Source organism: Poecilia mexicana, unplaced genomic scaffold (genome assembly GCF_051168715.1).
Source record: "Poecilia mexicana isolate PSO_F unplaced genomic scaffold, ASM5116871v1 scaffold_8, whole genome shotgun sequence".
NCBI lineage: Eukaryota > Metazoa > Chordata > Actinopteri > Cyprinodontiformes > Poeciliidae > Poecilia > Poecilia mexicana.
In genome coordinates, this window is record NW_028263377.1 from 19,580,539 (window position 1) to 19,651,886 (window position 71,348).

General features: G+C 37.7%; 5 protein-coding genes across 7 annotated transcripts in view; 2 read left to right on the top strand and 3 right to left on the bottom strand.

Annotated features, from left to right (window-relative positions):
• The window catches only part of shisa9b (shisa family member 9b), a 15,025-nt gene extending 4,186 nt beyond the window's left edge, over positions 1 to 10,839 (top strand). The window contains exons 3-4 of the mRNA XM_015013681.2: positions 7,836 to 7,976; positions 9,647 to 10,839. Coding sequence (XP_014869167.1) covers positions 7,836 to 7,976; positions 9,647 to 10,029 — 524 coding nt within the window. The 3' untranslated portion in view covers positions 10,030 to 10,839. The remainder of the gene's footprint in view (positions 1 to 7,835; positions 7,977 to 9,646) is intronic.
• A 5,936-nt stretch (positions 10,840 to 16,775) lies between these two features.
• igfals (insulin-like growth factor binding protein, acid labile subunit) lies at positions 16,776 to 18,980 on the top strand. Its single transcript, XM_015013680.2, has 2 exons — positions 16,776 to 16,858; positions 16,979 to 18,980. Exon 2 carries the CDS (start codon positions 16,984 to 16,986, stop codon positions 18,715 to 18,717), a length of 1,734 nt encoding a protein of 577 aa, XP_014869166.2. The 5' UTR covers positions 16,776 to 16,858; positions 16,979 to 16,983; the 3' UTR covers positions 18,718 to 18,980.
• A 7,899-nt stretch (positions 18,981 to 26,879) lies between these two features.
• Positions 26,880 to 40,462, bottom strand: unkl (unk like zinc finger). 3 transcript variants are annotated; one of them, XM_015013676.2, is made up of 16 exons: positions 40,319 to 40,462; positions 39,463 to 39,672; positions 37,102 to 37,278; positions 36,731 to 36,864; positions 36,496 to 36,631; positions 36,297 to 36,414; positions 35,995 to 36,079; positions 34,814 to 34,980; positions 34,360 to 34,548; positions 33,828 to 33,878; positions 33,566 to 33,743; positions 33,383 to 33,472; positions 33,073 to 33,309; positions 32,778 to 32,965; positions 32,433 to 32,690; positions 26,880 to 32,257 (listed from the first exon to the last, which is right to left on the bottom strand). In XM_015013676.2, the coding sequence occupies exons 1-16, from the start codon at positions 40,381 to 40,383 to the stop codon at positions 32,102 to 32,104; spliced, it is 2,439 nt and encodes an 812-aa protein (XP_014869162.1). In that variant the 5' UTR covers positions 40,384 to 40,462; the 3' UTR covers positions 26,880 to 32,101. The 3 variants fall into 3 exon arrangements, with proteins under 3 accessions (XP_014869162.1, XP_014869163.1, XP_014869164.1); XM_015013677.2 differs by having other exon boundaries at positions 26,880 to 28,352; positions 40,319 to 40,458; XM_015013678.2 differs by lacking the exon at positions 34,360 to 34,548.
• Positions 40,463 to 42,428: 1,966 nt separating this feature from the next.
• Positions 42,429 to 45,359, bottom strand: gper1 (G protein-coupled estrogen receptor 1). Its single transcript, XM_015013666.2, has one exon. The coding sequence runs from the start codon at positions 44,939 to 44,941 to the stop codon at positions 43,883 to 43,885; it is 1,059 nt and encodes a 352-aa protein (XP_014869152.2). The 5' UTR covers positions 44,942 to 45,359; the 3' UTR covers positions 42,429 to 43,882.
• Positions 45,360 to 52,793: 7,434 nt separating this feature from the next.
• gpr146 (G protein-coupled receptor 146) lies at positions 52,794 to 61,597 on the bottom strand. Its single transcript, XM_014989330.2, has 2 exons — positions 61,272 to 61,597; positions 52,794 to 55,593 (listed from the first exon to the last, which is right to left on the bottom strand). Exon 2 carries the CDS (start codon positions 55,550 to 55,552, stop codon positions 54,551 to 54,553), a length of 1,002 nt encoding a protein of 333 aa, XP_014844816.1. The 5' UTR covers positions 55,553 to 55,593; positions 61,272 to 61,597; the 3' UTR covers positions 52,794 to 54,550.
• Positions 61,598 to 71,348: the final 9,751 nt, after the last annotated feature.

The window sequence follows — 71,348 nt, forward strand, 5'->3', positions numbered from 1 at the left end:
CTTCAGATAAATGTTAGATGATCAGGGTCTTAGATAAAAAAAAAAGAATCATGTTTTGCAAATTAATTAATCAATCTACTTGCCATGCAGTTATTAAAAAAATAAACTTGCATTATTTATTATGCTTGCCATGCTAAATAATTTCGAAAGTTTGGCAAAAGGCAAGAAAAAACATTCACCAGTCATGAAATCTCTGACTGTTAAAAAATATTAGATAATCACCACGCTGCGTATCTGATTGCCTTGCCTGAAATTTTCAGCAAATCCAAAGTGATGGAAAAACAAAAACACCCAATCAAAAATCCTGAAGGCTGGTGAACGCATTAGTCATGCCATCAGAAATCACCAAGCACAGACACTAATTACCAGTGACAGCCTAGAGCTCTTTCTTAGCCAATACTGTAGGCCACGGCCTCACGCATTTTAGCGCAGCCTTGTTCTTTCATTCATCAGCATCAACGCCTACGCACACCTACAGTGATGTGCACATGCAGAGTTCTCTTTTTTTTTCTCCAATCTGCGCTGCCAATCTGTTGAAGAGTCCCACATGGTACAAATCCCATCTTTTCAACAATAACATTGAACTGATTTTTTTTTTTTTTTTTTTTTTTAATACACAGTCAAGCAGCATTTCTGTTCCCATATGAACAAAAACAATCAAAACAAAATTATCTTTGGTCTAATTATTACGTCCTGGGTTCAGTGGAAATTTAAAGAAATTCTAGCTGCTATTTTATAAATAACAGTAATATTTTTAATAATAATAATTCTAATTAGTTCAGGAGTGTGTATGTGAGTGTGTGTGTGTATGGTTGTTTGTCGGGATGGACTGGGGACCTGTCCAAAATACGCCACGCCTCTCGCTGAATGACAGCAGTAAATAGGCGTCAGCTGGCATAAACAATGGATAGATAAAGCTGTAGAAATAACATGTCAATTTTTCTATTTGCAAACAATCAACAACAGCAAAAAAACGAAAGCTGAAAAATTAACTTCAGTAAAGGCAAACCGTATTTTTGTAAATTCAAATAAAACAAAATGATTTGTTATAAATTATTTAACTGCTAACATGCATTATTTATGTTTATTTAAGAATTTATGACACTTAATAAATTAAGGATTTCATGACCTTGTCTTAGAGAGCCAGTTGAAGTTAGTTTGAATGCGTTTCAGTGGTACATTTGTTCTTTCGACAGCAATTCTTGGGAGGTTAGAAGGTAAGATGATATTTGTTTCCACACTGATCAATACTGTACTGGTGTGCTTTCTAAAAATACAGACGAGTAGTAATTTTTTCTGGAGATACCTTATAGCAGTGACTTAGAGGCTCGGTCTTTGTTCATCATTCTTACAGAACGGACAACTGTCTTTTAGACCTCGGTAAAGCAGGTTTTATGAGCCATTCCAGTGCTACCATGCTTACATCTGATCAGATACCCATCTACACGAAACAGCTGGGAGGTGGAGTCTCTTTTTGCTCCAGGAGTCAGCCAGAGAGAACAAAGTCTTCACTCACTGCCATCTGTCCATCGATGTATGACAGGCCATTTTTTCACTTCTAAATAGAGACGCATTACTGCTGTATAACCTCTGATGACAACTGAAGAAAAGATACTGAAGAAAAGTCTAAATATGACATATAATCTAAAGGGAAAGATAGTTGTAAGGTAAAGTTCAGCATGGACAATTTAAACAGTGATAAAAAGTTGATTTTTCTTCTCTAATTTTCTGATAGCTTGTCATTTAAAAAGATTTAAGCTCTGTCTTCACTACAATGATAACTTATTAAATAGGTGCAACAGCTGAAATACAAAGAAACAATCTTTCTAGCAGTGTAAACATTGAGTCTGCATGTGATTTGTACATGCGCTCACTGAATTTGGAAAAACGGTGCAGTAATGGTTTTCTAGCACATAACTATTATATAAAGCTGATCTAGATATGTGCCGGTATGAGCATTGACCAAATATGTGCCAAATGAACTACAACATCTGTGTTCCTCTAAAGTTGCAAGGTGTATGATTGTTTCTGAACACAATATACACCAGAATAATGACATGGTGAACAAGAAGAACTACCCCTGCATCTGGGTTACATGGACATATGACGGCAGACCATTCCTGGACTCATTTTAAAAACTTTTGATGACCATTTTTGAACTTTTCATGTTTTATATATATATATATGTGTATATATATATATATATATATATATATATATATATATATATATATATATATATATATATATATATAAAAAAAAATTCCCTTCTCACCCTCTGTGGGTGGTCTCTTTCATCCTCTGAGCTCGGGTCCTCTACCAGAGGCCTGGGAGCTTGAGGGTTCTGCGCAGTATCTTGGCTGTGCCTAGAACTGCACATTTCTGGACTGAGATGTCTGATGTTGTTCCTGGGATCTGTTTGAGCCACTGCTCCAGTTTGGGGGTGACTGCCCCGAGGGCCCCGATGACCACAGGCACCACTGTGGTCTTCACCTTCCAGGCCTTCTCCAGTTCCTCTCTGAGGCCCTGGTATTTCTCCAGTTTCTCATGCTCCTTTTTCCTGATGTTGTGGTCACTTGGTATTGCTACATCCACCACAACGGCTTTCCTCTGTTCTTTATCCACCACCACAATGTCCGGTTGGTTCGCCATTACCATCTTGTCTGTTTGGATCTGGAAGTCCCACAGGATCTTAGCTCGGTCATTCTCCACCACCTTTGGGGGTGTTCCCCACTTTGACCTCGGGGCTTCCAGTCCATATTCGGCACAGATGTTCCTGTACACTATGCCCGCCACTTGGTTATGTCGTTCCATGTACGCTTTCCCTGCCAGCATCTTGCACCCTGCTGTTATGTGCTGGACTGTCTCAGAGGCCTCCTTGCACAACCTACACCTTGGGTCTTGTCTGGTGTGGTAGATCTGAGCCTCTATTGCTCTGGTGTTTAGGGCCTGTTCCTGGGCGGCCAGGATGAGGGCCTCCGTGCTGTCCTTGAGTCCAGCTTTCTCCAGCCATTGGTAGGATTTCCTGATATCAGCCACTTCAGTTATTTGTCGGTGGTACATCCCATGTAGGGGCTTGTCTTCCCATGATGGTTCCTCCAGCACCTCGTCCTCTGTTCCCCAGTGTCTGAGACATTCGCTGAGCACATCATCCATTGAGGCTTTGTCCTTGATGTATTTATGGATCTTGGATGTTTCATCCTGGACAGTGGCTCTCACACTCACTAGTCCTCTGCCTCCTTCCTTACGGCTTGTGTACAGTCTCAGGGTGCTGGATTTGGGGTGGAACCCTCCATGCATGGTTAGTAGCTTCCGAGTCTTAACGTCCGTTTGATATATATATATATATATATATATATATATATATATATATATATATATATATATATATATATATATATATATATATCAAATTGCACCTCAAGTCTTAAATGCAACCATTGAAAAAAAAAAAAAAAAAAAAAAAAAAACTCCTGATCTGATCCATCCGGAAAAGTAGTTACAGATCCTTGTTACATTTATTTGTCAAAAGTTTTCCTTTATCAAAATGTGAAAAGGATTGAGTAGTTCAGAGTAATATGTTTGAAGCCCTTAAGTCATTTGGACAGCCAGCATAAGAATTCTGACACAGAGCTTGACCAAATAGTATTGGCCATAAACAAAATGCCTAACACGTTGCTCTGTAGGCTGCTGAGTCATGGACCAATTCCTCAAGACGCAAAGTTCTAAAGTCAGACAATATTGACTAGAAGAAAGAAAAAAAAAAACATCATCTTAATTACAAACTTGAAAAGCCGCCTGTAAATAAGAGCTCCTTTCTCCTTGTTCTATTTATTGCACCGTATTCAACTCCCAAAATACCCCCTTAAATCATTTATGAGATTCAGGGGAGGTGTCTGTGTCTTAAGTGTAAAACCTGTTTATTTTCTCCAGCGCCCACGGCGTCTTCAATCTTCACAAGTCTCCAAAAGTGGCCTTCTTTTCCCCCAAACAGCTGATACAAAGCTGCCAACACTGTTAGATAAATATTAGAGATAAACAATTTGATACAAGTCTCAGAAACAAGTCGGCTACAAAAAGATCAAGTCAGAAAATTATTATTAACAACTTTTCTAAGGCATTTGATAATAGATGGTAGTTGTTTAAACAATTTTGCTTATAAGTGTATACAGCAGTTTTGATTGTAACAGGAGGATAACAATGAATTTTTGTGGAGAGAACTTGAAAATAGTAAAAAAAAATAAAAATAAAAAACTCGCATAGAAGGAAACTGGAGGAACAAGCGCCACTATTTTTCTTACTTTAAAATCATGCATCCAAGCTTTTTGGCAAAGATGTGCAACAGAATAAAATACTGGCTAAATAATTTAGAAATGATGTATCATTTTGTGTCCTAAAGAGGATTCAAACTGTCATCTTAAAGAGCTCAGACCAAACGAGAGCCTGTGTTCATGACCCACTTACTAATGAAATGGAAACAGGTCAGTAAACTCAAAAAATAACCTGAAAATTTAACACAGATAGGAGGATGTCTGTTTTTTTTTAAATAAAAAGGTCACAGGAGTTGTGATAAAATCCTCAGTGTGGGTGAGACTGTATTGATTAGATTATACGGCTTTGTTGATCATGAAACTTCAGACCAAGAATTGTTTACAGCCAAGAGTTGCTCTTTTTTTGCACCAAAGCTGAGTTCACTTAAGTTTGTGATGCATGTAGAATAGAGAAAAGCCTCAACAAATGTAGCACAGAAGTTGTTTCGAAAAAGGAAGCGAAACTGAGAGTGGCTTGTCCTACATATTTTTTTTTGTGAGCTTTGGTAAATGATGGAAAGAAAAAATATTGTGAACACTAGAAGCTAAAATTAGTTATGTGCAGGACAGATGATAAATAAATAAAATAGGACTGAGAGAGAAGCTGCTGCCATTCAACATCAGAGGAGACACCATTTGTCAAGGTGTGCTGAGAAAGATTTGTTAAAAATGTCCCTTGCATTATTTTGTCAGACTGCATTGATAATTTGAGACTTTCCAAATTAATTAGCACATTATTAAAGTTTCTTGCTGACCAAAAGGGAATAAGAGCCTAATTAACCTATTTTCTTTATTAGTAATCTGTTTTTAATCAGAGCACTTTCTAGACCAAAGATTTTTGGACTCAGCTTCTTTATAACTTTGCAAATAGAAGACATCAACAATAATAGTGAGACCTTGCTGCTTGTTGTTAATTAACTGATTGGCACCCTTTCTGATCCCACACGACTCCTAAGCTGTAACACACAATGCCATTAGCTAAAAAGACCCAATTTTGTATTTTGGAAGAGATGTGGACTGTTTGTTGTTTTTTTGTCTATTACCACATTGATCATTGGTTCAAAACAAACACCATATTGGTATGCAAGGTTATCAATCTATAAGTGTGATTAGTGCCAGTTTAAATTGGGCCAAAATGTTTATTATCAATGTTGTAAGGTAACATCAGTCCTGTGGCAGTATGCCTTGGACACACTGGCAAAGAGGGAGCACAGCTTGTTATTGATCATCCTTTAAGTCTTGTTATCTATATAGAAATATGTGACAATAGTGTCCAGAAGAACTGTGGTTCCTGTGCTTACAGAAGCAAAAACGTGGAATTCAAACATATTATGGCGAAGAACAACTTAGGATAAGTTGTCAAAGTCACAACTTCTCCCATTTTTAGGAAATGGGATCAGAGAGTTCTTGAACTCGCTGAGAAATTTCACTCTGTGTTGTCAAACTCCAATCTTCAAGGAACAATGTCCTGCAAACTTTAGAAGTGTCACTGGTTCAACACACCAGCAACAATTATTAAATCAGCAGCAGGACTATACAACTTGAATCAGGTTGAAGAGATAAATTAGCCATTTGATTCAGGTGTGTTAGGCCAGGACACATCTTCAAACTTGCAGGACAAAACTTGCTCTAGGATGTTGGTAAGGAGGTTCCAACTAATCATACAATCTCTGAAGAGCTCTCTCAGGAAGAGCAGTGTGTTCCAGTGGATGTTTATTCTACTGGAACTGCTAGAAGGATCATAGAAGCTTATTTGTCCAGTTCATACAGGTTGGAGCCCATTTTCTTTTTTGTCTTTGGAATTATACCTTAAAACTTTATGGACTCAACAAGGAAATATGTGCCAGACGTTTTGGTCCACGTTGTCACGACTCCATCAAACAGTTGCCACAGTCTTGCATGCTGTACATCTGAGGTGCCAGTCTTCTTTAAAACCACACTCCAAAGGTTATCGATTGGTTTGAGAACTGCGTAGGCCATTGGGACACAGTGAACTCATTCCCGAGCTTAGGAAAACAAGCCAAGCCAACTTTTATTTAAAAACACTTTAAAAGCTGCAAAAGTGAACAAAGTAAAAAAAAAAATCTCAAACAAGTGTGAGATGATTTCTGCTTTGTGGCAGATGGGTACACTGATCACACTAACTTGACGAGAAAACTGTGGAGATGGTCAGCAATGTCGCTAACACAAAATGTGTCAGAAAATATCCCCTACAGCGTTGCATCACCAGCTGCAGCCACTGGCAGGACCTGATCCATACTTTCAAGTTATTTACACCAGATTCTGACTGTACCATCTAAATGTTGTTGCTAAAAATCGAGATTTATCCGACAACAGTCAGTCGGTCTATTATTTTCCTTTTTTTTTGTGAGCTTGTGTAGGCTCACTTTCCTGCTATCTGCCAGCAGTAACACCTGTGCGTGGTCTTTATCTGCTTTAACCTATCTGATTCGAGCTTCAGCATGTTGGGAAATTATTTTGAACAATATTGGTAGTAGTAAGTGGCTATTTGGATTGTTTTTGCATTTTTATCTTAAACAAGACTGCCAATTCTCTTCTAACCAATTTGTCATATTTGTGATTGGAAATCCCAGAAGATCAGCTGTTTTTGAAATATTCACACAAGCCCATCTGACACAAGAAAACCATAACACATTCCATGTCATTTAAATTTTTTTCCCCCATTCTGGTGCACGGTTCAGACTTCAACAAGTGGCCTTCACCATGCTGAGATGTCTAACTGCATGGAAGTGACTGAACAGGTGTAACTAAAAAAGTGAAAGGTGTCTGTATATTATTTGTTCATGGTCTGCATCCCAATTTCAACAATATTCAGCTTCAGTAGGCTTGTTGTTAGCGCAGCAGAACAATTTTGCTTGTCATAAAGAATCTATAATGGAATACAACCGAGTTGTTTAGTTACCAGTAACGGCTGAACAAAAATAATTTTTGATATTGAAATGTATTTTTTTATTATGTCTGCATAAGCTAACCTCTGCCCAAAATCCATCTCTGCAGCAAGTCCCAAGTAGAAATAAATCATTTATCACACGTCTTATCCTTAATACGATGATAAAAAAATATTTTTTCATATCACATTTTCTTACCTGATACCAGGAGGCCTGTTGAGAAGTCCCTAAAGGGCCATGTGTAATTTAAAACATTAAACTATTCTTCATTAAACTGAGAGGAGAGGACACTCAGAACATCTGTTCCTTCTGCCATGCCAGGGAGGCAGGGAACCAGTCTATTTGCTGTATACCCCTTAATTTACCAGATGTCTACTATAGGATTAGTTCAGTGCGACAAAGACCAGTCAAGATTTTCCAGCTGGATCTCCAAAGAAGCCTTCTTCAGGAAAATGTGACACTGTCAAATAAGAAAAATGTAAATCATGTTGAAATACGAGTACAAAATTACCGAAGTACTCATAATGTAACCAATGAGATAGAATCAATTTTAGTCCTGGACCCGCCGGACATGCTAGAGGATGTTTTGTTAAGAATTGTGCTTCTCTTCTTTTAGACAGCAATCAGATGAACAATGTGGCCCAGTCTCCAACTTTGGTAGGTCAGCCATATCCAGCAGTGGGACAGATTACCAGCCCATATGAACAACAGACCCCACTCAAGGATCTCAACAAGTACAACACTCTGAAGGCTGTGGGTAAGTAGTAGTTTATTATGTGAAACAAACAAAAAAAAAAAAAAACAGCTGTGACTTATCTTTTGATATAATTAGGGAGATGTTACATGCTTTCTAAGAAAATGTTGATGCATAGATTAATAAAGTCATCCGACTTGCATGAAGTGTTAGACAAGTGAACAGCAAGAACCTTTAATGTGATTTAATTTGCTGTGCATTTGTGCACACAGACAACATTCCCCCCAAGTACAAATGCAGTTTATTTAAAGCCTTGGAGTTGAGTCTTTGCTTTGCAGCAGTCCTTGTAAATTAATCCATAGTCCATCAATGTCAGGATAGAAAGAAACAGAGAGCTTATTTATAGTAGCAGGTTTGTGCTAATTTAAAAAGTCTGCCATCAAGAATCAGCCGAACAAAATAACATCTCTATCTCCATGACTCAGTAAGCCACTAGATCTTTTTTTTCTTTTCGTTTGGATACTGTAGATTTAGAGCTGTAAACACAAAGATACAGAAATTTATTGATAATAGAATAAAGTATTATCTAGGTCAAGGATTTTCAGATACTTGGAAACTGTTCAATTGAAACCTGAATTTAAACAGTGCTTTACCAAACCTTGTACATCGAGTTCAGTCTTCGTAAGTTTTACTCTGAAACCCAATAAAATCTTGGAAGCATTGACACCTCATCCGTCTTTGTTGCCCATTCATCATAGTACCATCATAGAAACTGATTAGAAAGGAAAATGTTAAAAGGCTAGATTCAGAGACAATGAATCATTCTGAAAAACAGAGAATGTAAATGTTTGGAAATTATGTCAGGATTTCCAACAGTGCTAACATTTTGATAATCTAGGCATTAAAGAAATATGTACTTATGTAGTTACTGAAGATTTGCTCCTACAGTGAAGTTCAAAAGTATTGAATTTTCATACTTTTTGTCATGTTGCATCCACGAACTTCAGACATGTTTACATGTGTTAATGGGTCCACGAGGACACTGGTGACAGTTAAGGTGGTGGAACTTCATTAGGTAAACCAACTCATAGTAGCACATAATTGTAAAGTGAGACAAACATAATACATTGTTTGCAATATTTTGCACAAATAAAAATTTGAAAAGTGTGTCCATGTGTTTAGCCATCATTAATCAATGGCCCTCTTTAACAGCAGAAATATCTCAAAGGCTTTTAGCTATACTAATCTAGAAACTTGATTTTTTTTTTTTTTTTACCTGTTATTCTTTGCAAGATAGCTTAAGCTCAGTCAGACTGGATTGACAGCATCTGTGAGTGTTGATTTCTTTCTAGTGTAGCTCTGGGCTCTTGTTCATATTTAAATAGGGACCAGATTTGTACAATAGGTTTTCCATGTTCAGATTAATTGAACAGAGCAGAGTGAGATGATCAAAGCTTGTTGTTCTGTAACCCAGCAGATGGTTGTGGTGGGGTTTTTTTTTTTAGAGGTAAAGAAGTAAAAGGGGCTGAATGGATAAAACACTTTGATCTTTTTATTAGGATATAAAATTAGGATATGAAATATACTGAAGACTTCTGGCTGTTATATGACCAAACGTGAAGTTCAGGGAGCATCTGCGCTTTTGCAAGGCACAGTAAGATGTGATACATGGGTCAGTTATTGAAGAATGACAGCTGAATAATAATCTTATCTTGTTATTTCCCCATTTTTAGCAGAGAAAGCAAATGACAACTACCAAAGCAACCGCAGGCAAGCGATTGAGATGACAGCCAAGGGTAGCCTTCCAATGGAAAGTGTGGATATGGAGCCAGAGCCTCCAAATCCTTACAGCCCACCCAGACAGCGTTCTATGAAGCACAGCGAACACAAGTACAAAAGCCACAGGAGCCACAGCTCCCAGTCACTGTCCCACATCTCCAACATAGCAGTCAGCCCAGGGGGGCTGAGATCCTGGCAAAGCAAAGACATGCTGGGACTCCGACAGAGCTATGGCCAAATGAAGCCCGGCATCACAGAGAAAGAGCTACATAGCTCCCGCTACATGCCTCCACAACCTTACTTTGTCACCAACAGTAAGACAGAAGTGACAGTATGAGTGTCTGCCATATTCAGGCTCAAAATAAACCCGAATTAATAATAAAGAAAAGGGAAAAAAAAAAAAAAAGAAACGCTGTAACTGCTGCCAATGAGTGGGGTTGCAAGGAAACAGCATGGACTGTACTAAATGCATCTGTTTTGGAAGCGGGTAGCAAGATGCCATCTATAGCTGATGTGTACTGTGTGACAGGGCCCTGAATATGTCGTTGAGCCTCATGGGGGCACTGTAATCACAATGTCGTGTTTGATGCTCATATAATCTCACTACTAAAACTGCAGAAATTACTTATCACATTATTGGGATGTGAGGCACTAATTACCATCACAAGTATCTACTGAGATATTTAAGGAGATTGTACTGTATTTTCTAATATGTAGTTGAAAGATAATCCAATCAAACTGAACTAGCCTGTGGCTGTTTATTGATTATATGAGTCACCTGAAGGTTGTGTACTAAAAAAAAAAGACTTGGAAACTAATCCTAAACTAAGAGTGTGCAGGATTATTTTTTCCACATAGCTGCCATGTTCTAATTATGAACCCTCTAATGCATTACCTCAGTTTGAAATGCAATTCACCACTTGCTAAACTATCACCTCATGGAGGAATTGTACACATTTAAGGCAAACCCTTGTAACTCTTGATTTAAATACTGTCACAAACATTGGAAAACTGGCTTGAAAGGTTTTGTGTTTGTTTGGAGAATTCCAGGTCTATCATAGTGTTCTTAAAATGTAAATGACTCGGTCTGTAAATGTGCTATTGTTGATTTAAATGGCTCAACACACATTAAAAAGTCTGTTCAAAACTTGTGATTCTTGTGTCGCTTAAAAAAAGATGTTTATTTTTGGTTTAAGATTGTCAAGCAGTTAAAAATGTTGGGTTTTAACAATAAAGAAAAATGCAAAAAAAAAACAAAACACTGAAACTTGTGTATTCAGTAATGCATTACATGAGGAATGTAACGGTTTGTTTGAGGATTTGTTTCAGCAGCTTTGTTTATCCCTCTAATTTTGTTTTTATGGGATAATTTAAAATGTTGGACTTTTACTGCTTATTTCTTCTGTTTACATTCTGGTTCTCAATCATAACTGAAGTTTTATCCATCCTCTGGGAGCTCTGTCATTTTTTAAAAAAAATGCCAGGAGACATTTTTGTTAATTAGCAAACCATGTTTCCAACCAACAGGGTTGTTCCCCCTGGAAATTAAATCAGCACAGTAACCCAGTTCAGTCAGACGGTGTGCAACAGCTGTGTGCTCGGTTCTGAAAGTCTTGACATTAGAGTAATAACTTAATAGAAACAAAAACTCCACCAAAAAACAGCTTTTAGAAAGTCAAATTGAGCCGGCATGTACACGGGAAGCAGAACTCTAGAACTTGATGTATACATTGTAATGGATTCATTATGTCACCATGCCTATTGTGTCAAGACAGTAAGAAAAACTTGGTTTTATATGACCTACATATATATGTTAACACTTAAAGGAAAACTAATTGTATATCCCTGTAAAGTTTGTCATGTCTGCCCTCAACTTCATATGAACATACGTCTTCTGAGCAAGACTGAAATCCTTGTCAGTCATTTCTATAAAATTTTCTGTTTTATAAAACCAGGCAAATGGCTTGGCTGATTTCAATGGATTGAAACACATGTCGTCTACTAAAGTGCTCAGCGGGAATCTATTTCACAGCAAACAAAAGCCTTAAATGTCAGACTGAAATTACTCCATTAATGGGTTCCACACTGCAGGTCATCTCTGCCAACAGGGTCACCAACAAGGCTCTTAAGGGTCTATAAAATCCACATTATCATGTCATATTTGTTGATCTGAATGTAAATATTAAAAATGGTTTGCAATTACCTAACATTCATCGCTTTTCTATACAATGCATTAAGTGGCCAATAAATAGAACGGGGAAAGCTTGTTTTGTGTTCCTATAATAAAAACAGTGAGAGGCTCTGATTGATGAGCTGTCAAGTCCTCTTGCTAAAACATTGAGGAATTAATAAAGCTCTCTCTTTCATGGGCTAGAGAGGTTTATTTGAGGCTTAAGAAAGATTCTTTCAACACAAAAAAATTATACCAGCACAAACTTTATGTTGGCTTGACAATTTCTGTCTCAGCTTGAGTTTTTACTGTGGGCACAACAGGTGCATGTAGACTCAAGTGAATAAAACAAAATATGCTCTACCAGTTTTGGAAAAGTCTGAGCATGTCAAGTTTAAGCACAGTAGTTTTCTTCAAATCATGTTTTTGGGTCAGGCTTCTAAAGTGGGTCAGAGTGAAACTGTAAAGTCCTAGTGAAGGACAATATAAATAAAGCTCAAGTTTTGTTTCCCTATGAAAGTGGTTGCTTGCAATAGGAACACATGGCATACAAGTAAAATTTAATGTTTGTATTTGCCTTCTATAGGAAATTAATTTGTTGACTCACATTTACAAGTTATAAAATTCAACATAATTGGATCAGTACAATATAATGGCAGACCACAAGCAGTGTTAAGTAGAAAATATAGATAAATAACCGCTGTCATCAGTAACCTCAGCAATGTAATATTAGCACAATACAGCAAATATACTGTATTCATCATAGTGCCTTCCAAAGGAATTCACATCTGTTGAATAGTTCCACATTTTTTACTTTACAGCAACACAAATACACAACTTTGCATTGGGTCATCCTAATAAAATATGCTAATGTTATTATATGAATATGCTATGTTATTGTTGTATTTGCTTACAGGAACAAATGATATAGATATATCAAATTGAATATTGCCTGTTAGGATACAAGTTCACATTTTTTTTTTTTTTTACAAATGAAAACCAATTAAAAATATCCTCCTCATATGGATATTTTTTTGGTTTTTGATAATGAAATACATAAAATCCGAGTCCCTTTCTGCCCCACAAAGCTGAACTGGGTCATCATCCGCTCTCATCTTATACTTGATTACCAAACTGTGGCTAACTTCCAGTATCTTACAGATGTCAAGACAAAGCCATTTTATTCTCTCTCCTCCTAGAAAGCAGCAATTGACTGTGAGCTCCAACTGTTATTAATAGCCACTGCAGGGGTGTTGAGGTTCCTTGGCTGTCAACGCATGAGGCTGCACAAGAGTTCAGAGCTGCGCCAAACAGCAGCACCTTAACGGTTGAAAGGCCACAGAGCAACTGTGTTATGGAGACATTTTCTTAGATATAATTCCAAATTACTCACAAATAGAACACTGTCCAACAATCCACCAGTGGATGGCAGTATTGAATTAAAACGGCTGAGCTCTTACATGTGTTCAGGAACCTAATTTATAGAGGCTAAGAACCAGGCTACGTGCAACAGATGAGAGACTAGCATTATACACACCCAAGAGCCCAGTAACCAGCACAAAAGAAACAATTAAGACTTTCTTTGGTGGGTTTTCAAAGATAGAGTTCATGGTTTACTACCTATAATTTACTTTTAATTATCCGGAAGGGACCCAGTTGAGGTGGCTCGGGCATCTGGTAAGGATGCCTCCTGGACACCTCCCTGGTGAGGTGTTCTGGGGACGTCCCACCGGGACGAGGTCCCAGGGAAGACCCAGGACACGCTGGAGGGACGATGTCTCTCGGCTGGCCTGGGAACGCCTTGGGGTTCCCCCGGAGGAGCTGGAAGAAGTGGCTGGGGAGAGGGAAGTCTGGGCCTCCGTTCTGAAGCTGCTGCCCCCACGATCCAACCCCAGATAAGCGGAAGAAAATGGATGGATGGATGGAATATGATAGCTGTGCTTCAATACAATCACTTTATAAAAGCATCATTCAGTGGGAAATGTCATGGTGTTACATTTGCCACAGCAATTGTTTTATGTTTGAAAGGTGACTGTGGTGTAAAGGAGAATTGTACAATAAAGTTACTTTTGAGTTCAGTATGCAGTTACAATATTTTATACCTCCCATTAAAGGAATGATTGACCTTCGTTCATTTGCTGAAGTTTGAAAAGGCACGTAGAATTTCAGCAATTAAGAAACAGACATGCAAATCAGACTCACATTGTGCTTTTCAGTCCCCTCTGCTGCTGAAGAATAACATGTATTATGAATGATTTAAGAAAATATTTTGTCTTTAAAGAAGGGAGAGACCAGTCAAATTTACAGACTTGCCAGCAGGCTCTGCCACTCACTACTAGGAGTCCTCATCTCCACTCAGGGAGCCCTCAAAAGAAAACCTTTGTGTATGGCTGAGTACCACAAAATGAGCCAATTAGAGGTGTTTGTCAGGAGAGCAACAATCATGAACAGCTCACTACGGCAGCCAGGGCACAAGGCAAATTTCTGAGAAAAACTGCAGTTTCAGTTATTGTTCTTCTGTAAGGAAAAGGATTTGATTGTTACCCCTTGGCAAATCTTTCTGAGATTTTTCTGGCGTTGAAAAGGAGTTTAATTATTAATATTTTTGAGAATAAAAAATCTCCACAAAAAGCCGAATATATAGTTGATAATATTAAGCCATCATTTCTGCTTAGTGGTAAATTTGCATTTATACCTTTTTGTTTGTGATAGAAGCTTTAGTATGTCTGTCATACTAAATCATCCAAGGGTCCAACATGTGATGACATTTATGCAACGCCCTCTGCAAACAATACAGTCGCTTTTAGAAGAAACTGAAAAAATGTCAGCGAGGAAGACCTATTTCCATGCAAATAAATTCAAAGAAATGTTAAAATGAATACAGAAGGACAACAAACTAAGCCTTAAAATTTGTGCAGTACATACAGAAACATATGCCTGGAGGCATACATCAATGTTAGCCTCCTTCCAGATTCCCTGTTTTTGTACACAGGCCTGACAACTGTCTACCTTTTAAAAATCAAAGCATCCCTTAAATAGAACCAGGAAACATGAAGTAGGTTAAAAGATAATAAAAAGCAAAAAAAAAAAAAAAACAATGCCCTGATTCAACAACAGTAAAGAATTAATGTATCTAAATTCGATTAATCTACTCTGTATTAAAAAGTGATTTCTAAGTTGCTGGAACTCAACCCCCCGCTGAGACACAATAAATCGAGAAAATATGGAACAGTGGTGAACTTTCCAAGGAAAGGGCAGAAAACCAAAATTATTTCAAGAGTGGTTTACGATTCATCCAGGAGGCCACACAGGGATCCAGCACAATGTATGGCATCTCCAGGCATCACTGTCTTCAGTTGGTTAGTCCAGATTTTATGCAAAGAGGTTCTGTGACATCAGTAATAGTTCCCTAACTAACTCTAGAGGAAAGATATATCAACATGAGCTTATTGGAGATTAAATAAATCATCAGAGTAATAGAAGATAATCAGCTATTCAGACAAAAACCACCTGTTCTAGTTGACTTTAGCCATTTAAAACAAGTCAAAATTAAATGTTCATATCACGGAACTACATCACTGTAGTATATTTGGTACCGATTTGTCCAGTCAAATAACATCTGTGTCTCTAGTGAAAATACCTCAGTTTAGCCTGCCAGGTGTTTGGTTTTTTTCTATGTCTCCCACCAAGGCATTTCACGCAGCTCCGCTCCGATTCATAAGTCCACTCTTGCTCTGTGAAAAATTTAGCTTTTGGAGCCAACTGAGCAGTAGCATCAAAATGTTCCTTTGCTTCTGCAGGTCTTATATTTGTCTAAAAATTATCTGGGTTGAGTCACTGTCAGCTGATTTGCCAAATTGGCCAATCAGTTAGAAGAGTGGGCAGAATATCCTCCACAGGGATGTAGAATACTCATTGCAAGATGTCACAAACACTTGATGGATTAGCAATTTCTTCTTCACATATGGTCAGGTTGGTTTGGATAGCTTTTTTGATGAAATCATCATTTGCAAACTGCTTTTTCTATTTAGTCAAGCTGTAATATATTATCAGCCATCAAATCAAGTCTGCAAAAAAAAGCAAAACCATAAGAAATCTGTAAGGTGCTGATACTTTCACTTATACTTACCTATACTTTGCTGTACCTAATAATCAAACCTAAAAACACATTAAACTGCAGATATTCCAATATTACTAGTCTACACACTTTTTGCATTACTTAAAAACAGAAATGTATGTCTAAAACAAATAAATAAATAAACCAAAAAATAAACATTGAATATGTATAAATAGATATATGAGAGGACGTATTGGACTACATCACTATAATTCATCTGCAAAGAGACAGTTCTATCCAGATTCGCTGTTCCTCAGACCATGACCACTTGATGATTGTATAAATAAACTCTGATACCAGGTAAAAGAGTAAACAGAACGTTATCCACTCCAATCATTTATGTGATTAGGACATGGACTTCTGGAACCTTCGGACCTCAGACTCAGGATAGCTAAGTAAATAGAGCAGCAAAAGCACCAACACACTATTCCTTTTCCAGCTGCTGATATTATACATGAATTCTTGGTTAAGTATTTCATATAACACCTAAAAGTTTAGCCACAAGTTGAAACGCATCATTTTACACCCAGTAATAGTGCCTTGATGTTAGTTAACTCTCAAAAAACATTCAGTTCAAAGCCTTAATTGATAAAAGTCTTTCACAATTACTACAAATTATGATTACAGCAAAGTATACTGTCTTGTTTACAATTTATTAGCTATACTTTCAAAAAATATCTACATAAAGTATATTAAGACACTGTGAGAAATGGACAATGGATATGAATGGGTTAATGGTGCACATTCAGCGCAGCTGACTTAAAAAAAAGTTTGAGGGTTTGGCATTCTTTCCATTCAGCATACAAACAATTGCACAAGCATCAGTCATCCAGTGTTTCACAGCCTCTCCACTTTAAATCAAGACCTCAACAAGTGAAGGTAAGCAGGATACAGTAGACATTTAAGCAAGAAATGCATTTTCACTGTATCTAATTTAACATGAACAGATTTGATTTTGTACAATTAACTTTTGATTTGATATTAATCCTCTCTCCACAGCTGGAATGCACACCATTATACTGCTGGAACTGCTGGTACTGGGAGCATCAGCGGTGTTGCCAGACCCAGACACAGCTGGAGACAAGGTGACTCAGGATCCAATTCCCTGTGCAAAAGGCTGTAACTGTATGCATGATGACTACAGCGCGGAGCTCATCGTCTACTGCAGTGCTCGGAACTTAACTCAAGTACCAGCTGACATCCCACCATCCACTCATTATCTCTGGCTAGATGGAAATTTGTTTGTTTCCCTTCCAGCTGCGTGTTTTAGGGATCTAAGCAATCTGGACTTTTTGAATCTACAGAGTGGCCAGCTGTTGACCCTTGACCATCAGACATTTAGAGGGCTCAGATCCCTAGCACACTTGCACATTGAGCGAAACCGTCTCCGTGGGTTGCCAGGTTCAATCTTCCAGAACACACCTAACCTTGCTTCACTCAGTTTACACAACAATCACATCAGTCGTATTGACGAAAGACTGTTTGCTGGGCTCTCGCACATGTGGTTTCTCAATCTAGGATGGAACTCACTCACAGTCTTGCCAGAGACAGTTTTCCATGACCTGCAAGGTCTGCGAGAACTCAACCTTGCGGGTAACAGACTTGCTTACTTGCAACCGGCACTATTCCAAAATCTTGGTGAGCTTAAAGAGCTGGATCTGACAGGAAACTACATCAAGGTTATCAAAGCTAATGTGTTTGTTAAACTCCACAAGCTGCAAAAACTTTACCTGGCCCAGAATCAGATTGGAAGTGTGGTACCCAGGGCGTTTGTAGGCATGAAATCGCTCAGATGGCTTGACATGAGAAACAACAAATTGACTTCTCTACATGAAGACACATTCTTAGGCTTGAGCAGTCTTCATGTATTGCGCCTTTCCAACAACTCGATCACTGGCTTAAGGCCTAGAACCTTCCGTGACTTGCAGTACTTGGAAGAACTAAGGCTCAGTTACAACAGGATTCGAGCTCTAGGGGAGAGGATTTTTGAAGGACTTGGCCATCTGGAGGTTCTAGAGTTAGATTACAATCAGGTGCAAGAGGCACATGTGGGAAGTTTCACTGGCCTGTCTCACGTGGCTGTCATCAATCTGTCTGGAAGCTGCTTTCAAAGTCTCCCTGACCAAATGTTCAAAACTCTGTCAAAGCTTCACAGCCTACATTTGGACAAAGGTTGCCTTACGAGGATCACAGCTCTAGCTTTCAGTGGTCTCTCTGGCTTACGGAGGCTTTTCCTTCAACAGAACAACATCTCTGTGGTGGAAGATCAAAGCTTTATGGGTCTGGTAGGACTTGTAGGACTGGATTTAAGCTTCAATAAGATGGAGGTGCTCACAGATCAAACCTTCTCTGGGCTTAGTAATCTGGAGTATCTTCTTATGTCCAACAATGAATGTCATCAGTTTTTGCAGAATGGAACAAAACAAGTACTTCCAAGGCTGCGCTACCTGGACCTGCGAGCCAATGCCTTGACAAGCTTAGTCACCAATTTCTCAGAAAACATGGAGAAACTCCTGCTGTCTGGAAACCAGTGGAAATGTGATTGCACCACACTTCCACTCAGAACCTACAGCTTGCAAAAACCACAAGTCATCCCTCGACAAGTAGAGACCCATGCAGAAGGTGAAGAACCTGATAGCACGATCACCATATATAACAACATTACATGTACAAGCCCACCACATGCAGCTGGCCAGGACCTACGGGATGTGAGCAGTGAACACTTCCGAAGCTGCTGAGGTCACAGAGACTTGTTGGTTGACACAAAAAGCTGACTATGCATTTCTGGTTCAGATTACATTTTCTCTGTATATTCAATACAACATCAGATCTTAGAAATATCTTTATTTTGAAAAAAAAAAAAAAAAAAAAAAAAGGATATTCTCACAAAACACTTTTAAACCATCAATAAATTCTGTTAGTTCAGTAAAGATTGTAAGTTTTATTACTTGTGTGGAGATAAATTTGCTGAAGATATTTAATAAAATATTTGAATATGTGACCTATTGTGCTCTTGTTAACTTTTATATTTGAAAAACAGGAAGAGAGCAAAAAGAAAAGCGATATACACTATAATGATGGAAAGTTTCCATCTGTAAATTTTCATATAGAAAATTTTACCTAATCCATAAGACATCATCTTACAGAAATCCGGCTCATACATTCTCCTATTTGTAAATCCCTTGATTTAAAATAATTTAATCAAACCATGCTTTTTGTCTGATGAAGACGAACTCTGACACCCTTTTGGCCAAAACATAGATTCAGTGAAGGCCAACTAAAAGTAGAGAGACAAAGACTCTACTTGTGACGACGGTCATTTTTATGCATGTTGACAAATACCATTAAATCTATAAGGATATATTATATATATAATATATATATATAATATATATATATATATATATATATATATATATATATATATATATATATATATATATATATATATATATATATATATATATATATATATATATATATATATATATATATATATATATATATCAATCAGAAAATTTGAATAATTATGTCTTCTGACACATTGCTCTTCAAATTATGATGTACACGTTATGTTCAGAAGAAAGGCTGTACAGTGGTGCAGTTGGTAGCACTGTTTTCTTGCAGGAAGAATATCTTGGGTTCAATCTGTTTTTTTTTTTTTTGTTTTTTTTGTTTTTTTGTGTAGTTTGCATATTCTTCTTCTGCATGTGTGGTTTATCTATATGTTCCTCTCACGGTCCGAAAACTTGACTGTTGGGTTAATCGGTCTCTTTAAATTGAAATATAAGTGATGAAACTAAATTAGATACCTCATTTGTGAACTACAATACAAAAATAACTAATTTGTGGAAAATAGGAAATAAATTACAATAGAATAAGAAATTATAGGCAGTCAGTCATTTTTTGGGTAATATATTTTAGAATGATTACAATTAAATAGCTTACACATTTGATCCATGTTTTAGAGACCTGGTCATAATCTATGCTCGAGCATGTAGATATATATTAGGAAACTACAATATTACAATATTGTCATTCAATATTGTGATGAAGATATTGAGTATATGTAATCTATATTTTGTCTCTACTCTCTTTTTCATCATCACAATGTTTCCATCACAATGTCACATCTGAAACCCAATAGTCTACTAAATATTGCATCCAAGTAGTTCTTTATAGCTCTAGTGCTGCGTGTATTGACATAGCAACGACAACTGCAATTTGATATATTATGAAGCTCCATTAATTTGCATTTTATAAGTTTGAGCTTAGTTAGCTTATTTTTGTATTAAATGCTGGCAACAACCAACGTGGATATTATGCAAAGACTGTTTCTTTTAAACTGGCTTTATCAGAGCCACTAAGAAACTTAAAATGCCATACCGTGTAAGTGATATCCTACCTTTGTTGTTTTTTTACTGAGAATGTGTAATAAAGAAATTTCATTTCTTGAAGACAAAAGATTTTGTTGAAAAAATAAGAAGGTACAGTTGCAGATGGGTCACCAGGAGTGCTGATGTTTTTGTATCGACTTATAGTGTTCTGCTCTTGTGATGACAAAGAAAAATCCATAATTCCTTCATCAGAGTTACCTGGAAACACATTTCTGAGAAAAAAAACAACAACACTTGCACAATCTTAAAGAGCATTCTGGGACCCAAAAATGGGTCAGGTAAATCTTTTTTGCACTGGATACATTTTCACCTCTTAATTTTGTTTTGGTTCAGTTTTTATGACTGACTTAATGTTTCCTAAAAATATATAAGAAGCGGAGGGAAACCGGAATACATATCCTGGCACATGTACTCATCATACAGAAGGAGAGAAAAAGAAGGATAAGCACCGTCACTCTGTTGAGTTCACATGTAACCATGACTCATGCAAATTTGTGGGTGGAAAAACAGTCCTCTGCTCTGCAGTCCAGGAAGTCTCAAATAACTTCTCAGTATGGTTCTTATCAAAGAATCAACAAACCAAATGCAAGTATTTGATCATTATTCATTGAGCTTATCATAAACAAATCTATGATGCAGATTCTGTTGGTGACCAGCAGGGACCAGACACAAAGTTCACGTAAACCAGAATGTGCCCAAGAAATCACTAAGCTGCTAAAAACTCTTCAGCTGACCAAGTCTGTTGATCTTAAGCAGCCAGCTTCTGAGAAGACTGATTTACTTTATGAGTTTGCATGCGCCAAAGTAAACAAGCACTAAGTTGTTGCTTCATCTTTTTATGTCACTTTGTTTATGTATTTTTCAGCAGGCTGGCTCAGAGTCATTTAACCCTGAAGTCAAGGTTGGCCAAAAAGAGTAAACTACCTTTGCTCATCAATGTTTTACAATAAATGTGAAGGAATAAATAAAAAGAATGGACAATTCTGTTAGGTTAAAAATGAATCCCAATTTTATTTATGCTTATCTTTATATGTCAGCATTTTGTTTGTCTGTGTGGTTTAGGTTATTCAGAGTAGAACTAGTCTAAATCTTGGGCTTAGATCTGGAAACACACGAGGGTTTTGATGAAAAAGAGATCACACACTCAGGTGAGTATGGGCAGACTACAGTGGACTATTCTGTTTGGAGTAATATATGATTACCATTAATATTAAGAGTTAGCTCTGTTTTGATAAAAAAAAAAGAATCTAAACCAAATCTATGAATAGATTTTTAATATTTCTCACTTGGAGAGTGTTGTACGTAACAGCCGTCCTGGTGTGCAAGAGCTTTTTTTTTTTAACACCAACTCCTAACAAAATAGATTCTAGACTTTGGATTTAATGTTTATGGTTTTCAGCTGATTTAGTAACAGAAAGAGATTTTTAGTTGCAGCGGTAGGATGCAATACAGCTGTTAATTTAAAAAAATATTTACCCTACACTTTTTTTTGCAAAATGATTCTTAAACCTTGAAATTCTTCATATTTTAAACACATTACAACCACACACTTCCATGAATTTTATTTGTTTGCTTTTTTTTTTTTGGTTATATAAGTAAGCAAGTCAGACTGGACTCATAGTGTCTGTGATTATCTTTTTTTTTCATGTCCTTTCCAAAAAAATAAAAAATAAAAAATTCCAATCAAATTTTCATGTCCATTCCATTCTTAGACATCAAGATAGGTTCTTATAAACCATTTACCTGTAGCTTTGACTGTATATTTACTGTACCAAAATATATACTTCACATTGTTATACTTCTATCAACCTTCTGCAAGGCAGAATTCAAGAACCCAAATTCATCCTCTGCCCTCAACTGACCTGTCAAATCCACAGGGAGCTCTGCTTGTGGTTTTCAGGGAGACTTGAAGCAGAAAGAGTCACAGCCAGCATCTGAACAGGTCTGCTGTCAAAATAAAGAAAGAAAAATACACTTAACAATGTAAACATTTTTTTTCCTGCACAATTCTGTTCATACACAGTTGTATAACCAGATCATCTATTTGAGGTTATAAAAAAAAGTGGGATAAAAATTATGCATCTTCTTCCACATATCAAATTAATTGCATGTCAAATGTTTTAAAAACATTTTTAGAGGTTATTAATGATTCGCCTGCATATGTGTGCAGTGCTATATATGCAATTAACTACCAAAAAGCATGGCGATATTGTAGGATTGACATTATTACTGCTTATCAATTATTTTGATGGAACCCTGATTTTTTTTCCTCAAAGCTGAGGTATATCAATTGTTTTCATTGTAGCAATTTCCAAAATTGCACTGATTTGATCTAATTATGAATAGTTAAGTTGTGATAATAAAAAAGCTTATGGGTGATGATTTATCACTAAAAAAAATCATAAAAACTAGACAATTGTAACTATCTGAACCCTCTGATCAACTGTGCGATTGATTCCAACTTATTATTATTACAAAGTCACCAATAGTTATACTCTGACTCATTTGTTTATCAAATTACTTCATAATCAGAAATTCTTTGTTTTCTCTTTTGAACTGCACTTTCAAATGACTGAACTAGAGGGAGCCTGTTTCATTGCAGATCTTAGCTGTGTGCAACAAACAAATGTACCAATATAAAACTGTAACTAAGACAGAGCTAGTTTCTTTCCTTAATAAGTTATTGATTTCACTGTTGTGTTCCTGACTAAGCTTCTTCGGGTGCTTTAAGGAAAAGTGATGCCAAGTGACAAAACATTCACTTGACACCTGTTGCCACGGCAAATTGCTGTCTGTCTCCAAACATAGGGTTTTCAGTATTCTGAGGCTGCAGAGGATGCAGCTTCAGACCTCTGCAGCCTCTCTCCTGAGACTCACCTGTCAGCAAGGAAAATCATTTAGATTTTTGCGGATGTAAAAATCTGTACATCAGGATCTGAATGTACATTTTCCTGTACATTCAGAAAAATGGTATACCAAATTTAAATAGTAATTTTGACACGTTTTATGTATTATTTTCCACCTTATGTATTATTTTAGATAACTGCATTCTAGAGCCCACCTACTCTTTTTCCACATCTCCCATCAAACTGTCTGGTGCTACTACTACATTACTGTGCCATCAGAACATGTGGACAGGCCACTATTCTTCTTCTGTGGTATTTTCACATTCATTCCATTCTGCCACAGAAATAGGAGATATTTTGATTTTACCATTTTACCAGCTTGGGGCAGAATGTTGAAACCATTAACCTAACGAAAGGGTAGATGAAAGTGTTGGGACATAGAGCTGCTGCTGTGAACTGAAAAGGCAGGCAAAGAAGGACGTAGGCAAAGTATATAAAAGAAGGATATGAAAAGGCACATCGCATAATTTAGTTCCCTGCCAGAAAATGAGCAAGTCTATATAAAATCCTGAAATGTGATCCCTGCACAAAAGTATGAAAAAAACCAGCTGTTAGTTTTTGAAGATAATGGATGAAATAAAAAAAAAAAAGATTAATTCACCAAGACCTTTGGTGCACCAAGGGAGGTTCTTGTTGCACCAGAGGTCTTATTAAACTAATCATTTAATTTACTAAATGATTGCTTTAATAAATTAAATAATTTAGAGCCTGGGATTACAATTTATCAGGCAGCCAATTTATCAGGGCCCATTTCCTTAATTTAGGAAGATAAATTCAGGAAATATGTTAGTGTCTTTTTGATACTGTCTTTTTAAAAATGGGTTATCGGCGATTGGCCATAAAATTGCAATCGGTGGATCCCTACTGGGAACTAGTCTGTCTACCTATTATTGAAAGGTCAGTTAATAAGGGTAATGCGTATGTTTCCAAACAAACTTTTAGCGTTAACCTATTTTCTTGCTTATAACTTTGTGATATATTTTTTAGAATATAAACAACATAGTGGACGTGGTCTGAAGTGGCTCTGCCTGAGTTGACTTGCCTCCAGGCCCAGAAGCTCAGTCCTAACGAGGTGAGGGAGCAGCTGTGCAACAGCAGTGTGGACCTTTGCGTTCTCATATTACCAGAGGTCGCTCTCAGAGAAGCCTTTCTCGTCTTCTTTGAGCATGAATGGCCTCACAAAGGTTGTCTTCCGTTTGTGAATAATGAACTTTAAGCAAATTCACGGGGACGCAAATATGTGCCCTTCCTGTTACGTGGACTCCTGGCTTTGCCTCCACGGACAAAATGTGACGAAAAAACTGATGTCCCGAGAAAACTCGCCCCCTGTGGTCAACCTGTTGAGGTACAACCTATTCACAACTAACCTGTTATTTCTGCTTGAATAAAATCTCGACTAAAGCACAAGTCTAGGCTTTCTCCCCTTCACTTGTATTCTTTTCCGGTAGGATTTCTACCGGACCAATCAGCAAACAGAAGAAGGAATTGTCACAGATGACGTCGCTGTTTTAGAACTGTAGTCTGCCTGTAGTTTTAGAAATCGCAACGCACGTAGCGAAGCCATGCTAACAATATTAAATTAACATTAACAGCAGCCTCATTCGGATCAACACTTTGTCGTGGACAGTGGTTGTTTACAATGCAGGCAATTTCCGGTAAGCTTCATAGCTTCAAACTGGCGCATATGGGCAACATTTAACATCTCAACAGAGTCCATTAGGAAGCAGTCGTTTCTCAGCTAGTTAGCCATCAAGGACATATTAGCAATTTGTTACTGGTACCTTCAACCACCTGGAGTCACAGAACGTAGTGATGAAGTGTTCCCAGCCGACTCAAGCTTCAGCCTGACAGAAAAAGTCCCACAAGAACAAAAAAAGAGAGATTAAATAGTTTTACCATGAAATATATGTAAGACCTGTGATTAATGTAATTAAGGCCAACTTGAATTTAAAAAAGAAATAATTTAAAACAGAATTTTAAGGTCTTAATTTTACATGAATTGAAGGATACATGGACAGTCTGTATTAGATAGTTTTAAAACTGAGGATGTTGTTTGTATTGTTGTGTTTTCAAAAAGTTTAATTGTTTTTATCTTATCAGCAAGGAATTAATTATGTAAAACCAGTTTCCCCAAAAGTGATCTGCTGAGATTAGCTCCGTGAAACAGACCATTGTTAGTGACAAGACTTGGATGATGCACAATTTTGAAAGCTTGGTTGTACTTTTGACTAAATAAATTAGCTCTGTTGTTGTTTTTTCAGATACTGACTTTGTCCTCAGACCCTCTGGGCTGCATGGAACACAAACAAAGCAGCATACTGAATCTGCCCCAGAACAGCCCTTCAGCTGTGTCAATATTCGGATCAAATGGAGGTGTGGCCACTCTTTTGCTTTTAATCAAACTTGTATAAGATTAAAATACCATTTTTGTTTTATATCTCTGATGGATTCGTGCTGTAAAAAAAGAATCAAATCCTTATTCTTCAGTAATGACCTTTCAACTCCATTTAAACCAAAGCGTCTAACACTGCAGGCATCTTTAGGTTAAATATTTATAGGCTTTTGGCAGGGCCTCTCCTGGAAGTGGTGTTGAAATACGATTCCGTTCCAGGTGACCTTATAAACTGTACACAAACGTTCCACTTGCTTGTTTATTAGAACCAGGGTCCATGATATCTGCAGCCGTCTGGCACACGACCTGTCTTCTGATGCCCTCAAATGCTCCACCACACTGCCAGAGACTTCCCGGCTGGAGACGGCAGAGCAGCTGCTGAGGGCAGGCTGCCACCTTGTGGAAGGCAGAAGGAGCAACCTGGACAATGCAGAGTTAACTGGTTAGAGGAGTACTCTTGGTATCATCAAGCGGGAGAGAAAAGGAAATGAAAGTGTCTTTAAAATTGCCGACTGCCAAGTTTTAGCCCACAATTAGATTTCTAATGGCCATTCATCTTGTAATGGCTTATTTTTTGTCTAAAATGTTTTCAAGAGGAAACGATTGTCCCTGACTTTAGCTCGTTCCATAAAGGATATGGATAAAAAAAACTATAATCTTATGCGCATATGTATACAATAAAAAAAAAAGCATTATACACACCATCTTACCTAAAAACCAAAGAAGGTGTAATTAAAAATTCAGCTTGAAGTTGAGTTATCAAATGAATCTTTGTAGGTTTGTTAACTACTGACAAAATCAGTTTTCAAATGTAGTGTATGAAAGTTATTTTTTTTATATGTATACACATTTTCTTAAGGCTAATCAACATAATACCATGTTATCCATTTGACGTCTTGTCTGACTAGAGCATCGATACTGCAGTGACATAAAAGTTCCTTACATACCGTAATTTCCGGACTATAATCCGTCACTTGCTTCAGTGCGATGTGTGCTCAATAGTCTGAAAATTACTTTAATGATTTCGCGGCACCTCCTTTACGGCTATGTGTACTCTAAAAACGACAAATCCACATAAATATTTCCTTAGAAATAAATCTAAATATAATTCAAGCCACTGTTTGCCAATAAATATTTGTCCTCAACTAACATTTCAGATTCAGTGATATTTTCTGAAACTTCTCTGGACAAAAGTATTCACACAATTCGGATGAAAAATTATTTTAATTCTCAAGATGATAAAAATAATTTGTGAACTCTGTAAACCATTGCATAACTGTAGTGTAACAATTTAACAAGTGTTAACAAACTAGTAATACACTACAGTAAATGTGATACACAATCTTCAATGTAGAAAAAAAAAAACATCTAATATTCTAAAGACTTGGACCTGCTTTTGTGTTCACAACACAAAAAATATCAATATACAAACAGTATAATTTCTACAATTATGAGAATAGATTTTCCTACATACCCATACAGCTTGTCACAAAGACGGGACATATTATAATCTATAAATAATGACTAAACCCACTGACATGAGATGTGGTTTTCTTAAATTTAACACAGTCTTCATTAAATTTCCCATGTTACCCTGAAAAAAAGTAGATTTCTTTAAATGATTTCAATCTGACAAATAGAAACTTGAAAACTTGCATTTTTAAGGTTCTAATATATTTTATTGAATAGCAGTTCACAACTAAATGCTACATCATAATCAATTAACTGTGCTTCATAATACCTAGTCTATTAGTTGGATATCTAATTTAGAACAATACATTCATTAATTCTTGGCTTTGATATTAAAATAACATGTCATAAATTTCTAGAGTACATAAACCCAGCTGGTTCCACGTTTAGATTAATTTGACTTCCTACGAATAGTTTTGCTTAATTTGAACAGCTCCATACATCAAACTCATATAAATGTACAAGATTGCATAAATCTGGCTCCATTTTCATAAAGGTTAAGAAGAAAAATAAAATAAAATAAAAAAAGACACCACAAGTAACAACAATGCAACACAGATCAAACTATTCCAATGTAGAGCAGAGCATCATGATACATGTATTAATATTCATTTACAAGTCTTTCTATTTGGTGCTTCTCATTACAACAAAAATAAAGACATTTTGGTGTCAAATACCTCATTCAGAACAAATAATTCAGGAAAATTCAGTGGTTATGTATAGTTGGGGTTGTTGATCCTGTATGGCAAATACAGACAAAGATTGGCAGAGAAAATTATACATTTTTTTTATAACATCATCAAACTGCTGAGACAAGTCTCATTAGCTAAGCAATTTTCCTTTCAGTTCACATGGCCTACATGCTCAGGACCATAAGCAATCACATTGTGGTCCACAAAAATTATTGTAAGGCACTAAAATTTTGATTCTGATTAGTGATGCATGTCCTCTTAAGTCAATTAACAATATGTAATTATTAAAGGCACAGATTTGTTTGAAATTAATTGGTCCATTAAGAGATAAAATAAGGAGGGAGGGACGCAGACTCGTAAGCTGCACAAACCAAATGAGTACCCATTTATGTAATTTTTTTTTTCTTTTTTAAGAAACAGGCCAAGTGGATTTCTTGATAGACTTAAGACACCCACAGCAAATCAGTTAAACTTTTGTCTGTATCTGTCATCGATGCTTCACAATCATTGTCTGTCCTGGGAAAAAAAAAAAAAGTAAATTTGACCATCACTTCAACAAATAAACAAAAAATATATAGATTAACACAGAAAGCACCTTACAGTCATTGTAGGCCTGCTATAACAAAGTGCAAGCCCACTAATTCAATAACTATTTAGATAAAGCAAAGTCAAACGAGATTTTTTTTTTTTAACACAGTACTGTAGTGAAGTTTATATGGCCACTTCAGAAGCACAAAGATCATTTACCAAAACATTTTCTTCACTGCAGACAACAATTAAACTGACACTGAATTTGCGCTTAAAGTCAGCCAGCAGAGAAAAATCTGGCATCAAACAAACATTTCGTGAGGATTGGACTCATGCAGTTTTGAACATGTGTGCATAAACTTGTACGTAAATTTAGGTAGGAAACCAAAGGATTTCATCTATTAAGGTTCTAGGTGATGTATCTCTTTTATTCAACAAATTTAGACTTCTAGTAGAAGTTAAAACGATTAAGAGTAGTGGAGAGAGAGAGAGAGAGAGAGAGAGAGAGAAAAAAAGAAAATCAATGCAAGTCTTTGGTAAAACTGAAAAGTCCATTAGACGCCTAAGCAAAATGAGTTACTGACTCCAAGAGAATTTACATCCTACTGAATAAACATTAAAGCAAAAATCCATCCAAAAACAGAATTTCAGCTGCTCTTAAATGTTGGTCCTTCTTACAAATATCCTTTGTGCTTTCAACTACCATAAAAAAAACAGCTTATCTGGCCAAGGCTAGAGCATTATTTCAATTCTGTTCAAGGGTTGATTTTTCCCTCTACAGTGCACGCTATTTGGACAGCTACTAACACACCACTTTGGTTCATTTCGACATTTTCACACAAGACATCTTTAGCATCGTTGGCTCCACAGACAAAACAAAATAGACCAAAGGACTCTGTGAATTAGCTGCACTGTACACCCCTATCCAGTATACAGAAGATAACAAAGCCAACAAAAATATGATAGAATTTCATCAATTAATATAAAAAGAAAACACAATCTATAGTAGTACAAGTCAATGACATCATTTTAAGTGACTTACAAAAGTACTGAGAATGTTTTCTCGAATGGATTTACAAATGAAATCAATCAAAAAAAAAATTAAGATGCATAAGAGATTTTTTTTATAGGTAATAAAATCTGAGTGGAGGTACAACATTCAAACATCTAAATGTATAAGAAGAAACTACATTAATACCTTTTCCAATAGCAGCGAAGCTTGCAGAAGTAATTAAGCCTTACTTAACTTTATTATAAGTGAATACAAATAACCTGGCAGTGTGACACAGTGCAGACATGTTTAGTACTTTCTTTTGTAAGTGGTAGCTATATCGCATAACATGCAATACCAGAAGAGTTAAGCCTGCATTATATGCTGTAATATGGTCATAAAAATGCAATAAAGTTTATAATATTTTTCCTCTGAGTTGCTTAATTGTCATTTGTGAGAATGTAAACAATGCATTATCCCATATTCATAAGTAGCAAAAAGTGTACTTCGAGATACATGATTTTCTACTGTTTTAAAGCAAGAATAAAAAGTTTTTCTTTTTTCTTTTTACACAGTAGAAGGTCATTTCAGATAGAGAAACTCAAGCACAAGTCCTATGCAAAATCCACCTCATGCTCAAAATTTTTCATTTACTGCAGAAATCTTTCAGGAAAAATAAGTAACTAAACTGCTAAAAAAAAAAAAAAGCATTTTGCAAGTTTCTCTACAAATTTCATACGTCCTAAACTTGCATACTCCCAAATGTGAAAATCGTAATACCTAATTCCAAATAGTTAAGCTGCACCAAAAGAGCACCACAACCAAGGAATGAGCTGCTGGCTGGTTAAGTTGGAGGAGAGTATGAAGGTTTTATTATTTTTTATATATTTTTTTTTTAAGGGTGAAGTCAGGACACAGGCACTGACAGTTTAAGTTCGAAATGTTCTTTTTTTTAATCTGCAGAAATACTTACTGGAATTTGGCCTGAAATATTGGAATATACTCATACACATGTAGTCATAAACATGTCGATACTGTTGCAAAGTTAAACACGCAGAAACCTGTGCACAAACTTCGACTACTTGTGTTTTTTTTTTTTTTTTGACAATTCTATACATAACCTTTAAAACTAAGGCAAGGCACTTTAGAGTCAGAGGCCGATATGTTCTAGACAAAGTCAAGAGGCTAGATTCCTACAAAAAGAAAAAGAAAGAAAAAAAATCACCACTTCAGGCTTATACCAAATACATTACATGCTTCTCTAATGAATAGTTGTTTTTTTTTTATTTCTACATAACAAAATGTACTGATTGAAAAACAGCCTTTAACATGTGCCTTACTGATATTACAGCTGCTGGTTATGCCTACAATGCAGTTTTAATTTGCACTTAATTGATTAAAATTTTATAAATCTAACTACAGTAGAAACTATTTAAGTACTTTTCTATGAAATTTTAATATGCAGAACCATGCTGTGATTTAACAATATGAAACAAGAAATATTCAAATGTTTCACAGTACACACAGAAGCTTCAGACATTAGCTTATGTAAAAAAACAAACAAACAAAAAAACAACAAAAGTATAAATCTAAAACAAGACAATAGAATACCTACAAAACCGCTTGAAGCAAATTACTATATACCCATTAGTAAAGTCCCAGGTTAACAAAGTGCTCTTAATAGGAAATCAAACTTCTTTAGAAACTTGGTCAAAATAATGATGTTTGACTGGTTGCATATAAAAAATGGTTAAATAGTTATTGTTTTTCAAATTGATTTTATTTGCACATGAACAATTTTAATCTGTTGCACTCCTTATTCAAACAGTACTAATAAATGTGTTTCTTTTACTAGTGCAGAATACTCATAAAATAATTTTTTTAACTCGTTCAAATCAAATACATGTCACTGTTTGAGGATCATCTGTGTGTTTATAACGAGTTATTTCAATTTCAGGGCTTAAACTTCAGATGTTCCGCGAAATTTTAAATACAGGACTAATTAAGCAAAATGTTTTTTTTATTTACACGCATTTCTCTTAAAGACACATTTGCGTTTTGCCCATTTTATGTTAAAACCCCAAGTTACCATGTATGTTGAGGCTGCCATTTACTAGTTATTTGTTGAGCTAATTCTGATTATAACAATGCATCAAAGTAAATAAACACCGACATTAGCTTTATACTGGTTTCTAAAATATCCACTGAAAAACTACAGTTACAACCCCTTCAAATATATATCGAGGCAACTTCAAGTTCTTCCAGATTTCAGAATGCTGCCAGTAAACAGTAAAAACCAAATCCCATTAACACAAACCCACACAGATTTGAGCGAGAAGACCTCACCGTGTTTACTGGTTAAACTGGGTTAACCTCAGGTCAGGTTTGTGAATCACAACTGTACTTATGTTTTTTTTTAAAGAATCATCATAATTTGAACTTAGCCAAAATGTAAGCATGATGTCTGCATCTACAGAACAGATTTTTTTACTTAAGTGTCTGAGTTGTGATAGTAGACATGAGTCATGGGCGGGGAACTAATGTAACATGTACATAACGTGAGCAAAAACAAATGAATTCCATATATGTAACCTTAGTTATAATACTATCAGTTTTGTCAGTCAAACATCATTTTATTTGAATATATTTTAACCACTACAAGAAATTTGTTGTTTAGAAAATGCATTATCTATTAGTACTTTTCCAAAGGGCTAAGTCTTTAAATAGTACCTTGAGTTACTGTACATCACCACTTTAATATTTTTGTTCTACAATAAGGGCATTCTGTTTTACTAGGCGCACAGGTCTCACATAATACATAATGTTGGCAAGGTTGCAGAACAACGCAACGATCATGCTTTTGGCAAACTATACATTTCTTTGACTGAAGCTGAAATATTACCTGTTGGGGGAAGAAGAGAACTGGGATCAGCTGCAACCCAGGAAATTACAACTCATGTAGATTTGCAAAAGAAGCATGCTTGATGACAGACATTGACGTGTGGAACAGCTGGATGAGCCGTTTCAAAACTATGCAGTTGCTACAAATGAAATGTGTGAGGTCTAGGCTTTCTTACCCCATCTATAAGGTCTAGGTCATTACGTAGCTGACTCTGGATAGAGTGAAGCTTTGACAAGGGGAGCTGCTCCAGCTCTCCATAGCTACGGAGAAGAGGTGTTCCGGGGGTGCGACAAAGCATATCAAAGTTCCCCTTGAGCTCCTTCAGCTTGCGCTCCGTTTCTTCCCATTTCTGCTCTGCCAGCTGCCGCTCCGCCTCAGCGGTCTTCGCTTGTTCCTTTGCTTCAAGAGCATCCTTCTGACAAGCTTCACAAGCCTGGAACAAAGGCAGGTGTTTTGTTAGAAAAAAAACAAAAAAACAATAGGAACCTTTTATTAATAAAAGATCATTTAACACACTTACTTGTTTGACTTGATGCCAGGCCTCCTCCCATTGCTTGATCTTCCTCTTGGCTTCGTCCAGCTCTCTAAAAAGACGTGCCACATCCGCACTGCTGGTAGTGGAGGTTAGGGTGCTAAAAACTGGGGACGGACTTGGTGAGAAGCTGCCACTTACAAAGTCCCAAATATTGCTAGCTCCTCCATTTAAGCCTAAAAAAAAAAAGCATGGTTAAACATTATCATTTAAGAAAGTTTCTAACAAATGCTGAATATTCTCAAATCCACTTGAGACAAAGTATCTACTGCAACCAGCTTACCCAGAGAGTTCTGGGAAGAAGAGGTGGGTGTTCCCAGTAAGCCATGTTCTTGTTTGGCCAGCATGTTTGAAGGCTGATTTGGCTGGGAAACGGTCCCAGAAAGCAGAGACTGTGACAGCGACTGGGACAGGGAGCTTAGCGGGGAGGTGGAAAGTGATGATGAGGAGTTAAACGAGGACGAACGCGCCAGAGACCCTGGAATGTTGACAGGAGCAGATCCACCAAGCACCCTGTGACCTAAAGGAAACCGAAGGGTCAGAGAATTAGCAGCCGTTTGAGCCAACAGATTGCTTAAACAGACGCGCCTTACTTGTCAGTCCTAAACCGCCCTCTTGGTCCTCTAGTTCTTTTTCAAGAGAGGCAACATTGATATCACTAAACTTGAGGTCCAGCGCTGACCCTGAGGGGACACAAAATAAATCTGATTAAAAATGTAAAACAAAAGAAAAAGGTACATTTTCTCCTCGTTTTTACCTTTTACGCACACACTTACCAATGACAGACTCCACTGTGTTGCTTCCTGGATAGAATGGAGTAGCTTTTGCATTCATTGTTGATAAGGTGGTGGGTGAAGAGCTATCCGAGCCAATACTAGAGGCCAAGCTGGAAGTTATGCTGGAGGTAAAACTTGATGCCAAAGGGTTCCCCACAGAGAATACAGTGTTTTGTGTCTAAAAGTCGAACACAGGAAGCACAGCTTTTATTATCATGTTCTTAAAGTAAAACAAAACGTAGAAACCCATAGAGATACAAACCTGCTTGTCTTGGTCCATCAATCTGTGATCCATGTGTCCCTTGCTCTTAATCTACAGATGAACAAGTGACACAAAAGCAACAAACTTCAGCAATATAAGAGGTCATCCACATATCTAGTGTTCATAGAGACGAAAGATGATACAGAGAGAACAGGTTAAAGATATATTTTGCCTTACTTCTGACTTCTTTCAATTTGTACCACAAGATAAGATTACAAACATCATTTAAGCAAAATTTCAAATGTACAAATTCGTCAGCTGTCACAGTAAAAATATCACTATTTACAGCTTAAATAAAACTCAAAAATGCTCCATATTAAATTACAAAAAGCTTAATCGACACTTTTCTTCTGGTATTCTGAAACCCAGAATGACCAACAAGCTATAGTAGGAGAGATAAAATGGCTTAAAAAATGAAATTAAAATGACAGTGTGACAAAAAAAAAAGGCAAAATAAATTCCAGTTGTAAAAATATCCTAAATTGGTAGGGTATTATCCTTTTCCAGATCTGAACAGAGTGATTCTATGTACCTGATCCTCACGTTCAAAGCCGGGAGCTTTGGGATAGTTAGGCGTCAGGGGGGAGACACTGGATGTGGTGGACTCTGAACATAAACTAGCATTAGTTAGGGGTATTGGCCTGCTGATGGATCCCACTGGGGATAACAAACTGTCGCTTCCTGAGCTTGGTGTTACAGTGGAGTTACTAGAACATGAAACCTGAGAAAGAGAAGCGCACATGACTTCAACAAAATGATGAGCAAAAATAACAAATGAAATAAAAACAGCTTTTTCAGACAAACTACTCTGAAGTATGAAATGAAAATATGTAAAGATTGAGCAATGAAATGTGAAAATTAAAAAAAAAAAAAAAAAAAAAAAAAAAAAAGGCATGTATGATAAATATGAGATAAACAAAACTAAAGAACCTTAATTCCGCCTGGTAATTTTCCTACCACAGAACTGAAAACTGGAGGAAACATACATGTCCTACTTGTCCGTTGCTACAGGTTGCGTTGGTGCTGGGGTGAGCTCCACTGTTCCACTCAGAGATTGGACACTCAGAAAACTGCTGGGAGCCCAGCTGGGACTGTGAACTTGAATGTATTGCTGACAGCAACGAGTTCATGGTCTCTTCTGTAGAAGGGATTCCTGAAAAGAACCGAAGGACGTCATTAATCTAAACTGTCAGTAAAATAAACTTTCACTCTTTTCACACTTTGGTTGCAGCTTTTGTTTACAGTTGAAAAACACTAGAAGGTGTTGAGTGGAGAATTATTGTGGTTACAAATAGCAACACACATTTAAAGGGATACAAATTGTAACTAGAAAAAGCAGAGTGCAACATGTTTCACCTTTGACACATGCACGCAAATTTAGTTTTTGTGGACTACCCCCAAATGTAATCTTTAATGTCCTACTTGGAATCATGGTATAAAGTTATTCACAGAAATATATTATGAATAAACTACCTAAGCTCTTTAATTTGCCCAGAATTCAAATTTAGTTCTAACACAATGTTACTATCAGTAGAAGTCACGTTTATTCGTTTAGCTCTTTTCAGCAACAAGGCAATTTAAAGTGGTTTACATAATAAAAACATAACACAAATTTTTTTTATTGCAATGGCAAAATAAAGATAAGTAGTGAAAAGTTGCAATTCACACTAGAATTAATCCAAGTTGCAGTATTTATCAGTCAAGGCTGCTCTAAATAACTCAGTGTTTCAGCAGTTTGTTCCAGATTAGAGGAGCATAAAAACTAAATCCTGGATAGATGCACAGTTCTCCTGTAGATCCAAAGCCCTGAGTGTAAATGTTTTTTTTGTGAGTGGACATTTTTTCCAAACAGCCAAACTTGTGTTTGATGTATGTACGAGAAACATAGTCCCGTAGCCTACTTTCAGCCAGCTGACCGCCAGTGTGCAACAGTTGGAGAAGGAGTAGTACTGAGTTTAGACACTATGACAAAATTCTGGTCATTCATTGAATCTCACCAAAGGAGATTTAAACCATCAAAATGGTATAAGGAAAACTTGGATGCTCTTTAAATTTAAGGGCAGTAACTGGCCCATGCCTAGTGTCTGGTTTTACAGATTATAAGGTTTGCTAATCCCATTCTAAAATAATAATAATGGTAATTTTAACTTCCTAACGTTATACTTACTTTCTACATGTGCAAATGCACAAAATGGTCCTCTAGGACAATATCCTGTTTGCCGTTTATCGTTGCATTTGGTGGATTTGTAGATCTGGAACAAAGGGGAAAAATAAAAACAATCAAATATTAACAATGCAAAACAAATCCAAACTTGATTAGACAACCTCAATTATGCGTCACAATAAAAACTTGGTTTAAGAACCATTTCTGGCAGAATCTAAACTTACAAACTCTTTAGATCTTAAATGTTAGTTTAATGAACTAAATAATTTTCTTTTCACTGATTAAAACAACAACATCTCACTCACCTCTGGGTGAAACTGCTGTTCAGTACGAGAGTGACAATACTGGCAACTGTCTGCACTGTCACACTTTGATGGCTCACCCCATTCATCACCATGTTTCACGTTAGGGCAAGGAGTTGACCTGCATGACCAGAATCACAAACGTTTCAATGCCATTATGGACACACCATAATCTTTTCATCGCTAATAAACAGCTGCTCACCTGTACTTAAACTTCCGTGGATTTCGCCTCCGATCCCTACTATTGTGGTAATGGGGACACGCATAGCCCTGTCTGCATAGTCTTGGTGGCTTAGTACACTGATCTGTTTTATAATTGGCTAAAACAAAGTTGGTATCTGCAAAAGGAGAAAAATAAGGTTCAGTCAAGTTTGATCATTTACAACTACAGTGGGCTTTTATTGTAGCCCTTCTCCGTGTAAGTGTGTGATACTCACCTTTCCATCGGGGATCTTCAGTCAGAGTTTTCTCAATCATAGCCTGGCTGGCCAGTACACCAGGCTGCAGGTCAGGGATGCCTTCCCCAGATCCCAACTGGCCATTCTGCAGGGCCTCTTGTGCTTGTATCTCTCTGTGAACAAAAAAAAAAATAATAATAATTTCACTCTTATAACTTAAAAACAAAATACTACAAATATTCCATATGCTGTGAAAAAAACTGTTGAGAAATCTTTTTTTTCCCCTTCAATTATTATTTGCTTTAACATTTTAATGTTATTCCTTTCCCTCTCAGTTAAAGGTCTGTAAAATGGGTTTTCTTGTTGCACTATGCACATGAGAAAAGGTCATCACTTGCTTTACACGTCACCTGATATCATAGACCGGAGGTCGGAGATCATGTGGTCCGTGAGCAAAAGCACAGTGGAGGCCATTCTTCACACAATGCCCTCGAGCGTCCGTCTCATGGATACAAGTGCCAGTCTTGTAATATCGTAGATGGTACTTGCGCTCTGTGTCACCAGTGGTGCGGTGTAAATATGGGCAGCTAAGGAAGCAAGCGCACAGAAAATGCTGATATTTAATCAACTAGCTGAAATGAAAACATTTTCATAAGAACAACTTGACTTCAAGTGCAAAGAAAAAAATGTTTGTCTGAAACTTTAGGAAAACATAATTTGTCAAGATAATTAAGTAGAAAGACCAAAACCATTCATTTGTGCACAGGGACTTCATATCTTCATAAATGGAAGAAACTATTCTAGTTGCAGATTTTTATTTTTTTCCACAGATCATGCTTTAAAGCTTAAGGAAATGTGCGACCAGCAAGCCTATTGAATAAACCAATTTTTTTCTTTCTTGAGCTAGAGTTGCTATAGCAACACACAAGGTCATACAAAAATAGCTTTTAATACAGAGCAGGAACTGTAAGGATTGCAGTGTACTGTATACGTTTCATTAATCTAGAAAACTGATAAACATTCAGTTAATTGCTCGGGTGCTCTTAATTAGCTGTCATAGATCAAAGCTGCACTAATTGGTGAGGCACTATCAGCCCTTTTAAAATTTCCTCTACATAGTCATTTTAGCAGGGAATTCTGAAACAATTTCTCTTAAAATAAGAATTTAGCAAATACTTTCCTCTGTTTTAGCAAACAGCAAAATGTGTTTACAAGGAAATGAATGAAGATAAATACACATCTTACTGCAAACGGTATTGTGGGAAAGTAGCACTTTTGAAAATGTGATGTTTTGAGAAAAATTTCATAAGCTTTGCCAGAAAAAAACATAATAAAGGCTCCAATAAACGTTAGAAAATGTCAAGCTGGTCAAATAAAAAGCAAATCAGAAATAGAAATTAATCATGCAACATAAATCTTATCTGCTGTGAAATGTTGTTGAATGTAGAAAAGATATATATATTTTATAAAAATATTAACTGTATTTTGCTTTAGAGTAATTCAACATCACTTCACTTCCCTCTCCTAAAAACAGCCACATCTGCTTTGAGGGAGAAGACAGACATCACGGTTTGAATGAGACTCAACGCAACTGGTGGGCAGCTCAGTGCGATAAAAGTGCAAAATAATCAAACTAGTTTGTTTTAGTTGTTAAAATATCATGCCAGATTAAAAAAAAAAATAGTTGAGCTAAACTATTATAATGACTAATTTGAAAAATTATAGAAGTAGAGAAAAATGTTCAAGAAAAGGGAGGTTCAATGAAGGCAGTCTGAAATGACATATTATTTATTGTTTAACTTGTCCACCATGTCACCTGAAACTTACAAAACAGTTTTGTAGCAGCGTATGTATTGCTCTATTGTGCCTTTTTTGCATTCATTCCCATAGTAAAGGTCTGCTTTCTCTCTTTTGGGAGGAAAGCAGACCTTTACTATGGTCATTTTACAAGGGCTATGTACCTGGATCTGGATGAAGCAGACCTTCCTGACTGACGTCTGACAAAAACAGCTTGATGTAGTTAAAGAATTTTTCACTTTTAAACAAATTAATCATCTTTCAGATCACATTTTCAAATACCTATACAACAAAAATTAACAGTGGGCACAAAACACAGGTTTTTACTTGCAGTTTTGCACTGGGGTTTTGACAGTTTTTCCTATTACTTAAAGTGAATAGAAAACCCTTTTTGTCATTGTAAATAACATACACAATAAACTATTTGGAAGACAGAGAATATTCTGTTATTTTTTTTCCATTCCTATTTGCAATATAACACAAGCTTATTGCTAAAATTTTGTTCAGACCAAAAACATTAAAATGACCATCATTAACGTATCAATGCATTTTTCTAAAAAATGTTTATTAAATATCATTTGCCAAATTTTCCATTACAAAATGTTAAACAGTTTCTGAAATTGAGTATTTTAATGACTTCACCATGAGATTTTACAGATTTCAATATTTATAAATGTAGGGACATTCATAACCCCAGAATTTCATCTTTTAACAAGTCGCATGCATGACATAACATTATGCAGTTTTAATAACACTCTTTCAAAAAGATCGTTTTAATATCAACCTGTATTGGTAACTTGCAAAAGTTCACTCTTTGAAGCTTTAAACAGAATCTATGGCCACTAAAGCAAAATAAACAGCCGACTTACAAATAAAACTTATTTAGGACGTGGTCAAAAGGACTCCTATTACCACATATGAAACGGACACTCCCACCTCTGTGCAACTTGGTGTTTATTGGAATGGAGACTTACTCATCTCCATCTGGGCAGATGCCTGTGGTCTCATCGTATTTCGTGCAGTACACGTCGGGACTGTAGTTAAAAGTCCCGTCTCTTCTCCTGATGGGTCGCCTTCGTCGCTGGTTTAGGAAATGCCAGTGAAAGCAAGTAAAGGGTCTGTGCTGCGTACACTTGTGCTGGAGGAACAACGGGCACTGCTCCGTCCTGAACTCCTTCAAGTATCTGCGACAGCGAGAGGAACAAACCAAAGTAGTCTCGTTAGCCGAGCTTAAGAACGGCTTTCCAGCCACCACCGAGTGGACGAAAGCAAAAGGGAAAAACACAGTGATGCGTCGTGTTTGGTTGGTCGTGCTGTAGCTTACTACTACGGAGTATTTTGGGTCGCTAACGTTGGCTTCGTTATTCTGAGCGCTAGCTACGCATTGTTTTTCACGTACCACTTGTTCACAACATCTGAGCGTACGTCTATAACTGTGCGTAGAAAGAAGGAACTTAAAATAAGGCCGAGCTATTTACAAGCAGAATGGTTAGCGAGTTCTTGGCTAATCATTTAGCAAGCCGAGAAGTCTGAATAACGCTTAATACATAATTCAAAACTTGATTCAAAAAGGTTAATCATCCAACAACGGGCTATTCGGCAGCAAAGCAAATTAATACGTCCGTCTTCCCTGTCTTGGCGCTGGTGTTGTTAGCAGTCGTTGTTTGCCATGTAACGTAAGGCAGTCACAAAGCCAGGAAAAGCACCATGTTTTTAACGCACATACGAGAGTTGAGGAATGCCAGACGTGCAAACGCGTAAAGGTGCATGCGCAGCTGGCATTTTTTACAACAATTATTTTCCCTAATACTTCGCAGCAGCGTTACTCACGTATAGTGGGTAGGTTTCTCGGTTTGAGGAGACGCATTGGCCGCCGTTTTCGAAACCGACGGCATTTTCAGTCAAAACAATGAAGTGCGCATGCGCTCGGATCTGTTGCTCGTCTGCAGGCACGTCCGCCTGCACGACAACACTGCAAACGACCACACGGACGTAAGGAAGCGCAGAAAAACATTAGAAAGCTACGTCTTATTGCTACCGAATAGAGTGAAGTTTTTTTTTTCTTTGAGTGGACATATTTAGAAAGCGTATTTATTTATAGATCAATAAATAAATAGAGGTTACAAATTGGTTAAAGTTGCCTAAGTTGTTTAAATCACATGACCTGATTCATGTGTGAGTTGTTACTTTTCAGTTTATCACGTGACATTTTCCTTTTGGACTCAAAAGTATTTTACAGCCTCATTTGAAAACAATAATTAATATAAAGTTATTTGTGAATGCCTTCATGGTGTTATGGTGCATATTAAATATAGCGGGCGCTCTTGTTTGTCAGCTAAAGGATGAAAGACAGCAAAGATAAAACCAAATCCTGCCAGGACGGCTGAACTTTATTTCTGGTTCATCTGACTTGATGACAGACTGCCAAGGCCAGTGAATACTAAACTTAAATTAAATTAAAAGGTGCCTCAATAAACCGCACATTTATGCAACCAGATTATTGCAGATTTCTATATTTTGTGATTTTTCTTTGTCAAATGTTTATTTTTTTTAATTGGCACTTGCAGAATATGTATGTCACAGCATATGTGGAAAATGTCATTTTTTTGTATCATGAAAACCTGGTATTTTACCATAAGTGTATAAAAAAACTATGATTAAGTCTGATAATTGGTCTTCTTCCACTTCAAAAACATCCATGTCTTTCTTTGAGTAAACAATTTTGTTTTTGCATTTCTTTAACCTGCTATTTACTGAAAAAATCCATCTGAAGCTTCAGATTATTTACCTCCTCTAAACATCCAATTTCTGTTTTCCTTCTGAATCTGGAAGGCCAATCTGTTCAACACTTATTCTTCTGAGTGGTTTAAATATACAAATGCAATTATGTGTCGGATCTATTATTCAGTTGTTGAAGTCCACCGGGTTCACATTCTTGTAATCATGCATAAGCCCTGGCTTACCCTGTCGTAATTGCTTTGACAAACCCCACCCAAGCTCAGTTTACCGTTTGACAATGTCCAGCACCTTTTCACACTCCACACAAATATTTAAAGGTGAACCTTCATACATAAAACAATGTTAAGGCGTATAATTGAAGCAGCTCTATAGAGAATATTCTATTATCTTAAAAATACTTAAAAGACACAGTCTGCTTTAAGCCCTGAGAGACTAAAACACAAACTAAGAGCTTTGGCTCATTTTGCTTTGCTACAGCATCATGCAGAAGGAAAAATGTCTCACACTCTGTTTTTTCTTCCTGTGACGTCAGCCGCCACAAACCCTTAACCTTGCTCAGTAGTCTCAGCTGTTCATAGAGTCCACATTCAAGCTCTTCTCACAGCCTGTCAGATGAGCGTGTTTTCATGTGTGCAGATCTGTGTGTATGGCAAAGGTGATGGTTTGCTTCTCCTCAAACTCTGAACACGTGACCACCGAGGGTCCTGTTCATATCAATAACCTTGACAGCCTGCTTTGCATTATTAGTTGAATGACTTCCTGTAGCCAGACCCCCAGTAGTGTAGCTTATGAATTATTGCACACCCTTTAAACGTGATTACATTCCAGCTACACCAATCCATCCTTAAAAATGTACATAAATTAAAACAGAAAATTTTACAACCTAATTAAGGCAGTAAAACTGTTGTGTGTTAGAAAGATTTATGCAATTATAAAAAAAAATCATCCTTAGTAAGATGCACTGCAGTGAGTTTTGTCATTTTCAATCACTGAAAGAATCCTAAACATGACGTTCCCAGGACACTTACAGCTGGAATAACAGTTTGTGGGTTGGTCTACTGTTTTTTTCCCAGTCAGAGAAAAAAATAGAAACGATAAAGTGTTTTTCTATCCTTACTGCATGACACACTAACTACTTTTAAATTGTAGAAATCAGAAAAAAGAACTAAAAATAATCTACTAACCTTAACAGATACAAATATTGTTTTTTTTTTTTTTGATTTTGCATCAGCTTCAACCTCTGAGTTGGTTGGTGTGCAAATTTAAATGTTTGCTGCCAGTAAGCAAATTTTTCTGCAGACAACATTTGATTATTTTCAATAAACGATAGGAGGATTGGAGCAATACAGAACTGCACAACTAACCCAAAGATTTTATGTCTTTCCAAGCTGTTTTATTGTTTTGGTACGAAGAAAAAAAAAGTAGATTCAGATCATAAATAGACATAACATGGAACTATGCAAATAAATTATGAAACAGTGCTAATGAAAAACTTAATGAATGCCGATTCGTGTTTTTAAAATGCATTATTATTTTGCTAAGCAGCTATGTTTGAACACTGACAAATATGTTTTTTTCAGTCTTTATTTCTCCATGCCAAACAACACCTGCCTCTTCTCACCACCCTCAACCTAACAAGATCTGACAAAACAGATCAACAGCCAGCTTTTATTCACTTGCAATAATATTATAATTTTTTACAATATGTTCAAACATTGTTTTTAATTTAAGATCACAGAACAAGAAAACAATATGGTCAAAATTTATTAAGTGCATCAAGGGTTACGTCATCTCAAAACTTGACAGTGATTAAAATTTTCTATAAATAGTAATAAAACAAAGGTGATAACCCACACAGCATACGAAACATTGTGTTTTTAAGGTGTTTAGGCCGATATTTCTGGAAAAGTGGGAACAGATCAGGGATGTGAATGTTTATTTAGAATCGTCTAGGCAAAGTTTGACTATATGACGATATTCTGTTCAACAAAACAGAATTAGAATATTGTGTAAAACAGACGCATAGACAATACAGATTTTTCTGCGTTTGTAAGGCCGCATACTCATGTGGATGGTACACATGTGTAAGCTTCTTGCTAAAGGCCATTTTTACTTTATATACTGGAAGGGACATGTGGTTTTGGTAATTGAAATGACCCTTCCAGCTCCAGTAGCTCACATAGATAACGTGATTAGATTCAGTGTGATGGAACATTTCCTCAATGAGATGGCCTTTGCTAGGAAGGAGCCTCTGATTTCCTACAGGTGATGATAAGAGAAATGTTCAGGGAGGTTTGTATGTTGGATAGCAACAAACAACGCCTTATTTTTACTTATCCGGTGCAAAAGCTTTCCTCTTTGTTGTTAGAATCAGTTCCCTTTGTCTTTGCCACAGCAAATGCTTGAAAGGAAAACATCTTTAAGTCAAAAAGAAACACTTCAACACACTCATAACTTATCTTCTTAAGAATACACACATAAACTTGTCTTTTTATCCCTACTTGAGAGGGGGGGTTTTTTGTTCATAAAGCGAGCAAATTATCTAAGGCACAACCGGATGAAGCTGAGTAACTCTAAAAGAGAATAACTATCTGACTTGAATGTGAAAAACTTTATGGAGTAAGTTTTGAAAAACAACTTTTCTAGTTATTTCAGTCACACCTCTGAAACTTTGTCCCTGACAGAGAGGTGTAAATCAAGGCTGTGGTGGCAAAAGCGATTCACTACTGACCAGCTGGCCTTCTGCTTGACAAAGAGACGCAACTTGTCCCTGAAGGTTTCTCCGAGAAAGCTGTAGATAATGGGGTTGAGGCAGCTGTTGGAGAATGCCGCCAGGTTAACAATGTGACCTGTGAGCGGGTAGTCGTGCCACAGGGTGGTAGCAGTCCTCTTCGATGGGTTGGCTGTGCCCTGCAGCAGCTGGATGCTAATGAAGACGTTCTCTGGTAGCCAGCAGATGAAGAACACCAGGACCACCACCACGATCATCCACAGGGCTTTCTGCCGCCGGGGCCACAACCCGCGGTGCTTCTGGGCTCTCATGAGGATTCGAACAATTAGGGAGTAGCATAGACCGATAATGGAGAAGGGGACCAAAAAGCCAATGGTCACCTCCAGCCACTGGATCTCAAAGACATTGGCGAAGCAAAAATGCACCTCACCCCTGTGTTGGGTTTGTACTATGGTGAAAGGTAGGAGGGTGGCAAAGATGGAGGCCATCCAGATGAGACCACAGCTCAACTTGGCGTGCTGCATAGTTCTCAATGGGCAGCTGCTCATGGAGCTGGCCAAGGCGATGTATCTGTCAAAGCTCATCCAAGTTAGGAAGAAGATACTGCTGTACATGTTGATCTGGAGGAAGAGGGACATGAAGGTGCAGAGGACGGCGTAGTCGTAGTACTTTTCATTGAGGTTAAAAACCTCAATGAGGGAATCTGCCACCAGGATGAGGTCAGCCACAGCCAAATTCACAAAGTAGAGATCAGGAATGGTCATCTTCTCTCTGTGGGTCAGGTTTACCACCAAAATCAGGATGTTCCCAATAAATCCAATTGGAAAGAGAAGGATAGTGTACAGGCAGGATAAGAAGAGGCCAATCATGTAAAACTGGTATTTTTCATAGTTTTCACTTGTCGTGCTGTTTCTGAATGAAGTGTTCAGTTCCTCCGTAATGTTAGTATATATCCAAATCAAAGCAGATGACCTCCCTTCCATACTGATTTTGGTCAGCCTGTTTTAAATCAAAAGCCACGTGTAAGTCACATCCAGCAGCTACATCATGACACCATACCAGTTCCCAGTTTTCTCTCTTTGAAGGGAAAGTCATCTATGCTGTGTTGACATGCTGACAGAAGTCAAGCTAGTAAAACATTTATGGGATATTTGACCCCATATTGACATCAAGTTTCATCTGCCAGTAAGTTTATGATGAAAAACAGAAGGACTTCCATGTCTTGAAATCAACTTTGACCTTTGCCTCGGACGAGGCGCATCGTTCCAGTTGTTGAACGTGGGATCGGGAGACTAAGAAGGGGTTTTTTTTCTCCTCTTTTGAGTCATCTGATTGGAGTGCTGCTTTGTTCCGTGGATCTTTATTCAGTGAGAAAAGCCTTCAGATGCTTCTGCTGTAATGCCTAAGCTGTGGAAACAATACCGGGGAAGTAATTAGAGAACAAAACATTTGAAAATCAGCAATCACGAACCCATATTATTCAACACTTTTTAAAAAATTAACGTTATTCGCAATCAGCTTGATGGCGGCTTTTATAAGGTAGAAAAAAAGATAATGGCAGACTCTATAAGCACATTAACATTCATGGTTTGGACTTAAACAGATGCATTGAAATCCTGCTTTAAAATCCAGACAGTTCAAGCCCCCTCCAACCTGTGTGTGCAACTTGATGACTATGCGTTTGTAAAATTAATGAAAAAAAGCATATTTACTTTTAATAATCCGTGTTTTTGAGCTCGGCATTCATCACATGCGCGCACATACACACATACACACACACACACACAGTCTAAATCAAATTTGTTTTTTATTGAAAAACATACTGGATCATCTTTAGACCCAAAATCGCAGACTCTTCCCATAATACCATCTTGTGTTTGGTAAACATGACCTTTGATATTTACAGTCTTCTGGGATTTATTTATTCCTCACAGAAGTAATTTAAAACCAGAACAATAAATAAAAGTATGAATGGGTTGGAAGTAGTAGGAAATAGAATATTTATTCAGTCATTTTTTTTTTTTATTCCTCTTGGCAATCTTTGAAATATTTAATGAATAAAAGTCACACTTTATGTTAGTTAAATATGTTGGACAAATACAAAGAACACAGACTTCAAGTATGTCATAAGAACTTTTATATTAGTAGAATTACTTTTATTTCTCTTTCTAGCGCAAATGCTCTCATAGCACTTTGTAAGGGTAGTTTTCTTTGTAATTTCAGTTTGTTTCCCACCAAAGAAAAGCCATTACGTAAATGTTCTCAGAGGAACTGCAATTAGGAGCTCCAGACATTTATTAAAGAAAATGACAGCTAGCCGATAAGATAACTTAAAACTTAAGCGACCAGTTCTCTCAAGACAAGAAACAAACTCCATCTATCTTCATTTCCTGCGTATCTACAGAAGGTATAAAGATGAGACTATTATTAACCACACTTACTTTATATTTGGGATGTATTGCTTCCCCATGCTTGTCCAGTGAAGAGTCAAAGTGAAGCCAAAGATTTGGAAATCCCACTTCCAGGCTTCTCTTCTGCACCACCTACAGTTTGGCCCAGCCCTGCCTGGGGATGAGAGGAGGGCGGGGAGAGGCAGGGAGGCAGGAGATGATCTGACTCCCATGTTTTGCCATCATGCTTCATCTGCCTGCCTTCATCTGTTTGTAGTTTTAGTGCCTCATCACAGCGGTTGAACAGGGAACAGCTCAAATCTTCAAAACTCAGCATGCTGATAATAACACAAAACAAAGTCCGATCAAGATGTAGGTGCTATGGAGAGTTTGCCTTGTGAGGGTTGTGTTGCTGTGGTAACCACTTACATTTTTTGCTGTATTTGTTCACCTGGATTGCCCAGCTTTTAGTGTTAAAGGCCATGCAAACACGTGCCTCGTGCCGTTGTTTTTTTTTTTTTTTTTTTTTTGCAGCCATATGCTAGCATGATAAATCAAAAGTTGACACGATGTACATCATTATGCTGTGATGGAAAAGCCACATTTAATGTTTAATTGAATATGATGTTGGGTGCAGCAGTCACGTTTAGATTGAGGGACAGACTGTAAGCTTTCACTCTCAATCAGTGTAAAATAGAGCAGGCTCTTTGCTCCTGGCCAGGCTAACACTAACACATCATAATTCTAACTACGTTATGTGTCCAGACTGAGACCGTTGAGACCAGTTGTTGTGGAGTCGGAAGGTGTGGTGTTTTTTTCAACAACTGGGAGGGATTAGTGAGGACGGGTACATTGACTGCAGACAAACAATAACCATCTGCTTTAACCAAGGTATTTTTAGCAATGTTGAGCAGAAGTACAGAGCATGAAGGAAGTATTTGGAGAGGGTCGCCTTGTCTACAGTCTGTGCTACAGTTTTACTTCTGAATTAATTTTCATTCAAATTTCTACACAAAATGTCAGATAAAGAACAAATGAAGAAAAATTCTTTTTTTTTTTTTTTTTTTTTTTTTTACAAATTTGTTGAAAAAAGTAAGTACTCACTCACAGCCGTGGTCATGTCATGGAAAATTTAGATCAGACGCATCCTGTTTCCACCGATCGATCATCCTCAACAAGTGTATTAGAGTTCACCTCTGCTGAGTTCGTTATTAGGACAGGAACTATAGATGCTTGTCTATATAATGTCTCATAGTTAAAACTACATGTCAGAGCAGAAACCACGTAGTGAAGTCAAAGGAACAGGACTGTGTCAGGGCATGAATTTGAGGAAGCACACAAAAATGTTTTGGCAGCATTAAGCATCCTGAAAAACACCGTGGTCTCCATTGTTTGTAAATGAAAGAGGTTTGGAACCACAAGGACCCTCCCTAGATCTCACTCCCCAACCAAACTGCGTAATCAGAGAAGAAGTGCCTTGATCAGAGAGGTGGCCGAGTAGACGGAGCTCCAGTAGTACTTAGTGGAGACGGGAGAACTAGTCTGAAGGTAACCTGATTGGTGGCTAAAGCACTCCACCAATCAGGTCTTCGTGGTACAGTGGACAGATTCTGCTGGAATTTTACCAGAAAGTCTATTGTCATTTATCATGTTTTTTTGGGGGAAAGGGGCCTGCTCATCAACTGACTGACAACATCCGTACTTTGAAGCATGGTGATGGCAGCATCATGCTATGGGGAAATTCATTTGTGCAGCAGAAATTAGGTGAGTAGTCCTAGTAAGTGACACAGTATCAGTCAGACAGAGAGAGATTGTTCAAAAATGACCCAAAGCACACTGCAAAGATAATAAATACATGGCTTCAGGACCAACCTGTCAGTATCCTTGAATGACCCAGATGGACAGAAATCCAAGTGAACATTTTGAGGCAGATCTAAAATAGCTGTCTACCTAAACTGTCCTTGCAATCTGAAAGGACTTGAGTGAGTCTGCAGAGAATGGTGGAATGATTGTAATAATTGCAGAAACGCACCAATGACCATAAGATCTAAAGCTGTCAGTAAGTTTAAATACATAGAGAGGTTGACAGATTGCTTCACTGATGGATTTTTTTTGTCCTTTAAGAACAGTGTCTTGATGTTTTGCTGCAGGTACTGTACTTGCAGGTTTGTTTGATTATCTTTTTCTTCTTTTATCTACAGAAGCAGATGTTAATCCTCACAGACCAGAGCTGCAGTGTTAGACTATATTCCATCACCTGTTGGGATAAATGACACCATATTGCCCACATATATTTGGAAGATTTTTGCCAGATAAAGGAATATCTATCACTTCTAAAGCACAACTGGTTCTTGTTTGAATTTCCTCCAACTTATTTGGTGTTGCTGTTAGTTTATTTAAATCCATGATCAATCTTTCTATTGTTGTTTTTTTCAGTAATTTTGGAGAAATATCAATTTGTAGCATTATCATTGTCGCCAGGCAGTTTTCACGGTTATGGGAACTAATAACAATAATAATACCCTGGTACAAGATCCTTCTGATCCTTTGTACACTTTATAGCTATGAAAAATGTGGAAAAAACCAAACCAAACCAAACCAAAACAAACCAAAACAAAACAAAACAAAACAACAACAAAAAAACAAACAGGAAAATTCAGCCAGGAAAGCAGAGCTTTGATTTACATTAATCATATTCAGTATAATGAATGGAGGGAACTGAAGAAGACATGTTGTTTTCAGCAATCAGTAGATGCTGTGACAAAATATTAATTTAAGAATGCGCACCCTTATGTAATCAGAGAACTGCAGATTTTTATTTTTTACACCCCCAACAATAACATGTATATTTTTTGTTGCTTTTATTTTCAGTTGTGTAGATAGGGAAGATGTTTTCAAATTGGTTATTGCTACATGTGGCGCTTCAACATGAATTAAGACATTAGACATTGAGCCATGAGTTGCTATTGTTACATAAGGTTGCAATGTCTCCTTATGTCCACAAGAGGGCTCGCTGACATAAAAAGTGAATATTTGTGACTGAAAACTGAAGCCTTGATTATGTTCAAATATATTTAAACATCAAAAACGCAGATATACAAACATGATTTCCAAACAAGCAAAGTGAAAATTCTGAAATACCATTGGGCACAAAATGACAGCGGAGCATTCTTTCGGTTTTCATTTATTAGACTTATTTTGTATGTTCCATTGCAAACACTGTAAGAACATATTTACCTATAGTAAATTTGCTTCCTAAGTGTAGAAGAGAGAACAACAATTCTCTACCCCATTTACAAGAACATCAGAGGAACAGGACAGTGCTGGCAGTGTTTTGAGTGGGAAAGGGTGTGGTTTAACTGGTTTTGGTTGGAGGGGGTGAGAAAGTGGGAGGTCTGCAGGAGGGAAGGTAAAACACCTTCATCTGCCTCCACTTACCAGTCTGATGTGCTGCTGGCTCCATGCAGCATCTCTAACAGCCACAACCACAAACTGTGAATGGAACATCCTGCCAAGTCTGGCCCTGTTTGCTCTGCTTCCAGAGCAATTTCTGATATTTAGCTGATGAAGGGATTTTAATGCTAGGTTGTCTAGTTTTTATTTGTTTTTGTTTTTTCTTTTTCCTGAAGAGAAAAAGCAATGAGCGGCACTGGCAAGGGAGGAAGGGTGGATTGTTTTTCAAGCATCTGCTCTGGTCCGGTTGTTTTCCCTTGAGCTCCAGTGATGTGTTGAAGCTTTTCCTTGAAGAGGAAGCGTGTTGGATTTATTATATTGTTTTATTCAACACTGTATTTTAGATAACTATCACATCAGATCCCTTGTGTCTGTTTTGTCTTGATTTGTTGTTCTTTTTTTTTTTTTTTTAAAAACATGTTTATTTGCAGCATGCCATTTCCTGTTATCTTCCATCTTTTATGCTCTGAATAGCTTTCTTTGTTCCCATTCTTATGCTTTATCTATAATTCCAAGTGTGCCCTGCCCAGTCATGTTCCTGTCCTCATTCTCTGTAGTCCAATTTCACCCGTATTAAGAGAAACATCAGTGGTCTGAGGTCGTGCCTGAAATGTGCTCGACAGCCAAAAAAAACACAAAAAGCTGCAGGCCAAATGTTCTGTCTTCTTAGGTGGCCTGATGCTGTTCACTTTTCAACTTGACCCTCATAGTTTTGGTCTGGCTGAGCCTCTTAAGAAGGAAAAACAATATTAGGACTAATGTAACCCATTAAAAACTGTGAGATATGTCAGAATAACTCAATTTTCAGGCTGAACCTGCACATTTTTTTTCTTTTTACAAGAGAAATGTGATAAGAAACTTTAATATTAAATTTGTTTTAAAATTTGAACTAAAATGTATTTTTTTCTTCTGAACCGTACGCAAAAAAAAATAAAAAAAAATCACACTATATTGTTTTCTAGTGGAAAATGTGAATTCTTTTCTATGCTCTTTAGTTTTGTGGCTGCTAATATGTTATTAATGCAAACAACAATAAGCAACGCAAGCTTGTTACTTTGTTTAGTCTGATTGTGACAGGAAGTTTTCCTTTCCTACACCGTAGCACTTACCTCAGTCTGCTGACCTTTCAGGGTGACACCTTTTAATTCTATATTTAGACTTTTGCAGAGTGATCCTCATCACCTAATCATCTCAGGCCAACAGGCCTCCTGTTGCGCCACTTTCCACAGTCTGCCAGTGGCACAGCACTCAGTGTGCAGCAATGTTTACAAGATGCAGCCAGCGTTTCTATCATGCCCACGAAAGACGGAACAATTCCCAGAATGTGGGGAATGCCTCCGTTTTCCACTAGCCAGTACGCTGTGGTTAGAAGATCCTTACATAAGCTGTGGCATTAATGCCGACACCCACTGCTGCTGCATCTCCGGGGGAGGGAACAACCAACATCGCCTGCTTACTGCCATGACCTGATCAGGGTTAAAGGAAAGAGAGTTTCCATTACTCTAATCTAAATCACTCTTGAGTGTCACACACCAAGCCAGTTCTTTTCAAATTAAAATAAGGACAGACAAATTTCAATCAACACACAATTTATACAGATTGTACCCGTTAGCTAAGCGAAACAGCTCGGTTGCGCTGCAAATGCTGAAACATATGTTCTCAATGTTGTGTAACATTTCATATGTCGTTGCAATTAGTAAAAAAAAAAAATGTCATAATATTAGTTTATCCTTTATTAAGTCTTTGACTCAGCTAATAGGAAAGTACTTACAGAATCTAGATAATTGTCTAAAAAAAATAATACTGTAATCTTAATAAAGTATCTTCTTTCAAATCTTTTACATACAAAATATACATAATTCACACATATATACACACACTGAAAAGAGCATTGCTTTGTTTTGTTATTAAAGCACATTAAAAGGGATGATCTGCACAGCTGGGATTTTGCTGTCCAAACACAAACATCTGCACACGTTCATCACGCAGAGAATGATTCCAAGTGTCTGTTTCAGCGAAATGAGTGATTCGGATTTATCTGCGCCTTTGCGAGTTTGAACGCTAACCCCCCCCCCCCCGCACCTTTCTGAAATAATAAACCGCTCTGATATTTGGGCAGCTGTCTTAAGTGGGCGTGAGTTTGAGGTCTGATCATGGTTTCTTCTCCATTTATGAGGCAGCACACAGTAAGCCAACGCCATCGTTCCTAATTACTCCTCCTGCCAAGGATTCAGTCGGCTTGTATCCAGGGAAGGCGGCTCCAAACTCAGCTTCTTAGTCTCAGCAATATTCAGAATAAGTCAATTAAACATTTACACATTTAAATAAAACAGGCACAGATCATCTCCTAAAATGTGTTTGTTGCAACACTGCAGCTTGTTATTCAGCAAATATCCAGGATTGTCATATTTGGATCCAGGAGGAAATTTATAATAGAATATGCTGAGTTTTTATGTTGGAATTCATGCTGAATTTTGAGGATTGGGGAGAGCGGCTCCAGTGCCATTTTGGAAAATGTAAGATTTTCCTCCATATCCATTTGAAGTTAGCATTACCACTGCAAATCACTGTAAACTATGTGACCATGAGTGCAGGACTCTTGCAGGCGAGCACATACTGTGGCTCCAAAAGCAAACACACAGTTCAAATTGGGAACGCTTCTCACAGTCTGACTGGAGGTGCCACAGTAGACGCATGCTGCCAAAATCAGGCAATATAAACTACACAACGACTCATTTTATAGTTGGAGACAAAACATTCCCAGTAGACAAAATGTTTGAAAAAAAAAAAAAAAAAACCACAGGCTGTGAATAAGACCAAGTTATAATCTGAACAAAAAAACATTCGGATTATTGTCTACATCACGTCATATTGAGAAGCTATCCAAATATTTTTGCATCAATAATCTTGAAGTGTTTATGATTTATAGTGTGGGACTGGAATCAACTGAGAGTTACCGAGTAAGTCTGCAAAGACAAAAACAAACACTGCGGAATTGTAACCTTTTTATTTAGCATTTTATAAGAGCTCAATAATATATACTCTGTTAAATAAATGGCAGACAAAAAAAAAAGAAAAAAAAAAAAAAGAAAAGTAGCTTAAATGCATCTGAGCAGCATCCGACCCGCATAACAAACAGGTGTTTGATATGCGAGTTTTTCCAAATTTTCTACATAGTTTTTTTTTTTTTTTCTCCTGTGATCCAGAAAGTTTAAAATGTTTCAACTGGCCAAAACCTCCAAACCGCTTGTGTTTGGTTACAAGACTCTGCATGGACGTCACTGACCCTATGTGAAGTTCTGCACACAGAATACCTGCAGAAGTGAAAGACAACTCAGAAAAAAAATAAAATAATAAAAAATTTAAAAAAATCAAGAGACTGGGCTGTCATGCTCAGGTTAATGTGCTCAGTGGAGCTGCTTATGACTAACAGGTAATGTTTCAGCAGAGAAGTAAGAGGTACGCCGGTTATGTTGAGCCCTGAATACAAGCTTCACTTCTATTTGTCAAGTGAGATTTTAAGGTGGTGAGGTGGTGTGGATAAATCTACAGTAGCAAATCTACTGATGAACTAGGCACAAGTGAGACTAAGCTCTCTGTGCCTGCGAAACTGAGTCAAAGAGAACACATCTTCATTCCAGTACTCATAGCTGCAGGGTGGATCTGCCACTGGTAAGCAGATTTGACAAATTCTAGAAGAAAAAAAAAAGAAAAAAAAAGAAGAAAGGTTCTTTCCCTTACGAAATGTGCATATTAGGTAAAATGATTAAGAATCCTGAACAGTAACATTAAACCGAACAAAGATGCCTTCTAATTCGGGTGGATTTTTGCTTAGAGACAGCTATATTCACCGCTATAGCTACACTTTTGTATGAAGCACTAAGATACATAATTTAATAGAGATGCACCAATTAATCACCCAGAAATCAAAATAGTGTCTTGACTGGCAGATCAAATACTGAAGAATCCATTTTTTCCTGATACATTAAATGCATCACAATGGAGAACTCCAAATATTTTTGAAGCATGATTAAATTTTTTTTATTTTTGATGCATTTTTTTTTCCAGTTTATTAAAAAAGACAAAGAAAGGTTAGTGACATTGATTTTGATCTATACCTCTACCAAACCACCTCCAGAACATTTGTGTTATTTATACTTCTAAATTCCTTTAACGGCCAATAAAAGCCCAATTGGTGCATCTCTAGTATTTCATTTCTGGGTTTCTAGCTTATTGATTCAGCTTGTGTGAAAAAAAAACAACATGCTTTTATGCTATGAAAAATTAATTATGATTCACATGATGAAATGTAGGCAGTCGTGTATAAGCCAAACATCCACTATGGTATGCTGCTTGAAGACAGTTTTACAATTATACCTCGATGTTTGGGTTAAACTCTAACTTCACTGATATCAGATGATTGTACAAACTTTAACACCTTTAAACTACCAAATGTCTTTTGTCGCCGACAAAAAAAAAAAAAAAAAAAAAAAAAAAAAGCAGCAAATGTTTTTTTTTTAATTTCCTTGATTTGTTCCGTCACTGCAGAGAGAAGGATCAGATTAAGCTCTGGAAGGGGACAGGAAATTCCACAGTTAGCAATGACGCTCCACATAGAGTCCAGATAGTTGAGGAAGCCCAGTCACACACTGGTTGTGCAGGGGTGGCGCAGTGAGGAGAGGGGAGAGATAAGTGCTGGCTGGGCCAAGGAGGTGGAAAAGGGGCGGGGGGAGGGGAGTGGAGGGAGTTTCACGTCACCACTTGCTGCACTACTGAGTGTTCATGAGGGCAAGACTGGTCCCTGCAATGCAGCCTCCTGAGCAGCCGCTGAAGCTTGCCGGAGAAGTTTTTGTTCATCTGTCTGTACATGAGAGGCATCGCAAAGCTGCTGGAGAATGCCAGCAGCTCTGACACGCACCTCATGAAGTGATAGGAAGGCAGGTAATGCCCGTTGCTGATGTACCCTGGCGCACCGGCGATCGTGTGCACCAGGAGGGTCATGTAGTACGGGGTCCACAGGACAAACTGCACACACACCGACGCCAGCAGCAGCCGATGTATAGATGGATCCAAGCGAGCCGAGTCCTGATCCAGAGGAGTGGACTCCTTCCTGATGCGCAAAATGAGCACGAAAGCGTAAAACACGGCCACGGCCGGAACGGCGTAACCGATGAACATCATGATGGCGTCAGCCGCCTCCTTGTTCTGCATCTTGGAGCACTCGACCATCTTGGTGGAGATGTGGTTGCACACGTAGAAGAGCAGCGAGGAGAAGCTGGTCAACACGGCGCCGCCCCAAATGAAGCCGCACACGTGCTTGGTGTTGTAAACGCTGGACATGTACGTCCGCGGCAGCGCCCGCTCTATGTAGTAGTCCAGGCTGAGCAGCGTGGTGGAGTACATGATGACCAGGGACGAGATGTTGAATAGGATGAGCAGAGTGATGTGGACCTCGTCGTTGTACTCCCACGCGTGCCAGCGAGTGAACGTGGAGCTGAGGAGCTCCACGGGCGCCACCAGGTTGAGCACGAGTCCCGCGATGGCCATGTTGACGAAGTAGACGTCCGGCATGGTCATGGAGACCTTGTTGGAGAGGTTCACCGCAACCAGCAGGATGTTATAGCATAGCCCCAAAGGGAAGCAGACCAGGAGGTAGACGAGGGAAAGGATCGACAGGATGAGGCCCAAATCATGGGAGAGCTGGAGGTCCACGATGGCTTCCGTCTCATTGTAAAGCATGCTGCTCCACATCGCTGGGCTCCAACGCTGGCAAAGCTCCCTCAACAGATCCACTGTAACAGAGACACAAGTTAGGGTATGGCAGTCACAACTCGAGGAAAACATTTAACAACGTTGCATTCATTCGACTGTTAACTCTTTGTTTTGCCTCAGTTATGTTTCTCTCCATACAAGCTACATAAGGTCTGGCATTCCGTTTGGCCAGGAGCATCGGCTGAGATAATGCTCCCTTCAACCAAACGTTCTATCTCTCCTGCTATTAGCTTTCAACTTTCATGAACAGCAAAAATAATCATACATCAGATCCTCGACCGGCCCCCAGTCGGTCGTGACTATCGGCCGCTTGTACTGAGCAACGTTCTGCTGGAGGTTTCTTCCTGCTAAATTGGAGTTTTTCCTCTCCAATGTTGCTACATGCATGCCCGGTAGGAGGGATTACTGTAAAGTCAACAACAATACACACGTTTGTTGATCCGTGCTTGTCCAGAAGGAGTGAATATTGCAAGACAGTGATTCGACTGCGAGTAATTAATTGACTATACTGTACTGTTTGATGACTAGGATCAATTGGAACGTATGTGGGATGGAACTAAAATTATTTTTCTGTAACTTAAGACAACGTTTGCTGTGAAACTAAATTGAATTTATAAGCGGAAAGATAAACAGAATGTAGGTGAGAGCTCGAGTTTTGTATTATGTATTCATAAGAACGCATTGTTCTGTTTAGTGAAACATACAGTCTGCTTTTTTTTTTCTTTTTTTTTGCCACTTAATGAGCAGATTTCAGCTCGCTCTGTTATTGCGTTCTGTGCTGGCCAGAGGACCAGACACGGCCTTGACACAAAAGCACGTCAGCAGCGAGTCGGCTATTGTGCTCCGGGTAACGTCGTTAATTTCACTTCACTGCATCTGACTGGCTGAATACAAACGCCTCACAATATGTTTGCAGTTCAGCCTCCAAACCCACACCATTTCACCCTTACTTGGCAGAGCAAAAGAAGCCCTTGCTCTGATGGCAGAACACAAAACTGTATTTGTCTGACACCATGGCGAGCTTTTCCTGTCCTCCTCCGACTCAGAGTTTCTTTGTTGCAAGTAGGAACGGCCTTGCAAACGTTTCAGGTGGCCGAGGAGAACTGAGGTAAAAAAGAAGAACACTTTACATGTAGATTTGTTGCTGCTGCCGTTGCTATCAAAGCTGAGCGCACTGATCTTCGATGTTCAGGTTCCTGCCAAGTTCACCCGGCTGGGAGTGTGTTGACGGCTGGATTTATAACAAGTGAAATGTGAGGCAGGCTAAGTCGAAGGGTCAGTGGACGAAAGAATTTTAGGCTGGAGTTCAGGGAAAGGTTAAAAACAAACTAAAAAAAAAAAAAAAAAAAAAAGGAATGCACATGTCAAACTGGGTTGCAAATTGGCAAAAAGCAATCATAATCTACCCAGGTGATATTAAATAAATTTGTTAACAGGGTTAGGTCAAGGAAAATGAGATTTTACATTTCATACAGAGCTATTACAAGACATTGGCATCTTCTCAATTTCATTTCCATTTGTTTAAATATGTTCACCTTCCTTCAAAAAAAAAAAAAAGCATAATGTTTCTGAAATTATGTTTTAGGCAGTGACTTGGAGAGAATTTTCATGAAATCTCTCACTGGCACTAGGAGCAGCGAATGGAGTTTTGTTTTTAGGGCGATGAGTAACTATGCCAGTAAAAGGAAAACATTCTTCCGTTCACTTACATAACACCACTACAGAGGGGCCGTTTTTGGCCTTCAGCCTCAGACACACATGCACACTACGGCCTACTCTCGGCTCTGTAATGAGCCTATGGAGGAGGCTAGAGCTCAGAGCTAAACTAGAGCCAGATCGGGGAGGCGGGGGGAGAGTGTAGAGTTACTCCTTACAAAAAAAGAGAACCTCGTCACAGAAGCACTGGGTAGCCCTTTTGTAAACAGCAGCTAGGTGACTCATTGACTAAAACAGACACTGGTAATAGCTCACATTTAGCAATGATCCAGGACCATTGATTACCTGCTATACCTTGAACATGTTCTATAGTATCTCTGCTTCCTTCACCCCCTTCCATAACCTTTAATTACTTCAGGAGAAAATGACTTTAGGGTAAGTTGGTTCTTATTAAAGAGGGCCTGCTGCACCACAGCTTGCTGTCCTTATTCATTAGCACCTGCTTTATGCAGACATTTATGCCCCCCGCACCCCTTTCATTAACACATTGGCTCCCTTCAAACTGCTAATGATTATCTTTAAAAAGCTGCCTTTTTTTTTTTTTTTAAGCCCAACAGAAACATCCCCATTAGTACTGAATTGGCTTAGCTAAACATCACGAGCGAGGAAATAAGCTTCCTGTTTTCCAGGACAGCACACACAGTATGTAAAACAATCACCTTATTATCTCTCACTAGTCTGAAGGCACAGTGCACACACAGAGAGGATGAGATGTCCTATGCAGCTTGTGGAAGAAAGTTGGCCAAGGTTCTTTCCCCTAGTAAAGTAAGAAAAATGTAAAAAAAAAAATAAAAAATCCAAATCAGAAGGAGCCTTGGATATCTTGTTTATGAGGCAATGTCACAACCAGAAACAAACATCGAGCAGGAAATGGAAGAGCAACGGCTAAAGCAGCAGATGTCAACAAATGTCCTGCAGAAATTATTGCTGCTATGTTTGGTGTCATGGCAGCTTATTCTGTTGGTTAACTACAAAAAACATACCTAATAAATAAATGACATCAAGAGGAGGTTTATATATTTATTATTTACGCTGCTTAACAACCGTAACTAAGATCAGATGATATATTTTTGAATAATTTAGCCGCAATGTTTTTTCATGAATAGTCTTAATTAGAAATACTGCTTCAGACACAAAATGGGAATCCCATTGTGCTAGACTATTAGCTTACCATAGAAACCATTTGCTGTGAAAGTAGTCAGAAATATGCTGGTACAAATTAACTCGTGATCCTTGAGTTAATTTGAGTCAATATGAATTTTGCGAAAATATCCCATATGAAAGAACCAAACTGGTTGAAAAAGGGGTGAAATGACCAGCAGCCAGTGGTTTGACACCAATTTGATGCCATTATTTTGAACCCACAAGTTACTTTGCCTGAGTCGATGCACCTCTCCCACTGTGTACCTCCATTTCATACCGAAACATTGTCATTGCGTCCTTTTGTACCTCAGGCTAAATTTTAGGTGGCAGAAGGCACCATTTTGTGATTTCACCATCCATCACCATCTTCTGATTGCTTTTTCAAGCAGCATTATATGGTGAACAACCATATATAATAATTTACTACAACATCCCAATCAAACAGAGCACCTCTGAAATGAGTTATAGCAGCAGATTCACTTCATGAATGTGAATCAAGGTAGACTGCTTGAAATCTCTTATTTGATTTCAAGCATACATCAACAAGGTCAGGACAAACGATCCTATATTCCATTATAAGTGCATGCAGAACATTTTTTTTGCAGCCAATCTGCAAGATAGATCAGACAAAATGGAAAAGAAAATGAAAAACTACATAGTTTTATAGGGAATTTGAAATATAGTTTGATAGCGAGGCTTCCTGGTTTTGACTGTTTTAATATTTTCTTTCCAAGCTATATCTACCAGGGTGTTGTCACAGCCATTGCACTTCAGCTATGCACATTTCGCCAGCAGCCCATGATAATGAGAGCTCTAGTTTTCCACTCAGCTGGGGGGGAAACAAGCGAGGTGCAAGTTCACGCTGTATGAGCAGTGTCTGCTTTAATTTGGCGTCATGAGAATCCTTCCTATCCAAGCCTGTTCTGGAGTGTGGAGCTGGGGGTGATGTTTCTGGGGTTGAGGAAAGGCCACGGAGACGAGATGAACCACAACAGGCACTGGATTCAGATACTGTCACAACAAAAATACAGACTTTCCAACCGTATTTCTGTAAATAATGGCATATGCACATTATGTTTCATTGTGAATACATCTTTTAAATAACCTTTCCTGCTGTTGAATTAGATTAGTGTTTATTTTTCAAAGTAGTATTACTATTCAGTTTACTACATTGGACAACATGTGTATATCTGAGTCTTTTACTTGAAGCTCCCAGCATTAAAACAACCCAAAACAAAGCCCCAGAGGCATCTGCTGAGAGGTTTCCTTCCATCCAACCCAAGTCAGACATGAATCTGACTTGGATTAGCTTCATCTGAACTTTGTAAACAAATCCATGTCAAAATTATTTAAACTAAATACTCCCAGAGGGGAAGACCGTGTTTCAGCATGCGCCGGGACCCACCAAAACACGATCAGTGACGCCCGAGTGCCTGACGTCTCGGCATTCTGAAGCCAGAAACCCGGCAAGCTGATGAGAGCAGTGTGACGTACTCAGCCCGCACCCCTCGTATATGCTTACAGGAACTTGCAGCCTATTCACAGAAAGTGCTGGATGACGTCACGTGATTTCCTACTTGCGCCTGCAGAAGAGCAGTAAAAGCAGCAAAGCCCCAAACAGCCAGATAAGATAGCATGACCTGCTGTTGGAGACAGTAACAAACTATGCATTTGTGACTTGAAAGAAGAGCTCAAGACATCTTGTGAATTCATCTAAATCACACACAAGCAACAGACTTTGTTTTAAAGCTACTGACATTCATCAATCATTAACTTGCCGGTTAGTCCACACCTACAAAAAAGCTGAACTAGGGGCAAGTCATTGTTTTGTTTCTATCTCGCACAGAGTGCTGAGCAGCATCGGGCTGTAATTTGCAGAAGGAAAGTTTGCCTTATCAGGAACTAATTGCTTCTGGTCAGAAACATAACAATCAGCCTCCCCGGTGTGCTTTCTGGCAATGTGTTTGACAGTGACAGGCATCAGCGGAGTGAGAGTTCAATGGTCAGCACAAAGCAGGCTTACTGCCTCTAAATTGGGCCCCCTTACACGCCTATGTCCCATTTGGTCAAGTGCATGAAATTGACAAGTGCAAAGCCTTATTTTTAAGGACTATTTAATTTCATTTAATTCAGGAAAAGCTGTATTCTAATATTAATACTCGAACTGAAAATAACCCAATACTGCAAACCTTATCATCACCAAAACTTACCCGACTATTAATTATGTATTAGTAAGCTAATTTTGTTATGGCTTTGATAAAGTTCACTTATTAATTAAGGGTTACCATTACACCATTTCAAAAAATTTGAAAGAGGACAAAACGTTCCTTCAGTGTGATTCAGAGATGTAGAAGATTCACTGGTATATCTCAAGGCTGTTTTCATTTTATGGCCCTCTACAAACTGCTTTTGGCTAACTGAACATACTATGACATTTAGGTCCCAACTATTTGAACAAGAGATGGGGTAGTATCCGTATAAACAACATCTCCATTGGGAGTTTTACCGCACTTGAGACCTAACCTCCAAGGAAACATCCCCAGGTGTTGTTTTCTGAATGCAAACGCGTCGTTTAAACTGCGAAGTCTCTACAAACAAACTAGCCTATACTAATTTTGGCGTAAAACAAGTTACCACCTTATATTACGCTAATTAAATAATCAGATGACTGTCACTCGTTTACCTTTATCGTCTCATCTATATGCAGAGATTACTAGAGCGGCTTTCCTCCACCATGTCTACCATTTATTCGCGGGTGAAATTCACCTCAACTTACTTTAAGAAGAAACATTTATCAGATTCCTTCTGTATTAAACGACAGAAAAAGAGGATAACTTACCACAAACGTATGGGTTTGGATCGGTGACAAACCTAGGGAGGCATTGGATTCGGATGTAGCATTTCCACTGGCATTTCTCGGTTGCTTCATTTGAAAACAAACGGACGAATTAAAAGTGTCCCCTCGTCCTCCGCGACAATATAAAGGAGGACTTCAGGGCGAGCAAGAGCTGCTTCACCCCGTTTTCGATAAGTCCCCCGTCATTTATCAACTTTTTGTACGAGGCTTTCGGTCAAAAAAGGGGGCCGACCGTTAGAGACTTTACTACGGCTGTAGAATTGCTGCTGCTGAGTCCTATAGTGTATACACACACACAGACCCCTCCCCCAACTGTCTGCTCCCATCGCTCTCTGCCGCCGCTGCTCAGCGGCTGTTCTCTACTCTGATTGGACAGAGCGCGCAGGGGGCGGGGTTTGAGTGAACACACGAGTGCACATACAAATTTGAAACATCTTTAAGAATGGACGCGACACAATAAACAAAGAAGTACAGTGTTTCATAAACAATTAGCACAGCAGTTGGTAAGTTATACCCCCACTTTGGCTCGTAGATTATAGGCCATATTTTATGTTACGCATTTAAAAAGAAAATTACTTGTCAAGCACATCAGTTGTCAGAGATGTGTAGGCCTTTCATTGCAAAAGTATAGCAGTGAATCCATGCATCTTGTTTTGTGCACCTAGAAAACTAGTGGTGTACTGCAATTTTGTTGATGTCTGCCTCAGGGGTAGTTCATAATTTTTAAAGTGGGATTCTCTAGAAAGGCTCTTAGAAGTTATTTACTTCTTAGTTCTCTTGTAACAAACCTAAAAAGATTGTCAAAATTTGCAAAAATGTTTGATCTCATTTCTTACGCATACATGCTTTGTTGACTTGGAATACCAATTTTACTCGGAATTAATATTTCCTCAAGGTTTGTGCAAATGCTAATTTATGAACCTTTATAAACTTATGTTCAAGGCAGTTGCACGCCTTCTCATTAGCCAGATGTTTTAAACAAAAACAAAATGTAAAAAACTAAAAATAATAAAGCAATTTAAATGTTATTTTGTTGATATTTACCCCCACGTCCTTTTCTGTTACGGAGTTACTCTAACCAGAAATGTTTTACCTATTACCTAAGCAACAGAACATGTAAATGATGGGTTTCTGGTTTAAGGGTTGATTAAAAAAGGGTTTGCATGATGTTTTTGTCTTGGCCCCTTTTTATAACCTTTGATTCTGATTTTACTTTGGATGTCCAATTCAAGACTGTGGTTTGTTCCTGTTTTTATCATCTGACAAATATTGGTAAAACTCATCACCGCTGTCTCACGTCCTGAACTGAAAATAATTATTCATGCTTTGGTTTAATCACATTTGAATTATTACGATGCACTGCACACATGTTTTAGCAAAACCTCCCTCAAGTGGTTGCAAATTGTTCAAAACACTGCTACCAGGCCTCAGACAAAAATCTCACATGACTCCAATCATAATGTAACTACACTGGCTTCTGGTTTATTTTAGAGTGCAGATTGGAGCAGTATTTTTATGGCATAAACTGATAAGATTGTTACTCAAAGTTGATTTTAATTAGGCCTTTCCTTCTTGTTTCAATGAACAGAAGCTTGCCACCCCCACGTATTAGTTAAAGTACACAAGTATTGCCTTGAATTTATTGTATTGTGCTAGAAGGAGAGAAAGTTGCTGTGTTCTTTATCCCAACACTTATACAAAGATATATAATTATTTGCTAAAAAAGTAAACTGGCTGGAGACAAACTTGTGATTTGTTTAACAAATGAGTTTATAAGAGCACTGGTGTATAAATGCCGTCTTTGAAAGAATGAAAATTGATTCTTAGGGGAAATATAATTTTTGCATTATTAATTTAAAACCAAAGGTCAAGCGTCTGGAGAAAGAAATATCTATCTCACACCTGGAATGATTCCAAAACAAAGTGTTGTTTTGTTTAACCCAAGCAAACCAAATTTTCACTTTCTCAAAGCTCTGAAAAAATATTGTGTTGTGTTTAATTACTCATAAGCGGAGTAAGGTTTTCTGCCCCTCTATTTAGCTAACGGTTTAATGAAAATAACTCAAATTTTATAAGCAGTCTATCAAAATGATGAAACACGTATAGGTGCTGCTTTGTTAAATGAATCCGTCAACACCGGGGAAGTAAGAAGCTTAAGGATTATGATGTAAATTCTTTGCTGCAGCAGTGCCTCAAACAAACCTGACATAGAAAACCATGTTGCACGGCAAGTTGGTTTTCGTCATGCCTTTCTCCTCCTAACAGAAGTTAATTACACCATAGACTACCCTGATGAAAGATGACATACCCAGCTGAAAATCCCCTTGTTTGTGTTGCTATAGATACCAAAAGTTTACGATCGACAATGGAAATCATAAAAATGTATCATAGTTACATAGTTCAGAGCTATAAAAAAAAGTGGAGAAGCACCTCATCTTTTTTATTGCTCCTAATGAGTTATATGTAGTAAGTACATTCTCTGTTCAAATTTATCGCAGGTGCAACTAAAAGCCCTAAAATAATTTGAACTCTGGGCGTCACCTGGTGGCCTGCTAAAAGTGATATGAACTGTTTTTGACACGAAGTCTTAATTATTACCTCGCCGTGTAAAGAGGTGTAGCTTTCTGCTCTTTACATTAATCGTAGTCGAAATACAACAAAACTCTGAAGTGAATGGCTGAATCAGTCACTAATTAAACCCCATAAATAAAAAGGAAAGAAAGTAAATGTTTTAATGAATTCTGAGAAAATATTTCCCTCTTTTAGCCTCTACACACACAATGGGACAGTATACAGTGGACAAATGAAAAAATGAATTCAAACTACAAAAACAAAAGCGCATTGTCTAGTTTATTCTGAAATTCAATTAGAAAGAACTAATTGAATTTTAGAGCTACATAATATGATTATGTATAAGAATAGGGACTTCACTATTTTAATTTGTCCTGCCCTGACTAAAACTTGCCATGTTAAATGCTGCTGTGGTTGTATTTTCCTGGTATGAAGTACCAGAAAATTACTGTCAAAAAAATCCTAATTAAAAAAGGAAAAAATCTCAAATATTTTGTATTTTTTAGCACAGTCTATTGGAAGATATATCAAATCTATTGGATTGAAATCCAGGTTATACATGTTTGTCCTGCAAGTGTACCTGAGAGTGCATCTGAGAAAATAATGTATGTGCAATGCCTAAGCATACTCTGTTGCAATAAGGCACAACTAAAGTATATACTTTTATGGTCATAGTACATATGAAAACACAAGGATTTTTCAGTTTTCCAAAGCAGGACGAAGTGATGCACTGTGAATAATAACAGTGTAACCTTTCATTGCCATGTGACAAATTCTGAATGCCTTTTCTGATAATAAGACACAATCGCATAAAAAGATCTCTCTGTCCGAGGATCTCGCGCCGCAAATACAATAGAACATCCTGTTGTACTGCTGCACATCAGTTAACTGAACGGAAAAGACGGGAGTGAAAGTTTACAAAGCATGAATACAACTAATTAAAACACAGATCTGTCTTCCAAATGAGTGGAAAAATGTACACTTTGTTTAAGCAGCCTGTTTTAACTTGTTGTTGTAAATCTACACTGCTTCAACTTTAAACTAACAGAAACTAAAATAACAGACTTAGACATCCCTTAGTCCATCCATCCACATCATGCTGCACCATTTTCTGACCTGGCCATTGTGATGAAGAGTTGTCTACTCAAAAAAAAAAAAGTTTGTATGCAGGAGATTTTTTACTTAGGAAGTTAGATCCAACTCTCGGCCCTTTATTGCTTTGTAAAGATAGAACTTAAAGCATGAACTCAGATCCGGAGCACAGCTTTTGTTTCATAGTGTGAAACTAATACATAGCAAACAACTCAGATTAATGAGACATGCTCTCGTACCATTGATTATGTTAGCTTCTGATGATTCTTCAGTTTACTTTATTATCTGGTTATTATGAATACAGTCTCTGGCATTGTTAGATTTTTAGATGGATTCTTGTCTTCCTGATAGATCAAGTTTGCTTTAATTTCTGATTAGAGGTTAAAACACACACATCCTGATTAATGCGTCTGTGCATGTAGACTTTTACTCCTACGTTGGACGGAAGGGCGTACGCTGGGGAGAGCCAGGAATTGAGTGGGTGTTGATAATGAAATCAGAGTTTATCCCCAATCAAGCTCAGGAATCAGGCCCTGTTCCTGGAAGCTGCATTTCCAATATAAAAGGCTCTGTTCTGCATTTATTTTTGCCTGAGAGTTTTTGACTGCATAGCAATATGTGGTTTTGGTTACAAAAGGTAGTTCTCACATTTAAACGCGTCCCATCTGTTTGCGCACTTAAGTTGGCACCATTGGTAACCAATGCCGGTCTCTTTAACTCCTAAATACGTCATCCTATAACAAACAACTGCCGCCTCAGTGGGGTGCTTCTGGAATGGCCTATGATAATCACGGTCAGGCACAGCAGCAGCTACGTCTCAGTGATAATTTGTTTATCTAGTTGGGTATTTGCATGCTCACAAACAGAGGCAAACTGTACAACAGTACATCACAGTGCACAATGTGCTCATGCCTCTAAGCTCAGTGGCCTGGGAGTGCACATTAAGCTCATTAAGTCTGTGGTGGAGATTATGGTGTTTCAGACCAGGCACCAGCATCCAGTGGCTTGGGCGTCTCATCATTTTCACAGGAAAGGGAGGAAGTGGATGGATTATTGCAGAAGAGCTCCTCTGACTCACCACCCAGTCGACATTGTCTAATCAGAAATATTGCTGACTGAAACCTTGTAGAAATGGACTAAGAATCAGACAGCGTGAATTTAAATTAAATCACTAATCCATTGGAAAGGATGTTTGATTTATTGATGGAAAGGCAGCTAAGAGTATTCGCGATAGCATGACGTTGCACACTTCGAGGGCAGAAATAGAATGTTTTGACGAATGTTGAAATATATAAATCAAAGAAGTCGGCGCTTTGATACATCAAGCGTTATGTTAGTCAAAAAACTTGATCGTATTATAGAAATCAGTAGAGACTCTGCAGCCTGTCTTTGTTTTACCGTTGCAACTGACTCTGCTGCCTGCTGAGGTCTGTCATCCTGTCAGGCAGCTTCCTGGAAAACAAGGGCTTCCCATGTGACAGGATGTGTTTCTGTCAGCAGGATTGTTGTGTACATGTGTATATTGGTGCTTTGTGACACGTGACTTTGAATACAGTAATAAAATGTTTGAACAGTGGATCTCCTAGATGACTACATATGACACTGCAGCCAAAAATAAAATTTGGGATTAATGAAATGAGCCGGCACATTTGACTGGTGTCTTTCTGTGTGTTTTCCTGCTGAGATAAGTTATGAGGTGAACATTTGTCTTGCTTCGTTTCATTTTTGTGAGTCTTCTTCCTTCGGACAGTGTCCAAGCCATTTTTTTTTCTTCACCCAAAGGTCCATTAACTTCTTGTCAGTTTTTTCTTTGTCTTGGCTTACTGAAGTATTTATGTTGAAATGAGAAATATGAATCACCAAAGAATGGAAAATAACACATCTGCTAATCTATTTTACCTCAGACATTGGGGTAAGAGAAGAAGAATTTCACAAATATGGTCAGTCTTTACTGAAAACTAGCTGCTACTCAAAATTTGTCATTATAGTAAAGCAGACGTTGACAAATATTTTTGATGAAGCAGTTAGTCACCATGTGGAGGAAGTTACTCATTACTCAATACCATTACTCAATAATGGTAACTTCCTCCACATGTCTGCTAATGCATTGTAGTAGACATGCATTAGTTTCAGTATTAGTAATCTCCACTTAGTCAGTCAAAACAGTTGTATGGTCATTTCTATTTGCTGGAATTCAACAGACAGGAAGAAGAAAGTGGAAGAAGTAGAACCAGAAGCTTTTTATTTGTTTCTACTCTTTTTATGTCATGATAATGTGAGAAAAAAATAGCAGCTTATTAGAGAATAGAAAATAAAATCTAGTTGGAACTGTATGTCTATACCCTTTCTTCATTTCTAACATTGGTGTGATTTACAGGATTAGCTCTTTTCATCATTTTAAGGCCGTCTGATCCAAATGTATTAGATGACTAAGAACCCAAGGTAAAGCCTTAATAAATAGAAAAAAAGACCTGACAGGACATAAGAGATGTGCAATCCTCTTTGATCAGCTACTCTTTTTTTGTTGCCGCTTAAAAAAAATCCGTTTTGCTATTTTTTTGTATTCTTGATCAATTTAGACAATAGTGACACGTAGACAAAAGGAAACACCAACAAAATGCACATGGACGGATCATCTAGTACCAAACCAGCAAAATATGCAGTAGATAGCATTTTTAGCATGTTAATATAACAATAACTGGAAGCAAACATGGAATATAAACTCAGGGAAAAGTGGTAACAGGGACAAGGAGCAGGTGATTGTGATTAACCTAATATAGAACAGCTGTGAGAAGTACTCGGAGAAACCATGAAAAACATAATGTCAGCAGGGAAACACGGCACAAAAGAAACATAGATATATAACAAAATATGTAGAACTCAAATATATGAACCAGAGCAAAGAAGTCAGGTAAAGTAAACGCAAAGACATACAGGTTATGCAAAAAGATCAGCTTAGCTAAGTTGTGACCTATGCGTAAACACTGGTTTATTCACAATGTGACCAAGATCAAGTAGCGTTCAAGTTCAGTTTTGTTCTTACTGTAGCGCATTTAAAAACTGCAACATTAATCAAAGTGCTGTAAAGAAAGAACAGAAAATTAGTGAAAAAAAAAGAAAATTCCTAAACTCTGAAGCACCTTTCTAAATCTTATAAGATTTTTTTTTATTGGATGTTATCATCACATTTGTGATAAGAACAGATGTGATTTGTCGTGCATTTTTTTAGGCATTACATTTAAGTGTGTAGGCCCGCATAGCTTAGTGACATTCTTGAGGCCAGTAAAATGAACTTATGCTTTGATGGGAGGCATGTTTTGATAAAACGATGCAGGGTAACCGAGGTGGCGCTGAACTGCAGGGAGAAAGAAAAGCATGCAGGCAGCTGCTTCTCTCCTGCGAGCTTGTCCCTTGTGACAGAATGTGCTCTGACCTCAGGTCAGCATTGTAATGCATCCTTTTCAATAACATCCACCTCAGCCATATGCCTTGGCAGTAGTTTTATGGCACGTTCCTTGGTTTTTCTTTGCCTCTCGAGGGAAATTTATCTGTTGGCTTTTTTTCAGCCCGGATCAGGTTGGCTTGAGTAAAACTTTGAGAGAAAATAACATTTAGAAGATTATCGTGACCTTCATTTGGAATGTGACTGATTAAATAGCGTCCACCTTTTGTGCTCTGTCTGAAAAATAATTGTTTATCTGCAGATTTCCACAAACTTAAAATTGTAGGTGTGTGAAGTAATGAGCACTACAAAGATTAATTTTACATGCTGCATTATGCATATTTTGAAAGAGCCATATCCAAGTAAAGTCATTTATGCTTTGAAAATCAGAATACAGAACATACATATTTTTTTTTATTGTATTTCTTAGTCTGCTATGAAAGCTTTAATTTTATTGGTTGCTAGGGTAATAAGTATGTCAAGTAAACAGAAGCCAATATTTATAACAACAAAAACAACTATTCTTCAGTTAATTAAAGCTTGCAAACTCTTCATAGCATTTAACATGAGCATTGTTGCTATTGTACTTTCATTAAAGCTGTTAAGTCCAAGCAGACCTTTATCTAATCCACTCAGGAATTTATTGGGTTCAAACGCTACAGTTTAAGAGTTTTTTGTTTTTTTTTTGGTTCCTTTTTTTTATTATTATTGTAATTTATACAAGTAAACAATCATTGCGAGTAGAAAACATTGTAAGAGATTCGTTTCAGGGAAGCTTTCAATTTTTACAGTTTCTCAACCGGATGAGTGGAGTGATCAGTGAGGGATGCTGTGACGGGCCCCCCTGCTGCATTCTGCTGTGCTTCAAAGCCCAGATTATTCTGTTGCTCGGTTCCCCCAGATGCAGCAGCGGCTGCAGCACAGGATGCCCACTGTCTGGCTCTGATGAGCAGATCTAAGCAAGATTAGTGGGCTGTTGTGGTGGATTGGCAAGAACAGTTGGCGGCTGTCCACTCACAGCTGTGTGTTTGTGTATTTTACAACGTTCTGGTCTCTGGTCTGTCTTTGTGTTTGGCTCCAGCCACGAGACACTTTCCTCCCCCCCCCCACCGCCCCATCAGATCTGAGGGCTCTTAAAAAGGGGGGGGGGCTCTCCAAAATATCAGGAACACTGCCACCTTTTAAAGAAATATGAGAGACGTGTATGAAATATTTGCCTTTTTGGATCACATCAACAGTGTATTTCAGCTTCTTTGCATGACTGTCAATCACTGGATATGAAATGATTTGAAGTGGGATATCACTGAAAACACTACAAGTCAATGTTGTGTTAATAAATTGGTCCAGGCAACAAGAAAACAAATAAAAAGCACATAAAAGCTCAGAGTTTCAAAAAAAAAAAAAAAAAAAAAATCTCGCATAGTTGGATTTTGGTTCCCCTGGCACCAATTATTGTTTCTCTGCTCAACACGCCAAGTCATATTTTTGCCCGTTCCGTCACTGTAGTCATATTACACATCCCCATAGCAGCCATGGTTAGCTGGTGACAGTCTCTATTTTCAGAAAACAATCGTCATGAACAAAGAGCTGGTGGAAAGTATCAGATGATGAATGTCTCTTGACAAAAAAAAAAATACTATTTTGCTCTAGCTGGAGAAATCTTTAACATGAGAACGTCCTTCATTTATCACAGGCTTTGCTTGTTTTGGAAATCAGCATAGTTCAAATACATCACATCATTGTGGAAAAGTAGTGCAAAATTGTCATTTTTGGAAGTAAAGCCGCAATATATGCAAGAAAAAAATATTTGGAAGATTGTATTAATGTTTTAGGAAAAATTTGTCTCATATTTTATCCCCACTGTGAGCAGATTTTATTTGTAGAAAAAAAAATGACATCAGTTACTTTGCATATGTTATTATTTCCTCACTAGTTAGAAATGTAAACATTTTTATTGATATTTATGGTTTTGCTAATGACTGCAATCAAAAAGTACTTTAAATATATGACAAAAAAAAAAGATCTATCAATTCTTTATGGGAATTTTGCCCACAACTTGTGGGTTTGTATGGAATGGAAATTATATTGTGTGTTGGTTTGAGGCTGAATATACCGTAAACAGAAATTACAAGATTAACTTCTGAGAAGCTTACAGAAAAACCTACACACACATATATATATATATATAAAAAAGTAAGAGAAAAAAATCTGAATGCGGTGAAAATATACCTAAATGGTATAAACCAACCCTCAGTTGACATCATGTCACACTTGGCAATAATATTATTTAACACTATGCAGAGCACTCGTCTGAAAAGAAGAGCTTAGAGGTATTTTTTAATTTTCCATGTTTAAAGATAAAAGCTAGGATGATATGTATGCAGATACTTCCAAAGACACACACCTATTGGAGCAAAAGTAGAAGAGAGATGAAACGTGTCAACCCTTAAAGAAATCACTCTAAAAGACAGTATCGCTGAAAAAAAAATGTTTAGTGTTTTTCTGACCTATTTCCTTTTGTGATCCAGACTTGTGTTTTTGACATAAGCAGTTTCGTTTCCCCCGACACGAACTTTCCTCAAAGACTTTTCCAGTGTGCTCCAAATTCAGGCGGTCAGAAGAAATGGCTCTCCTAAACTTTTTCTAGAAGGCCTCGGTCAGCACACAACATTGCTAACAATGCTCTGGCTGCAGAGTCTCTTTGCTCTTCCTCAGTGTGTGTCTGTGTGTTTGATGTTATGGTTTGGCTGTCCTCTAAAGTGTTCATTTCAAAGTGGTTACATTGGGCCTCAATTGGACTCACTGGCTGTCTGCCTGCACACTGTGGTCTACCATCCATTACAACAACTGCCAGTATTTGTAGGGGTCTGTGTGTTTGTGTGTGCGCATATTTGTCTGTGTGTAGGTAGAAAACTCATTCCTGTCTACTAGTACTGTAAATCCATGTTTTACTG

Excerpts from the sequence above, each read along its gene's own strand:
- igfals (XM_015013680.2), top strand. The coding sequence starts at position 16,984 with ATGCACACCATTATACTGCTGGAACTGCTGGTACTGGGAGCATCAGCG.
- unkl (XM_015013676.2), bottom strand. The coding sequence starts at position 40,383 with ATGCCGTCGGTTTCGAAAACGGCGGCCAATGCGTCTCCTCAAACCGAG. Across the intron at positions 39,673-40,318 it reads GAGAAACCTACCCACTATAC|ATACTTGAAGGAGTTCAGGA; the intron begins GTGAGTAACGCT and ends TCGCTGTCGCAG. Across the intron at positions 32,258-32,432 it reads ACCTAGACCTTATAGATGGG|GTAATATTTCAGCTTCAGTC; the intron begins GTAAGAAAGCCT and ends TTCCCCCAACAG.
- gper1 (XM_015013666.2), bottom strand. The coding sequence starts at position 44,941 with ATGGAAGGGAGGTCATCTGCTTTGATTTGGATATATACTAACATTACG.
- gpr146 (XM_014989330.2), bottom strand. The coding sequence starts at position 55,552 with ATGTGGAGCAGCATGCTTTACAATGAGACGGAAGCCATCGTGGACCTC.